Source organism: Hyaena hyaena, unplaced genomic scaffold (genome assembly GCF_003009895.1).
Source record: "Hyaena hyaena isolate Hyena2069 unplaced genomic scaffold, ASM300989v1 scaffold_209, whole genome shotgun sequence".
Lineage (NCBI taxonomy): Eukaryota > Metazoa > Chordata > Mammalia > Carnivora > Hyaenidae > Hyaena > Hyaena hyaena.
The window spans coordinates 914,420-978,042 of NW_024080844.1; the positions used below are offsets into that span (position 1 = coordinate 914,420).

At 45.7% G+C, this 63,623-nt stretch overlaps 1 protein-coding gene across 3 annotated transcripts; it reads left to right on the forward strand.

Annotated features, from left to right (window-relative positions):
- The first annotated feature begins 23,746 nt into the window (after positions 1–23,746).
- On the forward strand, positions 23,747–58,550 carry KIAA0040 (KIAA0040 ortholog). Of its 3 annotated transcripts, XM_039242390.1 has the most exons (5): positions 23,747–23,987; positions 24,249–24,504; positions 40,055–40,139; positions 40,769–40,869; positions 56,453–58,550. In XM_039242390.1, exon 5 carries the CDS (start codon positions 56,579–56,581, stop codon positions 56,879–56,881), a length of 303 nt encoding a protein of 100 aa, XP_039098321.1. In that variant the 5' UTR covers positions 23,747–23,987; positions 24,249–24,504; positions 40,055–40,139; positions 40,769–40,869; positions 56,453–56,578; the 3' UTR covers positions 56,882–58,550. The 3 variants fall into 3 exon arrangements, with proteins under 3 accessions (XP_039098321.1, XP_039098323.1, XP_039098322.1); XM_039242392.1 differs by lacking the exon at positions 40,769–40,869; XM_039242391.1 differs by lacking the exons at positions 40,055–40,139; positions 40,769–40,869.
- The last annotated feature ends 5,073 nt before the right edge of the window (positions 58,551–63,623 follow it).

Consider the following 63,623-nt stretch of genomic DNA (forward strand, 5'->3'; position numbering starts at 1 on the left):
TCCTACACATCAGAGCGTGTGTGCACGCACATAACACTTTGGTAGATCATGTGACCACCTCTGGCACTTGGGATCCAGTGTTCAGAGGACAGGCATAGAGCCACCCACAATCCCAAACATCCACTCTTGTTTCTAGCACCCTTCAGCCCCAAGGAATGATTTCACATCTCTTGCCCCTCTCCTTCAAAAAAAAAAAAAAAAAAGGCAGTGGCATCTGAATGCCACAAAAGTTTGTGGGTTTCTTCCTGAGGACCTGAGCCATGGGGAGAATTTGAGGCACAGAGGCATTTAGGTATAAAAGAAGAGACAAATTAACCTGTCACATCCTTCCGCTTGGTTGTAAACGCAATACTTTTTGCATACCGAGGAGTCATTTCCTAGTAAGTGCCAGGTGTCTCTTATCTTCCTTCTCTTTGTATTCTAATTTAAGGCTCCAGAGGTGTTCACGAATGATCACAGTATTTGCAACAGATGCAGGGAGCAGCTGAGGAACATTTTGCAACATTAAACACATTATACTACCCTTAAACTTGTGTCTAGAAGGGAAGCAGGAAACCAATATTTTTACTGGTAACTAAAAGAATGTTGACCGTGAAAACTCTAAATTGTTTTATTCTTATAAAATACTTTTAAATATTTCATTGCATTTCAAAAAAAAATCCAATTAAAATTCAACTTTATTTAAGATGTTTCCGTTTGATACTTCTTCAGGGAACCTAAGGGAGACATGCTTTGACATACCTATTCCTTCCATTATGTGCAGCTAAAACCCGAACATTTTATATAAAGATAAGAAGACTATGAAAGGCAGAGGGAAGGCAGACTGGCTAGAGACTTCAGAAGCCAAGAAATGACAGAGCGGTCAGTGCCCTGGATTTTCTTTTTGCCTCACATATTCCAGACTTGGTGCTAAACAACCCAGCAACTCAGAAGTACCAAAAGGCAGATCAAACAACCCCCAACAAAAGCCACATCTCTCTCACCAAAGGAATAAGAAAGGGGCAGCTTAGTGGACTGGAAGTTTTTAGACTATAACCACTCTAACCCAGCCAGACACCCCAAAAAACATCCACCACCCCATCCATGCCAGCAAAGTCCCACGTGGGACCCTAGACTTCCCTCCAACGAGACCATCCTGAGGTGCCCCCAACACACCAAGTGGTGTCAGAGAAAGTCAAGTGTGGTGCCTGGACTCTCATCCTCAGTGGCCAGTAATGAGCTCCCCCCACACCATGGTGTCAGTAGAGAGCATGCTGAGAGCCTAGACTTCCACCCCCATCCAATGGAAAGAAGGAGCCCCTCGGCTTCTCCTCTGGAAGGAGGCCTAGTGGAGAATAAAACCTTCATCATCACCCAGCAGTAACCAAGCCACCCTTACTGGAGAGTCAGTACAGACCACCTGGGGGGCTGGAACTCCCACCTCCACCTGGCAGTAACAAAGAGCTGCCCCCCCAGGGTCAGCAAAAGACAGGTGGGGAACCTAGACTTCTACCTCCAACTTATAGTAATGATGTGATACCTCCCCAAAAAGTCAGCAAAAACAGAAGATTGAAATAAAATATAAAGTCTCAGAACCTAACAGGAAAATGCTCAAGTTCTCATTGGAAATCGTTTATCATCTCACCAACCAGGAAGATCTCAAACTGAATGAAGAAAACAAATAGTAGAGCCAGCATGAAAGAGCTGGTAGAGCTGCCTGACAAAGACTTCAAGGCACAGCCACAGTAGAGTGCTATGATGAGCAATTATGAACATGCTCCAAATGAATAAAACTATGTAAAAACAGAAAGTGGCAACAAATAAAATCAAAATGGAATTCTAAAATATGTTCACATAACCTTCAGGAAGGCAGGAAAAAGAAAAAAGAAAAATAAAATGTCAGAAAGAAGATGAGAAACTAAAAGACCTCGACCCCATGAACAACCATATTAAATGTAGATAATTCATCTTTCTCTGACTGGCTTCACTTAGTGTCGCACCCTCTAGTTCCATCCATGTTGTTGCAAATGGCAAGATTCATCCTTTTTATGGCTGAGTAATATTCCACTGTGTATCTTTACGACATCTTCTTTATCCACTCAACTATCCATGGGCACTTGGGCTGCTTCCCTATCTTGGCTATTGTAAACAATGCTGCAATAAACATAGGGGTGCATGTATATTTTCGAATTAGTGTTTTCATCTTTTGGGGGTAAATACCTAGTGGAATTACTGGATCATATGGTATTTCTATTTTTAATGTTTTGAGGAAGTTTCTGTACTACTTTCCACAGTGGATGCACCAATTTGCTTTCCTGCCAACAGTGCATCAGGGTTCCTTTTCCTCCACAACTTAGCCAATACTTATTTCTTGTCTTTTTGAAAACAGCCATTGTGACTGGTGTGAAGTGACATCTCATTGCAGCTTTGATTTGCATTTCCCTGAAGATTAGTGACGTTGAGTATCTTTTCATGTGTCTGTTGGGCATCTATATGTCTTCTTTGGAAAAATATCTGTTCAGGGCCTCTGCCCATTTTTTAATTGGATGTGGTGCTAGGCAAAGAATTCTCAGACTTGACATCCAAAACACCATCCAAAAAAGGAAAAAAACGATAAATGTCCAGGGATTAAGGAGTGAGTTGGGAAGAAGTATATGGTTATTAAAGGTCAACGTGAGGGATTCCTGTGGTGATGGAAATGTTCTTTATTTTAATTGTATCAATGTTAATATCCTGGTTATGAAATTGTGGAGAAGATTGGGTAAAGGGTACATGGGATCTCTCTATAGTATTTCTTATAATTGCATGTGAATCTACAATTGCCTCCAAATAAAAAATTTAATTAAAAAATTACATTTATTAATGGAAAACTGTTTTTTTCCTTTAAATTTATTATATAACTGTAAATGCTTTTAAAAAAAAAGCTTTCCCAGTAACATACATGAAAAATATTAAATTTTCACTTTCTAACATTTTACTTACATTGATAACTCAAATGAAAATACACACAAATGTCACTTTGATGATATCATCCTCACCTAAAAACCTTTCCACTTGGGGAGACTGAGTCGCTCAGTCAGTTGAGTATCTGACTTCTGCTCAGGTCACCATCTTGCAGTTCGTGAGTTTGAGCCCCACATCAGGCTCATTGCTGTCAGTGCAGAGCCCACTTCCCATCCTCTGTCTCCTTCTCTCTGCCCCTCCCCCACTTGTGGTCTCTCAAAAATAAATAAATAGAATACAAATCTTTCCATGGCTTTCCAAGGCCTATCAGGTAAGATCCTCAGCTTGGCATTCCAGGCCATTTTTGTTGCATCAGCCCTTGCCCATCAATCTACACTCATCTCCTTCTGCCCACTGGCCCATCCACTTCTCTCTAAATCTTGCCTGCTTAAAGTTCTTGAATGTTCCTTGCTGTTTCATGGGAGTTTTTAAATGTTTATTTATTTTTTAGAGAGACAGAGAGCACGAGTGGGAGAGGTGCAGGGAGAGAGGGGAACAGAGGATCCAGAGCAAGCACTGTGCTGACAGCAGAGAGCCAGACGTAGGCTCGAACTTGTGAACTACAAGATCATGACCTGAGCCAAAGTCAGATGCTCAATTGACTAAGCCACCCAGGCATTCCTGTTTCATGTTTTTTTTCTCACTCTGCCCCCACCAAACACTTTTATAACTTTAAAGCATCAAAACTTTATATGCTTCAAAATTCATCTAAATCCACCTCCTCTAGGAATTCTTGCCTGTTCTTTCCTTAAGAGTCCAGGCCAGAGAGAATTTTCCCTCTCTCTGCAGTTACACTGTAATCTGTACTTCTGTCGTGGTATCTAATTCTCAGTTGCTTACATGTCTTTTGCTCTCTTCTAGTCTGTGAGCACCTTAAGGATATCTGCCTTTGTATTTCTAGTGCCTCAAATAGGGCCTGACACATAGGAGATGATCAAATACATGTTTATGGAGTGAATGGCTGAATACTCAGCTCACACAACTGCCCCATTCTATTGGTTTCCTTGTTCTCCCTTTTTCTCATCCTTCCCCCAATAAAATTCATTTCTTACTCTTCTGAAGTCCTTTAGACTTTGTTCACAGGACTAACATGGAATCAATATGCCAGTCAGTTGTGTGGGTGCTCACCTGAGTTCCTTAAGGATGGAGATTTTTCAGACACACTTTAGACAAATCAAAGAGCTCAAAACTGATTGGTAAAAAAAATGTTCAATTGAATGAACAACTGAATGAATGACTGTGAAATACCATGTAAATTATACAATGTAGGGTGTTTTGGGTTTTGTTTTTTACTTTGCTCCTGGATGTTTTAGAGAGGGGGAGGGAGGGAAGGAGGGAGAAGAACAGAAAGAGACATGAAAATCATATAAAGAGCACAAACAAAAAAAGAATGAACACGTGATTAGAATCATGAGCATCACCACGCAGCTTTTGAGTTTCGGGTTAGGTCCTGTGAATCGTTCTCTGGAACTGATGGGAGGAGGGAGGGTGAGAAATCGTCACATAATTTCTAGCTGCTTAGGGAGGAAACCCAAGTTTGAGTCCCATTTTTCATGTATAGGGAAAGAAGAAACACAAAGACATGTCAAAATCATCAAAAGGCACATTTCAGATTTATGCACAGTCCCAGCCTCGAGGAATTCACAATCTGTTTTCAGTTGTAATTATTCCAAATGTTCACCTTTAGAATAGTTTAATGACATAAAATACTGTGTAGGAAACAGTGTGGGCAGTGGCCTAAGGCCTGAATTCAAGCCCTGGACTGACACTCTACCAGTTACAGCAGGCCTCTCTCTCTGAGTCTAGCTCCTTAGCTGTAAAATGCAGTATCAGACCACCTACACATGAGACAGCTATGAGGATCAAATAAGATAATGTATGTAAACCGTGGAGCATAATTCCTGGTACATAGTAGGCCAGTAAATTATGACTGTCTCTTTCCCTATCAGAAGCACCAATCTCAAGATTATGAACTTCAAAACACCTTCAAGTGAAATATTTTTCTCATTTGGACTGTATTAGAAGCCAAAGTTATAACACCAGGAGAATACTTAAGGAAAGTATGATGTGTGTTAAAAATGTTGGATACCCTGCAGGGCTCTCAATAAATACTTATTGACTGACAAATGTATTGTCAGAGCATAAAATCACAGAGATGGAAAGAGGTAACAGCATAAAAAGGTAATTTGGAATCAGCACAGGATAACGATTATACTTCAATAAGTATTTTATTTTTTAAAAGCAATAGTAAAGGAAACTGGAAATCATTTGGGAAAAAATTGGATTTTCTTTTACAGCCGTTAAGTTGATAGGAACATCTAGAGGCACAGTACCCAAAAGCAGGCATCTTACTGGCAAAATTGGAAGCAAAAGTGCCCCAGGTATCAAGAGGCATAGGTGCTCATGACATCTGTTGCCATATCTTTCCACATGACCCAGGGAGCAGGAGAACCAGTTGTCCTACATACCAGTAACTGAAGCCCCTTCTAGAACTTTCTAGAACATGGGGCACCTGGCTGGCTCAGTCAGTTAAGCATCCAACTTTGGCTCAGCTCATGATCTCGTGGTTCACTAGTTCGAGCCCTGTGTTGGTCTCCGTGCTGACAGCTCAGAGCCTGGAGCCTCCTTCAGATTCTGTCTCTCCCTCTCTCTCTCTGCCCCGCCTCTGCTCATACTGTCTACCTCTCTCTCTCAAAAATAAATAAAACATTAAAAAATTAGAAAAGAACTTTCTAGAATGTCAACACCCGGAAGACATGGTTTACCTAACAAATATTTATTGAGCTTTACTATGGACTGGGTACCATGTTGGGCTCAACAACACCAAGATGGATGGATCACGATCTCTGTCCTTAAGAAGAGAGGTAGACATACAAATAAATAATTTCAAGTAAAGAGTGACTGGCAATACCTAAGGTATATCCAAAGACATATAATAGCACAAAGAAAGGAGTGGTCCATTTGACTTGAAGGATTAAGGAAATATATCTCAGAGATAATAATAATTGCGCTAGACGCTAAAGGATAAGATGTCTGCCATGCCAACAGAAGGTAAGGGCAGTCCAGGCAGGGGAATCCCTTGGACAAAAGCTCAAGGTCCAAATCAAGGGGTAAAATGAGGAAACTGAGGGTAGTTGCATAAGAATTGGGACATTTACAAGTCATACATAATGTATGTATACATAATATTTTACATGTATAAGATATATTACTATCTTTGTGAAATTAGCAGCAAATAATTATTCCAATTTTGTTGATGTATAGACTATGAACTTACATTCCCTATTCCATGAACTCATCAGGTCCACCTAATATTTTTAAATTGAATATCTGTACCTGTTCTTGGTTTCAGGTCATTAGTAATGGCCCTTAGTGATTGATTCCTTGCTCCTCAGAGATTCCTGAATTTATATGACACCAGCCACCCACCATTATGAAGGTCCTGGGAAGGAAGGAGGCTGAAGAATAAAAGGACACAAGTTCCCAGTGTGGGCATCTCAATGACCCAATAAAATAACCCAACATCTTGGAGAAGTAAATATTTCGGGATGGTCAGAACTATGATAGGACTGTGAGTAACAAATGTGTCAGTGATGTACATTATGAAACCTAAGCCATAAGTTCTTTATTCCACAGTTGAAAGTAGAAAAACTAAAAAAAAAAAAAATAAATAAAAAAAAAAAATGAAAGTAGAAAAACTTACATTGCAATAAAAAATAAAAACATAAAATAAAAGAAAACAAATAAAACCAAAGAGAAGATATGCCAATTTATGGCCAGACCCATGACACCCTAGACTTTTCTGCAACTACAGATTACCTATGCTACAGAAAGAGCCAATAATGTTGCACCTAGGCCTCCACTGCAGGAATCATGAAATGATCTCAAGATATTTTCCCACTGGGGCGCCTGGGTGGCTTAGTCGGTTAAGCGTCCGACTTTCGCTCAGGTCATGATCTCGCGGTTCGTGGGTTCGAGCCCCGCGTCGGGCTCTGTGCTGACTGCCAGCTCAGAGCCTGGAGCTTGTTTCAGTCTGTGACTCCCTCTCTCTCTGACCCTCCCCTGCTCACGATGTTTCTCTCTCTCTCTCTCCTAGAAATAAATAAAACATTAAAAAAAAATTTAAAAAAAAAAAAAAAAGATATTTTCCCACTGAACTTGAGATAAGGGGAAAACGTGAGGTCAAAGAAGAAAATGGAAGTTTTTGTTGTTCTATTGAAAGTAGTGCGTTTTAGGGGCGCCTGTGTGGCTTAGTCGGTTAAGCCTCTGACTTCAGCTCAGGTCATGATCTCATGGTTTGTGAGTTCAAGCCCCGCATCGGGCTCTGTGCTGACAGCTCAGTGTCTGGAGAGTGCTTCAGATTCTGTGTCCCCCTTTCTCTTTGCCCCTCCCCTGCTTGTGCTCTGTCTCTCACTGCCTGTCAATAATAAATAAATGTTTTAAAAAAAAAAAAAGAAAACAGTGTGTGTTAGGCATCATTGAAATGGCCCTTTGGTTACATTAAAATTACCACTTCAAAATGTCTACCCAATTTCACGTCTCATGTCTGCCAAAAAAAAAAAATGGTTATGTGACCTTTTCTAAGGTCACATAATTTTCCTGGGCTTCTAATTCCTGTCCTGTAAAATGAAGACATACACTAGATTACCTCCAGATCCGTTCCCATTCTGACAGTTTGTAATTCTGACTTTGTTTTTTCCCCCACATCTAATTATCTTAAGCCTCTAACTATATCAACAACCAATTGTCTTAGGCAGCAGAAATCTACCCCCAGCCCCTGAAGGCACATGGTGGGATTTGTGACCCAAATAGCACAGTTCAGCTGAAATGCCCCCCTGGGCCCATCTGGTCAGCATCTTTGTCCCCCACGTGGGGCAAACGTGTGCTAGATGTAAAGCTGCCAAACAGTGATGGCTGCTCCCAAACTGGTAATTTGAAACTCGAGATTCACCTTGCACACTGTGGTTTCATTTCCTGCCCGGAAACGGCGCTCGGTGCTGCAGATCAGACCTAAGATGTCAAATGTTTCTAAGACAGGTTCTATGTTCAGCATGGTTTCCTTTGCTGTGACATACTGGTAAATACTACAGACCTTTCGTTTTGTGAAGTCGGGCAGAAAGCACAATTTGGATGAACTTTGCCTTGGATTTCCTATTTATGGATGAAGTGCATGTGGGTGTACCCTGGAGTTTTGGTGTCTCTCCTTGGCAGTATTTCCCAAACTCATGGAATTCACTGCATAGGGAGAGAACAGCTCCCCCAACGGTTCTAGCCAGAAGGCAACAGGTGCACTGAATGCCCCTCCTGGAGGACCACAGAGTCACCCCAGGAAGAGCCTGCCCCCAGCACAGCACCACTGGGGTACAGCCTTCCACTGGAGCAGGGAGCTATGTCTGTATATTAGTAAAGGTATATAAGGCAGTGTTTAAAAGCATGAGTTATAAAGCCAGAGATCCAGGTTCAAGTTCTATCTCTGCCCTTTAATACCTCTGTGACTTGAGGTATCCAAGCCTCAGCTTCCTCATCCATCAAATGATGCTAATAATGGAACCTAATAATAAGGGTCATTGTGAGGATTATTAAGACAATGACTATAAAGCAGTGAGATGTAGCAGCTAGCACAGTGCTCTGCTGAGTCATACTTGAGCTTGCGACAGAAGGAAAAGTCAATACTACTGAGCTTGTCTTGATTTAAAATCTTGATAGTTTATTAATCATGAGTTTCTTGCATATTTTTAAATTTAAAAAATCTTGCATTCATATATTATTATCTTGATTATTGGGGGGGGGTTGCCATTCCTTAAATCTTACACATGCCTACAAATTCAGTAAATGTTCATCGCTATCATTTTATGATGACTGCACAACACAGGTTAGCACTGAATTATCTAATGTCTGGTATTAGTCATTGTTCCAAGTGCTTATGTGCTGTTTTTCCAACTAATTGGTATCCTTATTAATGGCAGAAATTATGACATCTTTTATCCTTTGAACTGCTGAGTACGTAAGAGATTCAAGTAAGGACGTGTCCAGCAATCGCTTATAGCCTGTAGTAGACAATTCACCACTCTGTTGTTCTCCAATCATGTCATGTATTTGAAGGTTTTGTTCTGTGATCCTTGAGGGCTGAGACAACATCTGGCATTATCCTATGCCATGTCTGGTACAAAGATGGAGGGACAAAATCAAAGAACAGGTGGGGAGCTTTGAGTTTATCTAATCTCACTTCTTCACTTTCAAGAAATTATCTGATGCCCAAAGAGGTTCAACGATGTGACCAAGCCAATCGGTGATAGCACTGGGATGAGAATTCCATTCTCCTGGGATTTCCCTACCCCAATACTTTGTTAATTTTCTTTTATCTTTCTATTCCTTTTATTTATTTTTTTTAATGTTTTATTTATTTCTAGGAGAGAGAGAGAGAGACAACGTGAGCAGGGGAGGGTCAGAGAGAGAGGGAGTCACAGACTGAAACAGGCTCCAGGCTTTGAGCTGGCAGTCAGCACAGAGCCCGACGCGGGGCACGAACCCACGAACCGCGAGATCATGACCTAAGCGAAAGTCGTACGCTTAACCGACTAAGCCACCCAGGCGCCCCTCTTTCTATTCCTTTTAGCATCAAGCACAGAGCTCTGCATGTAGGAAAAATTCAATAAATGATGTGGATTATTGATTTCTGTTACTTGAGTAATCTTTGCTTAAAGGGGGAGCATGGAGTCATTGACTGGGAAAGTGTATGTGTATTTATTTACCAACTATCCGTATCTCCTGGCTCAGTGCAGCAAGGTGGCTAACAATACTGCATTCAGAGTTAGACAGCTCTGAGTCAAGTCCTGGCTTCACTACTTCCTAGCTATGTGACTTTGGATGAAAATAAGTTTCTTAACTTAATTTTGCTCATCTAAAACATGAACATAATAATGGTACTTACTGCATTGAGTTGTGAAATATTACACAAAATGAAAATGTGTAAAGGGTATAGCAGACTGTCTAATATAGTAAATGCTCAATAAATATTAGCAATTATCACTATTCTAAAAATAAGCCCTAAGAGTTAGGTGGGCTATAAGGGCAGATGGATAGAGTTATAGTTACAGTTTGTGTAATATACCCGCATTTTTATATTATGGTGGATAGGGGCACCTGGGTGGCTCGGTTGGGTAAGTGTCAGGCTCTTGACTTCGGCTCAGGACATGGTGTCACATTTCGTGAGTTCAAGCCCCACATCAGGCTCTGTACTGACAGCATGGAGCCTCCTTAGGAGTGTCTCTCTCTGTCCCTTTCCTCTCTTGTGTGCTCTGTTTCTCTCTCTTGCAAAATAAATAAATAAACTTAAAAAAATTTTAAATGTTATGGTGGATAAGAATGGGGAACAGGGGGCTAAATTATCAGTTGAGTACTTGTGATTATGCTATATCTCATGAAGCCTCATCAATAACTCTAATACCCACAGTATTCCATGGGATTTCAGTTCCATGTAACCATGACAGGCCCTCCACTCCCTCCTGAATCTTTACAGATTTCCAAAAGCACCAAGAGCCCAGACCAGTAGACTACAAACAGGGATCTGTCGTAGACTCAAGAATACCTAACTATAATGTCAGTTTTAGCTCCATTTCAGAAGAAAACACACTACCTTAGCAAGGATGCCCAATCAATAAGCAGAAGCCCAAATATAGTAAGACACTCCATGACTTGAAATGGCCTCCAGCACAAGCCTGGTGCTGTGAAAAATGAATAGACAAACACGGGGAAACCAGTTGCACTGTTCAACTCCCACAACACCCCACCTACATTCAGTCTCTTTTTCCCTCAGCACAAGGCAAAGACTCTGAGCCCAAACTTGTACAACTTCACAGGACTGGGTGACGTGAGGTAGAAGTCTGTGTGAAAAGCAACTGTGTTTCAGTACTTAGAACTTGGGGAAAGAAACAGACTTGGATATGCCAAATTTCCAAAGACCACAATATTTTGCATCTTAACAGCATCTTTATTCCAAAATCCTCACACTGCTTCAGCTTGTCTGGCATGAACATCCCAGGGAAGCAAGTAAGGGTTCATTGAAGACACAAAACTTTAAAGAACACTTAACGTTTAAGATGCCTGGGTGGCTCAGTCAGGTAAGCATCTGACTTTGGGTCAAGTCATGATCTCATGGTTTGTGAGTTCAAACTCTGTGTCAAATAGCTCAGAGCCTGGAGCCTGTTTCTGATTTCTCTCCCTGCCCCTCCCCTGCTCATGTTGTGTCTTTCTCTTTCTCTTAAAGATAAATAGCTTTAAAAAAAATTTTTTTTTAAACTTACAAAAAAGAACACTTAATGTTTATAGCACTTGGATAAGAAAAATGAGGGAAAATACAAATGAAACTATTTGTATCCTGGGTCAAACCCTCCATGGGCACTCTAAATTTTCTCTTAAAATTCAAGTTTCCCAAAAGCAACATGGTATCCTAAATTGGATCCTAAAACAAACAAACAAAAAAGGACATCGGTGAATAAACTGGTAAAATCTAAGTATTCCCTAGATCGGGGGCGCCTGGGTGGCTCAGATGGTTAAACATCCTACTTCAGTTCAAGTCATGATCTCACAGACTATGAGTTCAAGCCCAACATTGGGCTCTGTGCTGACAGTTTGGTGCCTTGAGCCTGCTTCAGATTCTGTGTCTCTCTTTCTCTGCCCTTCCCCTGCTCATTCTCTCTCTCTCTCTCAAGAATAAATTTTTTAAAAAAATTTTAAAAAACAATACAACGATTCCTTAGACCAATTAACAGTGTAATATCAATGCTAATTTCTTAGTTTTGACAAATGAACCACAATTACATATCAGCTGAGTACTTATGGTAAATAGGTATTTATCTTTGCAACATTTCTGTAAGTCTGAAATTATTCCAGAGTTTATTCAAAACTTTATTTTTGAAATAGCAAAATAATAATAATAGTAAGTCAAGATTTCTTTGCTGAGGAGCTTTTGTTGGATGGGTGAGAAGGTTAGAGATAATTATTCTCTCTCCCCAGTGAAAAGTATATTTAAAAGACAAAATCTCCAGCTTTTTACCAGAGATCAACCAAAGGTGGCAGCTAACTCCTTTGCCCCTCCAGGTAACATGTTGAGAATAAAGGGCAAATGGATGTCAAACCCTTGACACGGGTCAGGAGCTGGGGAGGGGGTATTTATTTCCCTTTGCTCCTTCTCAGGACATCCCCACAGGCAGTCCCTATCAGTGCCTCAGGGAACTTGTTACAGGTGGTCCCTCTGGGTGGAAGGAGGGCTCCTCTGTCTTGGCAAGCAGGGCTCCCTACGTTGCTGGCCTTGGAGGACCTGCCGGATGGCTTAGCACCTGGACATCAAGCTGTAGTCTGACACACAGAGCTGTGTCTCTCCCTTGGTCACACTTCTAGAAAGCAATGTGCTCTCTGCTGGGCCCCTGTCAAGCCCTCTGAGAGTAGTTCGGTCCTTGCACTACTTTCTAAAGAACAGCCCACCCATCACTCGGTGGGGATAGGGAAACAGAACATCCTATCACCTACTTAGTGAATTACTTTTTGGTAGGAGTGAGAAGGGAAACAATGACCCACGAGCTGAAGCTTTGGGGCCCGGCCCCTGCCCCACAGAATGTCACCATGCCACATCTCAGGGAGGCTCGTTTCTAGAACAACCCTCTCTCCCCTTGTCTTGACTCAACTTGAAGTATCTCTATTTTGGCCCCCTGTCTCTTGCTCCTGGGAAACTCTTAGATTAATTAGACCTTGCTTTGTGTGACAGTGTAGAGCCTGTCCGTTCTCCCTGGCATTGTCTGGTCTTATAGATAGAGAAGACTGGTGACAGTCCCAAGCTTTTATGTTCTACCCCCATAGGTTGTACATTTCTTAAATAATCTCTATTCCAAATACTTTGTCTCATTAACATAGCAACCATTCAAATGTCCCAGAAATTTAAAATGTTTCAGCATGCATTCTCTCCCAGGTAGCCCCATCTACCTAGAGGTGGCCACAAGTTCTTGCCAGCCATGGTCTTCCTTAAGGACCCAGCAGTCAGGGTACCCTTGATAATGTGGCCATTATCAAAGACATTTCTCATGTTTTTGGCCACTTAGCATCTGAACCCCTTCGATGTTTGGGGAGTCCTTCTCCCTGCAAGGCAGAGCTGGTCTATGGAGGTGAGCAATGATAGATATTTGCTCACTAACCCCCCAGCAGCTGGAGGGATGACCATGAACTAGTCTCCACCGTTAATATACATCTAGTCCAGACTATAAATTGGAAACAAATCATGCAAAAAAGCGGAGGTCACAAGGATTCTCTTCTGGCAATGCAGACAGCTCCATGCCGTTTACTGACACACCAGTGACAACAGACCCACGGGCAGTTTCCAGCATTTACTGTTGGTGAGGCATGGGGACAAGTATCTGTGCTCGGCAGGAGTGGCTCTAGGTCTTCACCACACCCATTCTCCAGCACAATATGGATATTTCCCCTGGCTGAACAGCCCCTGAGTCTGGCCTGTAGACCTTCCTGGAAATTCTAGGAGCCAGGGTCCACAGATCAGCAACCTGTGCAGACACACAGGGGCCCAGGCTCAGCATAGACCGTGCTTGGTTTAATGCCCTGCTGTCCATCTTCTGGTTCTCGAAATTTTGAGCCAAAGGCCTCATCGTTTCATTTGGTGCAGGGCCCTGCAAGCAATGTAGCCAATACTGCTGTAAGCTAACCAATAAACTTCAGATCAGGGACTTCTTAACCCTCTGTGTGCCACGCTGCCCTTTCGTGGCTGGGAAAACCTATGAAACACATAAAGAAGTTTTGAAATGCACCAAATATAATAACCAATAGTACTGAAATACAGTTAGAAATCTTCTAAAACAAATCTATGAGAGCATTATACATGTGCTTTATTAGTACACTAAATAAATCTAGTGGTAATCTAGTGGTAGGATCTAATAAACCGCTCTGACCCGGAAATAGTAATGAGAATAAACAACACTTCAGAGGTGGCTTAGTCGGTTAAGCGTCCGACTTTCGCTTAGGTCATGATCTCGCAGTTCATGGGTTCAAGCCCCGCATCGGGCTCTGTGCTGACTGCCAGCTCAGAGCCTGGAGCCTGTTTCAGTCTGTGTCTCCCTCTCTCTCTGACCCTCCCCTGCTCATGCTGTCTCTCTTTCTCTCTCCTAGAAATAAATAAAACATTAAAAAAAAAAACACAACACTTCAAAATGTCTGGAACAACTGAAACTGACTCAAAAATATCTATGATTTCGGGGGGCGCCTGAGTAGCTCAGTCAGTTGAGCGGCCAACTTGGGCTCAGGTCATGATCTCACAGTTAGTAAATTCAAGCCCCATGTCAGGCTCAGAGCCTGGAGCCTGCATCAGTTTCTATGTCTCTTTCTCTCTCTGCCCCTCCCCTGTTTGAACTCTGTGTCTCAAAAAGTAAAATAAAATGTTAAAAAAATGTTTTTTTGAATACATATATATCTATGATTTCCAACAGTAATAAATTCACAGATACCTATGTTCAAAACTTAAGGAAATGCTAAATTCAGTGAAAGCTTAACCCAAAAAATTGATTCATCCAAGTCACAGAGCCCTCAATTTTAATTAAAATTTAATTTAATTTTAACTTAATTTTTAAAATTTCGTTTAAATAAATTCTTTTTTCACCTCAATCAGTGAAAGTCATTATTTTGGTGTGTACAACAGAGAAGCTTGTAGAATAAAGGGCCCCGTGTGATACAGGCCCTCGGACCAGCCCTGTGTGTGCCAAGATTCCCCTCCAAAAAACCAAGCAAATACAGTAGTCACAGTGGCTCCAGATAAGTCAAAGATGCACCCAGCATAGTCTTGCCCTCAGCTGTTAGAATTGCCAAGGAGAGAGTGTCAATGAGGACCCCCCCCCCCAACCAGACACTGTCTAGAAACCCAGTTGCAAGCTCCACATGTGTGGTGTAAACCAAGTGATCTTGGTTGAGCAAGTGGAGGACCCTTCTAGCTGGGAGATAACTATCAATAACGGCTCCACACCACAAGGAGGGAGATAAGATCACAGCAGGATGGTTGTTACTCCAAAACCCACAACAAGCTAACAGAATGTTGAGGAGTCCCTTTCCTCCATCTCCCAAACTCTAACCCAGGATTCTCTGTTCTAGCCTAGATCACCTGTATCTCAACAGGAGTTTGTTTGGTTCAGATCGCAAAAGAAATCTCTAACCGTACCTCTTCATGTACTGCTTTCTTGATCCCCCTCCACTCTTCCTTTTGGGAGGGGGCACTCAAAAGCCCTTTGAGGTGGGGTGTCTGGGTGGCTCAGTTGGTTAAGCGTCTGACTTCAGCTCAGGTCATGAGCTCACAGTCCATGAGTCTGAGCCCCGAGTCCGGCTCTGTGCTGACAGCTCAAAGTCTGGAGCCTGCTTCAGATTCCGTGTCTCCCTTTCTCTCTGCCTCTCCCCTCCTTATGCTCTGTCTCCCTCTCCCAAGAATAAATAAAACATTTAAAAAAAAATTAAGCAACAGGCCTTGGAGGCAAAGGGAATATCTACCTTTCAGAAACCCTTGAGAAAGAAGCCTGGGTTTGCTTAGCAAAAGTAGAAAACAAATCATTTGCAGGTATCTTGAACTTTTCTGTTATCCCCACTTTATAGATGAGAAAACTGAGGGTCAGAGAGGTTGTGACTCGCCCAAGGTCACCCAGGTTTCTTGACTCTTAGCCCAGTGTCCTCTCCTCTGCCAACACTTCTCCCACGAGCAGATTATTAAAAAAGGTGGGGGTGGGGAGGCGTGAAGGCCTGCCTCTGAAAGGGAAATACATTCATGCAGATCATCTAACAACCGAGATACCCACACTCCAAATTCTGGAGAGCAGGTGTCAGCTAAGAGAGAAGCTCCAAACGGAAGACAGATCCCGAATCCTCTGGCACCCGAATAGACTTTGATTTGAGCCCCCACTGCAGGACAGAATTCATTTGGCTGGTGACCAGCACACGGAGCCCTTCCCAGTCCTGCCCGGGATTTATGCTCATAACAACAGCAACAGCAGGAAAAGGGCTTCACGAACATAAAAATAAACAAACTTTCTATTTTTAGCAGGGCTGCAGCTGTGAGAGCTTCATTATTTGCATTTTAGCTACAACATCCTGAGGGAGGAGAGGCAAGGGTGGGGGGTGGGGGACAGGGACAACTGGGGGCAGTTGCATTGGGAGCCAAATTTTCCATTGCTGAGCCCAGTGACACACAGGCCACAGAAACCGATGTCCAGCCTGGAAGGCTCTGGAGTCTGCAGGTCTGGAAAAACTGTAGAGGGTCAATCAGGAAGCCAGCCTGTGATTGGGCTCTTTTCTGGCCATATATAGAAATAAATAATCCTTTGCCCTCATGGGTTTTTACAGCCACCGAAAACTGTTGCCTAGTGACTCCATCAGAGAGGCATGGAAGCTCGATTGTAAGTAGAGACCTTTTCATCTTAACTCAGGCTCTCGTTGGAACCTGTGTAATCTCACAGGAGCTCAGCTCTAGCACAGTCCAGGCTTAACCACTGTGTCCAGAATCCTTGATGAGCCTGCAGCACTTTCTCCTGCCCCAGCCCTCGCCGACAGCTGGCAGCATGGGGAACTTGACAAAGGACAAGCCTAATGGGGAAAGTGGGAAATGATAGTAGCTGTGGTTCCTCCTTTCTGTTTCCCTGGAACAGGATTGGATGTTGTGAGAAGGAAGGTAGTTCCAGGGCTGCCACAGAGGAGGAGTAGAAAGGTCCTTTTCTTATTATAAATGTCACAGACGCTTTGGGAAAAGGGAATACAAAGGACCCACTTCCTCTTCAGTCTTGGAGAGTCAAGATGTTTTCAGAGGCAATGGTAGCTGAGCTGGGACTCAGGCAGGTAGAGATTGGGTAGGGGTAAGGATCTCTCTTCCAAGGCTACTCATCTAAAAGTAGCTCTCAAATAATATGGCAAGACACAGAGCAATGCTAAAATATACAAGAACTGCAAAGATAGTGGATTTCTCTCTCTCAATAACATTTGTCTTGTTATCCAATAACATTACTGAGCAAAGCAATTGTCCAATCATAAGAAAGAGTATCATAATCTATTTAAACATGGATTTTCACAGCTAACAACGTAAGCCCTAGAACTTTGGAGTTGAAAGAGATCATATGGGCTATATCTCCAGAGATAGCAATCTCTTCTCAGTATGTCTGCCAGATAGTCACCCAACCTCTACTTGGCATTGTTCCAGTGATAGAAAGCTGTGCACTGATGAAGGCAACTAGTTAGTTAGTTAGTTACTAAGGCAGAAGCTAGAGTATATAGTGGCCTCCTTCCACTATATACTGGAGGTTCTGATTCCATTCTCTCAGTCTTTCTATGCTGCAATAAATCTTACAAAGGAAACCAGCTTAGCTTGTTTTGGGAGAGTGGTTTGTCCATTGTTCAAAATCTGCACTGACCCCAGCTACCAACATACAAATTTTGATCTTTTGCTGAAAGACCAGAAGATCCCATCTCAAAATGTAACATTGGTTCTATTTAGTCACCAGGTTTACAGATGATATTTTGTTTTTATCCTTCATACTTTTGAGTCTTTCCCTAGTTTTCTGCATTAGAGGGAAAGAGAGGCTGAGAAAGGATTATCAAAGAAATAATGTTATTTACAGTAAAGTCCTACCATTTATTCCTCCTCTAAACCTTTGTCCATGTTGGGTTGAACCTAGAAGCCTTCCAGTATCTTTCACTGTCTTCAGGTTCTTCTGCATCTCCTAAATTCTGGCCAACCCATCCCTATCACACAACGGTTTCCATGAATGCTCCAGCCCTTACTTCCCTTAAATCCAAATGTTAAAACTTAGCACTTCATTTTCAGCAATTTTCTGAGATTGCTCATCATTTCATGGGGCAGTTTCACAGCAGATTGTAAATTCCTTAAGGGCCATTTTATAGTGCCTACCTAGCACAATCCATTCTCCATAAACAATTGCGTATGGCTGGCTGGCTGGCTGAAATTCCACTAAGTTGTGTTTATTAGCTCAGTTGGTTAGAGCACAGCTTAATAAGTGTTATATGTCATCTCTTCCTTTCTTTCTCAAACTGGGAAGCTTAGGAGGGAGCACATCACTGGAAGTGTAGGAAAAGTGTGTCAAGTGTATATGAAGCCATAAGATATTAAATAATGTCTTCTTAAAACAACAATTCCCTCCCCTTTAGGGACACTCTGGTGGACAAGTTTGAGAAGCAATTTGTATCCCATGCTTTTTCAGGGGCAGGAATTCCCTCCAGGGCGGATATCCAGACTCTGCTTGAGTTTATCATGTTCGGCTTTGCTTTGAAATACTTTCAGACAACCAGTACATTATACTCCACCAAGAAACGTTCCTGAAACATATTGCTCACCCTGCATACAACAACATGGACACCACTGACCTAGGAGCCAGAACACCTTGCTTCTTGTCCGATCATGCAACTGTGGTGGGCAACCACAGTCGGGCTCTCCAAGCCCCAGGTTCTTATCCACCCTGCCCTCCTAATAGTGGTTGGGTTAAATTAAATAACACATGTGAAATATCTTTGTAAACTGAAAAGTGTGTATAAGTTCCAGAATATTATTGTTGTTGTCATCCCAGAATCAGTTCATTTGTGTTTGTCCCTCAGACGCAGAGGCTGCTTCCCCAATCTGTCCAGTTGGTTAAAGTGGGCAGCAGTGGAGCTCTGAATCCAGAAAGTTCTGGGTTGAGGGCTGACTTTCAGTTAAGCTCCACCACCTTAGAGACTGATCCATTTTTGTATATCTCATGTTTCTCACGGTAACTAGGAACATACATGTACTGAATAAATGTGTTTCCATTTACTGGAATTTTTGCTTACCATCTACCTGATCTTTGAAAATTTTTGTAACTTTCCAAATCCCAGTCTCTTCCTCTATTAGATCGGTGTTATAGTATCTCATAGCGTTGTGCAAAAATTTTTTTTTTATTTTTTTAATGTTCTATTTATTTCTGAGAGAGAGAGAGAGAGAGAGAGACAGCGTGAACAGGAGAGGGTCAGAGAGAGAGGGAGACACAGAATCTGAAACAGCCTCTAGGCTCTGAGCTAGCTGTCAGCACAGAGCCTGATGCGGGGCTCGAACCCATGAACCGTGAGATCATGACCTCAGCCAAAGCTAAAGGCTTAACCGACTGAGCCACCCAGGACACCCTATGTTGTGCGAAATTTAAAGGCAATGTGCATACACTGCTCAGCACAAAGAAAGCAGTAAGTCAATGGTAGTTAAAATAGAGAGGATGAGTGTATTTCTGCAACTTGGTAAATGGAGGCTATCCCATCATTACATGTTTTTGTCAGCCCTTCCTTTTACCTGTTATGAAAGAGCCAGCCTCGGGAGAGGAAGTTTGTTGGTGGCAACATTGACGTTCTGAGTCACTGAACTACTTAAGGAAGCAAACTTCAAAGGCGCAGTTACTTTATGGACCCTCCAGGCAAGAGGAATAAACAATTTCAGCCTTTACGAAAACTTCTGCTGGAATGAATATGCTGGGCAGGGCAGGCTGGGGGTTCCCAGACGTCTTGCTGACAAAGTGGCAAGAAATATTTTATCTAGTCCACGTAGGTCTATACGAAGCCAACACAGTGGGTTCACTCAATAAATCAATGTGTAAACCCATCCCCAAGAGAAGACCAAAGGACAAGGGGAACCACAAAGAGAGGCAGAATTGAGAACTCTGTAGGGCTCTGCTCTGGCCCTGAGATCCCTGTCAGGAAAATGGAATCCAGAGGACTGAGCCAATACCCAATCCCCACAAATGTTACCGAACAGTGGTGCTGGCCGGTTTGCAACAGCCAGTGACAGAGTTATAAAAATAGCTTTCAAGACACCACTCTGGGGGGCTGTGCACCAGAAACGGAAAAAGAAAACGGAACCCCTTCATGCCCCAGAGGTATAAACAAAGCACTTTCCAAGCCAGCACCTGCCACTCACCCCTCAGCCCATCAGTAATGGAAGGGGTTGGGCAAGATGCTCTAGCTCTAGAATCTACAGGAGGGCTAAAGAAGGCACCAAGCACATGCAGTGCTGGGACATGTATGCGTGGGGAGACATGTGGATTACCAAGGGAGAGATCCAAAGAATTTCCTAAACTTTCCTTAGTGCCAAGATTTGGAGCTACAGCCAGAAGAGTGACATTTTTCCTGGCATCCCAGATGCAATACTGAAGACATTTTGGGTGTTGCACTAAAAAGAGTTCCCAAGAAAAGTATATTGTCACTGCTCTTTTTAGAGGAGCTTTCATAATCATAGAAATTTAAGTTAGAATTCAACAGTTTAGAAGGCAAAGCCTGAACAGAAGTCTAATCACAAGAGATAAATATAATAACTGGTATGAAAACAGGCTCTCCAAATCTGTTTAGAAGTCCAAAGCCAAAATGAAAAAGCAGTGCCTTTTAAAAGGGCTGTTAGGGGAGCAGAGGAAATACTTTCTTAGAATGGCTATAATTAAGCTGAACACGCACGAGACTAAAAATAATAGACAGTATCTGCAGAAAATACTTGGCTAAGGTTAAAAGAACAAGGTTTTGCTGCCTTCATGAGGCAAATGCCACAGAGACCGTAGAATTGGGCAGGTAGCATTGGAATGCCAACTGGCTCAAATCCAAGCTCCGTCAAGGCCAAGACTGTTGTCCACAAAGGCCCCACATATGCACAGTGTAAGGGCCTGCTGAGCCACCCTGAAATCCCAACCACACGGAGTAGATCTTAGCTTCCTGAAGCTCTCCTTTATGGCTCTGTCATTCACGCGTCTGTCTGAGCCTTTCTGGAATCCATTTATGCTGCCAGCCTGTGCCCCCTCTGGGAGATAATCTATTCCATAAATTCATTACCTGCTGCATGGTGTAGTATTTCCACTGACTTTGTCTTGAACTTGCCTCTCTCATGATTCCAAGACACTGTTACATTTCAGGATCTGGTGAACAAGTCTGCACTCATCTTACCCCCACCATTTATAGGTGGATCATTCCCTCCTGACAGCCTGTGCCTTGACAACAGAACTGATCTTTCTAAGTCGGTCTCTCAGAGCATCCAAGTCACCATTCAGTAACTTTCTGTAGCCTTGTTATGCTTGTCACGGGAGGAATACACCACAGTTTGAAGTGCGAGTAAGATAACATTCTTTTTTTAATGTTTGTTTGCTTGTTTATTTATTTATTCTTGAGAGAGAGAGAGAGAAACAGAGAGAGAGACAGTGTGAGCAGGGGAGAGGCAGAAAGAGGGAGACACAGAATCTGAAGCAGGCTCCAGGCTCTGAGCTGTCAGCACAGAGCCCGATGCAGGGCTCGAACTCACAGACCTCGAGATCATGACCTGAGCCGAAGTCGGACACTTAGTCGGACGCTTAACCGACTGAGCCACCCAAGTGCCTCAAGATAAGATTCTTAATTTAATAGGTTCCATACCTGAAGAACATGCCCATTTGGGGACAGCCCCGTCCTGGGCGCAAACATATTCTATTCGACACATCTTCTAGACTCAAAGGCATTTGCAAACTGATGGGAAAGTGTCCGCAAGCAGCACAAGGTAGATTGATCCTGGCCAACAGCGTAAGTCAACCTGTCTAAAACAGCATTGCTGAGAAAGGAAAACAAGGTAGTCAGCCCTCACCTTCACACCAGGCCATGGCTATACACTAAATACCCCAGTGATTTTCACAGCAGTGACAGGGAAGTCTTTTGTCCCCAACATACTGATGTGCTAAACTTAGTAGGGGGTGATCACTCACATTTCCAGTCTCACTTCACATATCTGCTTATTTTGGCTTCTTTTTTTTTTTTTTAATTAGATGTTAATGCTCTGTTTCACTCCATTTAGAGCCCACTAACCCCTTGACCACCTTCAAATAGCTCTACAAAAAAATGTGAGAAATAATGAGGATTAAGCAAAATACAACAGCACTGTGATTGCCTGGGGCCATTTATGAGTTCATCAGAATTAGGATTTCACTGCCAAGAGAATAAAATAGTAGGTAGGTGCTCCAACCTGCTTTTTAGTAAAGAATGCATCACCTACCCAGACTGAGAACGTTTGGCCAGATGCCCACTCCTTTTTCTGCCGTAATTGCATCTTCTGAGGAGAGTCAGTCCCTCAACAGACCTTACAGTCTTGGCAACCGGGTGTGAGCCAATGCGCCATGTTGCTCACCCATGAGTCACTGATTTCTCTGCCATGGGAGCTGCTGGCTTTCCTTGCTGAACTTAAGTATCACAGAGATATCACCTAATGGATAGGCCACTGATTTTCTTTCTCCCATTGGCAACCATGTGTCTGAAGCCCTCAGCTCAAGTCAGTTGCCTCCATTTTTGTCCTTTGATTTCTTCTTGTTTTTTTCTTAAAGGCAACCCTAAATAATTGTCACTTAGGCCACAATCTGTAACTTTGCTCCAGACATCCAGAAAAGCTTTTTCTGTAGCCTTCCCCCATATGCCTCATTCCTGGGCTGAACAATACCCTTGCACAAGTATGGAATTCCTTCCCAGAAGGCATGCTCCTCCTTTACTTGATGATATAGTAGTAAAAGGATGGCTTGGGGGTTTGGAAACACTGGAACTCAAGTCTGGGCTCAGCCTCTCGTAGTTATGTGATGCTGAGGAAGTTACTTGACTTCTCTGAACCTATGTAATATGAGGAGAATACTACATCTCATAAATGTGTTGTGAGAGGTTCAATGATATGTGTCTTAAAGCTCCTGGCACAGTATCTGTGTCCTTCCTGAAGGTGGAAGGAAATATCCATTCTCCAATCCTTTGGCCAACGCTCAAGGCCTCACTACCAGCCCCACCCCCACCCCTTCCTGTCTTCCTCAGTGCCTTCAGATTCTATACTCTGTGGCTGTAAGTTCCAGGAGTGTTGGCGGGACCCAACCCTTCATACTTAGACAACTGCAGGCTCAAAGTGTGATTACAGATGGAGCTTTTGACAGCGTGGTAACCACATCCACTGAGGGAAGCCCCTCAGTCCGGACACTCCCGAGCAACCTTGCAAGCCCAATCTTCCCGTCTCTGCTGGTGCTACCCAACTGCTTGCTAAGCCCACTTGCTTCTGAAACAAGAAGAATCTCATCTAATCTCCTTCCATTAGAAGAAAACATCCCTCCCCCCCCATTTCCTTAATCATTCTTGGCATTTCTGACTAAAGGGCTGCGTTTTCTCTTGGACTTTTCAACCAAGAGCCATTTGGTTACTCCGGCACTAACACAGATGGGTCTCTTGTTCCCCAGTGGAGAGAGTTGACTCTAACAGTCATTTTACGCCCTCAGGCATAGTAGGTGGAGGGCAAGACCTGGCTCAGCACCGGCCCCTGGTCCCTGAGCGCCTGGCAAGTACAGTCAAGAGGGCAGTACCTGAGACACAAGTCATGGAAAAACTCACCCAGATGACTCTGAGGAGGACCCTCCAGGGCCAGGTCCCGCCATCACCCCTTCCCTGTCCCCCAGTAACCCTGGAGACACGGAACAAGCTCCCTGCCACGTGGTCACCAGAAGTTTCCTGTCTCGAGTCCCACCCCCAACGCTCGCATAGGCCCTTTCATTTTCTGGAATTCCAGGTGCTCGACACTGGACCCATGGACGTCCGAGTAAAAAGTGAATGGAGGGCAACTGAGGATGAGAAGGAGGAACCTCTGAGAATTTTCTGCAGGCAGCACGCCCCCCCCCCCCGCCCCAACTCTGCTCTGACAGTTCGTGATGGTGCGCAGTCTTTGTCAAGGCCTTCAGGGAGTCCAAAGACTGCGCCCACCACCCCCCCACCCCGGCCCCACGCCCCCAAGCACACAGCAGTTGACTAGGGCAGCCGGTCGCTTTGTTTGTCCAGATAAGGCATGGGAGCCTTCACCCAGCCTGTCCCACGGCCTCCCTCCCAGATGCCTTCCACCCCCCTTCCAAGAAGGCCGCTCTCTTAGGCAACACTGGGCTGTCTTCACAGCAGCCCACGTTCCCCCGCCCTGGATCCCTGAGTCGTCTCAAGTCCCCGGGAACTTGGTGCGTCTGTGAAATGAACTGGGGACGGGCTCTGGAGAGTGGCGCGGCGCGCTGGAGGCCTGTTCCAGGACCGGTGGGGCACCCGCACGCAGGGGCGGGGGCCGCGGGGCCGCGGGGGCCGCGGGGGAGGGCGCCTCGGGGCGGGGGCGCCGAGTCCAAGGGCACCGGCGGTCTGTGGGCCCCGGGCGGGGAGCTGGGACAGAGCCCAGGCGGCGGGAGAGAGGGCGCGTCTGATTCAGGAAGTTGTGTCTCTGACATCAGGGGCAGGACGGAGTCGGAGCGAAACCTCAGAAACGTGAGGCGCCGGCCCGCGGGAGGGCAGAGAACGCACAGGGGGCCTTCCTCCGTGGCAAGGGCAGGTACGCGCCCGCCCCCAGCCCCGCGGCTCTGCACCTGGCTCCGCAGGGGGGCGGGCTTCCGCACCAGGACCCTGACCTCAGCCAGACCCGGCCGTCAGACTCGCCGCGGAGACCCCCGCGCCACGGCGCCTGCAGGAAGCCCTCCGGTGTACTTCGCGGTGAGTCTCTTCTGTGTGTGTGTGTGTGTGTGTGTTTTAAGCTGACTCTGTTTGGAAGGGAACTTCCCGCTCACTTTCGTTCTTTGTGAGGGGACCAGCCCCCGAGAGAAGTTGAGATTCCAGGATTCTTTCTAAATAGCCTCTTGGCCCTTCACAACTTCGGTTCCAGTGTGTCTCCCTTCTCGGGGGGTTCTCAGCAGCCTGACATCTGCTTCTGGGCTGAGTCCACATGGGTTGGGGGATGGCGGTTGGGTGGAGTTCTCTTACTCCAGTTGACAAGCTGCGCTGCCGGTAGGAGCTTTGGGAACGGGGACCTTCTACTTGCTACTAAAAAAAAAAAAAAAAAAAAAGTCAAGGCCTGAAACCCACTGAAAGGCATCTCAGGCTTGGATGTTTCTAAATTATGCTAAGTGACGCCAAATTTTCAACGGGGCTAAGAAACTAACTGGCCAAAACAAAAATATGGCGTGGAGCCAGGCGTGGAGTGGGAACCTGCCTGCTAGTCTCTAAGCCTGTGACACAGATTGCTTCCTAAGCTCTTTGAGTCTCTAAATGGTCCCACTCCCAGCACCACCCCCCCCCAGGCCACCCATGAAGGTAGAGTGAAGGACACAAAAAGACTTGTTTCCCTAGTATTTTCAAGAGCTTTCCAGGAATACATTGTGTAATAATTGAGTTAAATAAACTATAGACGTTTTGCTGGTGGGAACACAGTCCAGCCTAACCGAAAGGGAAACCGAAGCAGACAAGAATTGCCCTAATTTCACAGAGAATGCTGGCGGCCAGCATGCTAGCTACCTTGCAGGGCTGCTCCTCACATTCCGTTGGATAAGGAAGGGGTGCGGGTGGAGAATGGGCAGTGCACTCCAGGCTCTCAGTAGCACCTTCCTTCAAAGCTTGTGGAGTTCATTTACTCAGCTAAAAGTCTGTAAGAATCTGAAGCTAATTTTAAGGAACCCTCATTTTGAAGTCCAGTTGGATAATGGGGAGAGCCTTGAGTTCTAAGGAACAGGTCTGAAAAGTACCACTGATGTGTCTCGTTCCTAACCCAAATGGTTTGTCACATTCCACCCAAACTGTCCAGCAAGGGTCTTACCATCGACTTCCTACTCTGATGTGTCTCCCCTTTGGCCGGTGTTGGCCGGCTATGCAGGAAAAGCTGATCAAGTCCTTCATTTCTTCTGAAATTCTGACTCTCCATTCCCACCCAAGATACAATATGGGAAAGAAATGCATGATCAAACAGAAGTTTCTCCAGCCTCCATACTTTGTCAATATCTAGCCTATAGAAGAAAGAGAGAATGGTTTCTGCTTTTTTTCCTCTGAATACTAAACTCAAGGGAATAATGGACACTCAGCAAGCTGAGTTGCTGACCTCATCAGATCTATTCCCCTCATTCATACAACCGTTACGGTACCTACTGTGTGATAGGCAGTGTCCCAGGACCCTGGACTCCAAAGATAACTAGATGGTTTCTGGTTTTGAGGACCCACAATCTAGTAAATGACACAAGATACAGAAACAAATATGGTTCAAAATAATACACATTATAGTAACAGTTGCTACAGGACACTGAAACAATCTGAAGGAGAGAGTGATAAACTCCCCCAGGAATTATCTGGAAGGCAACACTGCAGAAGTGATGGATGAGCAAAGGTGTTGGAAATGGTTAGGAAGTGATTAGGGAAAGGGTATTTCAGGCAGAGGGAAGAGTATATGCAAAGTCAAGGGCATGTCGGGGGAACTGAGAGTAATGGGACTTACGCTACTATACTAAGGAAGTTGCTTTTTTGGTGTTTAAGCACAGAAAGGGTGTGGTCAGATGTGTGTTTGGAAAAAGAACTCAAGGCCAGATGGAAGCTGGCTGGGAGAGAAGGGAGGCCGAGATAAGGAGGACCTCAACGAAGTTCATGGCTGAGGGAACTAAAGGAAGGGAATGGATACTAGTGATGTTTACGAAGTAGACTTAAAGTACATCCTGACCAAGTGAATGTGGTAAAGGAGGAATGGGCGGAAAAGAAAGATGATTACAAGGTGTGGAGCTGGGAGTGGGGGGTGCACTGTGATGTCCAGAATGGAAATCCTATGAACTAAGGGGGCAGTGGACTTGGGAAAAGGATTGAGGGGAAAGGTGGCAATTAACACTTTACACACATTTAGGGGTGGATGTACCCAAGAGGTGCCCAGGATGTGCCCGGGGGTTTATGGTAGGCAGTGGCTATTCAAGTCTGGGGCTCAGGGAGAGATAGAGGCAGCAGGGCACCCGGGTGGCTCAGTAGATTAAGTGTCCAACTCTTGGTTTCAGCTCAGGTCATGATCTTGCAGCTTGGTGGGTTCAGCCCCACATCAGGCTCTGGGCTGACTGTGCAGAGCTGCTTAAGATTCTCTCTCTCCCTCTGTCCCTGCCCCCCCCCCTCTCATACTGTCTCCCTCAAAATAAATAAGCATAAAAAAAAAAAAAAACTAACACTCCCAGATTTGCATAAAAGCAGTGTTGAAGGTAGCTAAAGGAGCCTGTAGTAACACTATCTGTGAGACTGAAGAGTCTTTATTTGGTCAATACTGATTGGCCTGGAGATATTGTTTTTATACCATATGGTGACTTCCTGGTGAATCTTTCTAGATTTCTGAGGCCTTCCCAGGATGCCTTGCAGGTGACACCTAAAACGTTGGAAAGGATCCTATATTAGTGGCACACAGATGCATTTAACCAAACAAGTGAACCCCTAGGAATCACTTCACCATATGAGAAATGAACACTTTAGTTCAACACTAAGATCAGCCAAGACGTCTCCAGAACTCAGACCCCAAGTCTAGTAATCATACCTGTGTGGGAGAGTCCTACCATCATTAAAACAAAAAGGTTGACTTTGTTAGAGTAAATTTAAACCCTTATTAAATAGTTTAGGTCTGGCTGTCATGGCTCAGATAAGGAAATTACGTGACCCAGTGTGGAAGAAAAAAAAAAAAACCCTTGAACTTGGAAGTAGACAGATATGGGTTCAATTCTTACCTTGACCACTTATTAGCTGATCTTAGACAAGTCTTTGAGTTTCCCAGCTTCATTTCTCTTATATTTAAAATAGGAATAATTATTACTCACCAGGGCAATAGTTAGGATCAGAATCAAGTTGAGAAAGAAAGTTACATTTAATGTGCTCCATAAATTGCAAGGTTCTATAAAAATGTAAGTTGTTTTATTATTATTATTAATCTTCCCTCTTGAAGCTACCAACTCACCCTGGACTGTGTAGGTGTAAGATCTGGGGAGCATATTAGGCCCAGACTTGCAGCTTTATAACTGTATGAAATATTTTAAGGCAGCAATTATAAAAGTCTCCTTCCGTCATAGCAATGGCATGCATCTACTCTGGCTACTTCTTTTTTTTTTTTTTTTTTTTTTTTTTTTTTTTTTTTTTTTTTTTTTTTTTTAATATTTTTTTTATTATTTATTTCTAGGAGAGAGAGAGAGAGAGAGACAGCATGAGCAGGGGAGGGTCAGAGAGAGAGGGAGTCACAGACTGAAACAGGCTCCAGGCTCTGGGCTGGCAGTCAGCACAGAGCCCGACACGGGGCTCGAACCCACGAACCGTGAGATCATGACCTAAGTGAAAGTCGGACGCTTAACCGACTAAGCCACCCAGGCGCCCCTACTTCTTTTACTCCTTACCTACAGTGGCCAGAGCCCAAAGAAGTGAATGTTTATGCAGGTTGTATACAGCACAAGGATTCCTGGCAGCTCATGGCTGAAAGCAGCCTGTATTCCACTTATCAGGCCATGGACCTGCCCCACTTGCACCGGGTCCACTCCGAGAGGATGCTTTCTTTCCAGTCCTCACCAAGGGGCCGGTTAAACCAGCACTGACCCTGAATCTGAGCATTGGTTGGTGACTTGGGTGTATCTATGGTTTCCTTCAGTCCCAACCAACGAAATCTAACACAGTCCAACACAGAGAAGCTCAAATTTTCTGCCGACACCCAAACTTTCAACTAAACAGACTTCTGAGAAGTTCTGACTGTTGATGAGCAAAAGGAAATAACCACAGGCTCAAAGACTTCAAATGGAAAAACACTTCGAAATGAGTCAGCCCCACCCCTCACTTCACAGGTGAGGGAACTAATGTTCAGGGAGGGGAAGTGTGTCCCCAGCTCAACAGCTGATTCGGGGAGCGACAGGAACCCACCTCTGTCTCTCTCTGTTCAGGAACGGCAGACACTCTCTAGGGCTCCGGTCACCTGGACCATCTGTATCTCTGCCCTCAAACGCTGGCAGAGATGCAAAATGAAGAGTCTTGAAGGCTAAGCCTTCCCTGAATGACCTTCCAGAGAGGGGCTGGATCTCCTCTTTTAAGGAATCTCCATACCACACCACACCCAACCCTTCTGTTTCCTCAACTTCAATCCTTAGCCTTTTCTCAAAAATTCCCAAATAACCTCTCAAAGAAGGGAGACCGCACTGGGTGCCTCAATGAACTGAAACCCCTTTTGTGTTTCATTGTCGAGAAGATGGCTTCAGGACCAGCGGACAGGTCAGCACTAAACAGCCAATATTGATTTACACTTTCTGTTCCATGAGAAAGACTCTAGGGTGACTAACGGGAGCACATGAGACTCAGCACGGGCACCGCAAGAGAGATAAAGCAGAGGCAGATAGACTTTTTCCCTCTTTATGCAGCAAGAGGAAAATCGACAGCCAATTCTTTGAAGGGCAGTCCCCAGGGCCACAGAGCAGCTCAGGTTTCTGACTTTTCCACCCACATGGGCCTGAGCCATTGGAGCAGAGCACCGCCTGGGGACCTGACTGGGCCTCGGTGTAGCTGGGTTCCAAAATGAACCTCACACAAACACAAGATTTCTTTCTCAGGGCAACTCCCAAGGGGCCACAGCAGTGTCCAAACCAAATCCTGGCCCCGGGCAAGAGACTTGCTCCCACGATTGTCAGCGAGCCGCTCCATGGAGTGTGTTGCTAAGAGATGAAAGAAATCCTAATCATTGCTGTCTTTCTGGTCAAAATTGAAGATTGTGTTTGTAAGCCTTACCAGCTACAGTTTCTTCCCTTTAGGATGTTTTTCACTTGACTTTTATTCTCCTCAGATGCACTCCTGATCTCAAGCTGGATAGGCATAAGGAAAGCCCGTCAGCAACTTCTTTAGTTTCCCAAGCAAGTCATAAAAGAAAAGTGGCAGAAGAGAGGGAAAGAATATAACAGTAATAAGGATAGTTGCAGGTTATAGTATCTTCAGTCTTCAAAGTTGTCCTGAGGAGGCACATAGAAATGGATGTGGGAGCTGGTTAAGTACGTTAACCCCTTAACTGGGGTTAAAGTCAGTGAGAGAAGCCATGGAGGACGTGAAGTTGTCTTAGCCGTTGTGTTATGGGAACAGAATGGGACACCGTGGACATGCTGTGTCTTAGCCTACATGGCATGCGACCATGACCCCTGTGGAAAGAGAAGCAAATGCTTCAATGCAAGTCAGGAGATGGCTTTTCCCTCTCACACCTGAGGGAGGACTCGAGTCTGCCCTTATGGCGGTGGCTTCTAATCTTAGAATCTTCAGCAGCTCTACCAGTGGACAAAGTGTGGGCTATCAGAAACTCTTCTGCTGTAAAAGCCCTGGCCGTAGCCTGGAGGGTCCATTGGGCCACTCACATCCAGTAGCCTACCATCACCCAAGAACCATGTAGGGCAAAGTAACCCTCCCAATGATTCAGAACTGAGAGAAAACATGTTCATCCAACCTTTGTTGGTTCCTTCAGATTTTTAGTGTGTGTGCTAGGCTCTCAGTAGCCGTTTATTGACCAGTGGTGCTAAGAATTTGAGGCATGCGATTTGACAGTCATGCTGTGCTCCCCCCACCCCCCGCCCCACACCCGGCAGGTTGTTTTATGAGCACATCGCAATTGTTTATTCAACATTATGTGCCAGAAAAGTAGCAAGGCTGAAAGAGAACATACCACTCTTAAGGCCAGCCCTGCAGACTTACCCCATCCATCAAGCCCATTGCTTGTAAATGACTGATGCTCGCACCCTCCCTTCTCTCTCTACCGTCTACTGCTGACCTGAAACTCTCCCTCCCACCCAAGGCCCACTATCTGCTGAGTAGCAATTGCCAGCACAGCACAACGGTGGTCTAGAGTGAACCCTCCAGCCTCATCGCATGGGTGACCCGCACTATCCCACAATGAAACCTCCTCTGGGAGAGAGGAGTACATTTGCACCCCACCACCCAGACATGACCTGCTCAGCATTCTCCTGGTTTCTGAAGTAGAAACTCAGTCCTGCCCTGTGGGATACTTGGCCCAGAGCCTTCCCTCATTCAGAAAAAAGACGACGATGTGCCATAGGATACTTTGCTCATTTCCAACTACCGTGCTCTTCATAGATTTTCACCAGGTTATTATTGACCCCTCTGAGGAAAAGCTGATTTTTGCTGTGTTTCCAATGGATGAATGGCACACATTTTCACTGCTGGCCATGGAAGGAATATCTCATTTCCAGACAGAGGCACCGCGTCTCCCCCGCCCTGTCTGGGACAAGGGAAAGGGCCTCAGTCACAGAGCATGTGCCACATGGGGAAGAAGGTCTGATGTTCCTGACTGACATTTTCCAGGAATAAGTCTTCAGTGGTTTAAAAAACATTATTTTTGGAGTGCCTGGGTGGCTCAGTTGGTTAAGCATCTGACTTTTGATTTAGGCTCAGGTCATGATCTCATGGTTTGTGGGTTTGAGCCCCATGTTGGGCTTGGTGCTGACAGCATCGAGCCTGCTTCGGATTCTCTCTCTTTCTCTCTCTCTCTGTCCCTCCCCTGCTCACACACGCTCTCTCTCTCTCTCTCTCTCTCTCTCAAAATAAATAAATACACTTTAAAAATAACACAATATTTCTTCAGTAAGGAATTTCCACCACTGAAGTATGTAGTATTGTAAGGAATAGATAAATATACACTAAAAAACTAATCAATGGCATTTTATACTTCTTAAACAATTAATAATAGGAACTATGTTATTGTTTTCCATTTATCATCTATTAGCTTTCAAAAAATGTTGCATTATCTCCTCCCACAATTTTTTATGAAGGTGAAATTCACATAACATAAAATTAACCATTTCACTTTATTTTTTAATTTTTATTTATATATTTATTTTAATTTTAGAGAAAGAGTAGGGGAGAGAGGCCAAGAGACAGAGAGAGAGAGAGAGAGAATCCCAAGCCAGCTCCTGCAATCAGCACAGAGCCTGAAACAGGGCTTGAACCCACAAACTGGGAGATCATGACTTGAGCTGAAGTCAAGAGTCAGATCCTTAACCGACTGAACCGCCCAGGCACACCTTTATTCAACCATTGTTAGACATTTGGGTTGTTTCTGTCTTTTGGCTGCTGTTGTGAAAGTGTGTGTACGAGAATTTGTGTGAGTACCTGTTTTCAATTGTTTGGGGGCACACACCTAGGACTGTAATTGCTGAATCATATGGTTATTTTATATTTAACGTTTTGTTTTTCCTTTTCCTGCATTTTGATCAATATCCTTTCTTGCGATAATATTCATATTAAGTAAGCATACTTTTCCATCCCTGGTCTTTTATTTGTTGCCTTTGATCTTAGGCTTTAATGAAGGCTATCAAACCCTGCTCCTTGTTGTCCTAGAGATGAAGTTATCTGTACACTTGAGAAAGAAAGAAATTATTTGGACAGACGATAAATCTCCTTGGTGTGACTGAGTAGGAAGGAAGAGAAAACAACAGCATTTATTGAGCACAGTCTGCATCGTTCCAGGCACTGCGTTCAATGCTTCATCTACTACCTCTCATGTAGTGTTCAGGATAGCGCGACTATTCTCTCTGTTTTACAGATGAGAAAACTGAGGTCTCTGTTGAGAGCTACCTGCTCTTCCCTGGGCCCCAGGGTATCATCCATTAGCCTCACCCACACAGCAGCTCTGCAGCTGCTGAAAATAATGAATCAGGAGCTCACAGTCTATTTTCGCAGATGGGTAGATAAAGAGGCAACTATAATACAGGGTAGTAAATGCTATGAGAGATGTCACAACAGGGACCCACAGGACCCAGAGGGAAACCACTTAGCCCAGCTTCGGGTGATAGACTTCCCAGAAGCGATAAGATCTAAGTGTGTTATTTTATGCATAAACACTTGTGACCCCTGGTAAGATCTGAACCTCAGCCATCGCCCTTGGGCACCACCACTTGGTCATTAAATTCCCACTAGGAATTTGATGGTAGCTGTTCCTAAACACGGGTTAATGACCACATGTGCATCTGCAGGTGGAACGTCCAGCCCCTGTCACCCTCAGTCACCCTGTTACATGACTCCAATAAGGGCCTGCATGTCAACTCGTAGGCTTTCTCAATTCTGATATGGCCCGGGCATCAGGGCAAGGGGGTGAGGAAAGGCCTACAATGGCTTGTGCGGTTCTCTGTGATAGCTGCACGGGCTCCGCACACATGAGAAGACGAGAAGGGTGGGGGGAGGGGCGGGAAGTCGTGCCAAGGGCATTATGAGGAGGAGATCTTGGCCTGCTCAGGTGAGGAGGCCCTAGGGTTGCATGGGATTCTAAAGAAGAAATGAAATGAACCTGGCAAACCACTTTATAAAATTGAAATTTGTCTATTTAGCTCGAGATTGTATTATTGCTTCAAAGACTCCTAGCTTATGGCTGTGCTGTGTCTCAGCCAGCAGGTACAAGAAACAGCAGCATCATAGGGGGAGGTCTAGACTCTGCTCCCAACCCCCAATTGGTAATTATTGGTAGTTCTCCTGGGATCTCTGTTCTCAGGGGACACCAGCTCTTCACCCATCGCCCAGGCTCGGGACCATGCCATTCTCGGCATCCCACCACTTCCTCCCTCCCCGGCCAGCTGTCCAGATTCTGACCGACCTGCCTAAGCCGGAAACCACTGCTTTGGGCTCCACCCACTGCCAGACCTTCCTGTTCCACATAGGCCCTCGCCTGGACCCCTCAACCTGCTATAGCCCAACCTGTTATGCCCCCGGGTGGCCTGGCTCTGCAGAGCTTGTAGAGATTCGAAGGCCCAGGTGCCAGTGATGAGTGTGGATGCCCTGGCCCAAAGGAGATAACACCTGAACCCTCACACAGACGTCTTTAATTCTGGCTTTCTTCCATCCTCCAATATCATAACCAGTCAGTCGGTTTGTCAACCATTTGACAAACGCTGAGCATCTACTATGTGCTAATGCTAAGCAGTGGGGATTCCCAGATGAAAAGCTGTCCAGTAGTTCAGTCACATGGGAAAGAAGATGTAGCACAGCATCTGTACAGAGTACACGATTGTCTCTCGCTGCTTGTCAGGCGGGTTAGGCAACAGAGGAAGGAAGACGTTTTCAGCTGTGATGATCTCTGTATAAACCAGGATTCCAGAAAAAACCCCCAGGCCACCAGAGCCTCCTTTCTGTCACCCCTCTCCCGCAGGGGCTACACCCAGGTCCGTCTTTGCCACAGTTTAACAGGCCAGCGTGTTCCTCACCAGCTATGCCAGAAATAACAAGAGGCGCTCTTTCGTGCTAAATGTGTCACCTGCGTGTCCCTCCGCACCCTTGAGCCCCCACTATTGGGGGGATCATGACCCCAAATGCCTCCAGGGCCCAGTGGACAAAGCTAACACTTACTGAACATTTACTTTGTGCCAAGCACTGTTTTGCACATTAGACAGATTATTTAACTCATCTGATTTCTACAGGGGACCTAGGACCCCGAGTCTACTCTTACCCTGTTTCTACTGCTGAGGAAACCAAGGACTTTCCGAAGTCAGACAGCTAGTGAATGGAGGAGGGACAGGCTTCCATCCAGGCCGGTGTACCCGAAAGAGTAGCGCAGGTGGTGTGGGGGTGTGGGGAGGATGTGCCGTGAAGCTAGAGATCCGGTCACCGGCCACTGGTCACATCTACCTCATGGGCTTCAAGGTTGCAGCCTGTGGCTTGGGATTGGTCCTCTTGGTCAGATATCTTGTTTGGTTTCCACAAACCTTCTGCTATAAATGTTAGCAGTATTAGGTTGCCTGGGTGGCTCAGTGGGTTAGGCGTCTGGCTCTGGCTCAGGTCATGATCTCATGGTTTGTGGGTTTGAGCCCCACACTGGGCTCTGTCCTGAAAGCTCAGAGCCTGGATCCTGCTTCTGTGTCTCCCTCTCTTTCTGACCCTCTTCCACTCATGATATATCTTTCTCTTTCTCAAAAATAAACATTTTAAAAAGTTAAGCATTAGCAAATTGCTACAGGGGTAGGCTAACTACTGTGTGTGTGTGTGTGTGTGTGTGTGTGTGTGTGGAGAGAGAGAGAGAGAAAGAGACAGAGACAGGTCCTTTGGACTTGCGCCATCAGAATTGGCTTTGGATACCTTGTGACTCCAGATTTGAAATCAGGATTAGTACCAAATTTAAGAATATGGAAAGGAATAAAGTGTGTCCAGAGTGGGGAGGGAAGGAGGCCACATCAAGCCACATCGGGGGGGGGGGATGGGGGGGAGAGGCCACGAGCCACATCAAGTCTTCTCACACAGTAATCTGCCTTAGTGGTTGAACTTGGAAAACATCCCTCGAAGGTCCTTGGGCCCAGCTCATCCTTGGCCACCCCCAGCGCTGCCCTTGGGCATTCAAGCCGTAATAGGTGAGGAGGTGTGGGATAAAGAGAAAGTTTCCCAGTAGGCAGCCCTCCTCCACAGGCCGCAACCCTGAGGAGCCATCACCCTGGGCCAGGCAGCTTGCTGGAATGGCACCCACTGGAGCTTGGAGTGGCTGGTCTGGAGGCGCTCTAAGGGAGGGCGGGCTGGAGTGATTTGTTTATGTGTTGCCATCACAGTGGGAGGTTGGAAGACTCCATATCTGGGTCACCTTGATTAGATTCTTTCAAGATCAGCTGGAATCCCTTTATTCCCATCCTCCTCCCATCTGATCATCCCGTTCTCCCTGTGGGTACCCACCCTGATCTCACGGTCTGTGAAGCCTTGCCAGATTTCTCACTGGAATTAGCAGCTTCCTCCTGGCTGCTTCCATAACCATTTGTTTGCATTTCCCTTTGGACACTTAACTAGTCATGCTTCGTCGTTCTTCTTTCATGCTCCTCCATTTCCCCAACAAAAAATAACCCTTGAGTTCACAGTCTACATCTTTAGTTCAGTTTGGGGTTCCTTACCCAAGTGGTTGGCAGATGTCTGCTTCTTCCTAGGCAGAATTATCTGGGAAAGCCTTAGAAAGGAGGGAAGGTATTCAGGCTCCCAGGGGCTCCTCAACATAGTTGCACTGAATTGGACTGTCTGCTACTGTACTGAAGACAGTGGAGACAGCAGTTCTTGGCTCTCTCAGCCTCAGTTGTGGCAACATCCCAGGTTCAGGGAAGGAAGAAAAAAGTGAGCCAAGGGAGTTCCTCCCTCTAGGAAGAAACAAGGAGAGACTTTTGCAGTAATAACAGTGCTGTATGTAGTTGGTGCTACACATACGCATGCTCTACTCAGTTGGCTTGGCAACCAGAAATTAGCAAACAAAACGGTATCAATTCATGGACATCAAAATGTATCAGAAAGAGTTCTAATCAAGGCTTTTCCAGAACATGGTGGTAGGTCATAACATTCAATATGGTGCCCTGTGAGACCAAGTGCAATCTCCATTTGAGGTCAACAGTCTTTGGAAGAAAGCTCTCACTGCTATTATCTCTGTTTCTTGGCACTTATAACCCAACTGGAGATTCAGAAATTTTGGTGAATTCAGTCACCAAAAGAGGCCTGTGGAATGTGCCGATACTCTGGAATGCCAGTATCTGGCATGTAAGCATACTCTGAGCTCAGGTTGAAAGGGTTCTCCAGACCCAGAATATTGAAAACCCAGTTGATGGATTTTCTTCAGAGTATCTTCTTCCACCTGACCACAGTGCTGTGTGTGAACCCAGAAACCAGCATGGCAGACTGGAACAAGCACTGGATATTTAGGGGAAGAAGAATTACCACATCATCCCTGAACATCTGTGAGATCAGGCCTGGTGTTTAACTTCAGCGGGCCCGATTCCTCATCTATAAAAATGTCGATTCATTAATTCAGCAAATATTTTCCAAGAGCAAACATGTCCTCGATGTAAGGGATGCCGTGATGGGAATAGATTCTGTCTAGAAAGGAAGAAAGATGATTAAATTAACAACCTAAAGCAGGTATGGGCTACAGTAGCAGGATAAGGAAAGTGAGGGGTACCGGGCAGGGGCCCTTACATCAATGAGATCATGGGAGGCTTCCCAAGAGAAGCCATATTTCTCTGAGACATAAATGAACAGAAGTCAGGAGATTTGGTGGTAGCAGTTGGACCAGGATTAGGGGAGAGCTGGGAGGTTCCAGAGAGAGAAGCTTGTAGAGGCCCCAGAGTAAGAGAGGGACCACAGATGTCAGGGAGTGTGAGAGTGTAAACTGCAGAAGTGACGAATTGCCATTATTGACTCCTCTCTTGTTGAAGTTAATATAGTGAAGACAACATCACCCTGGGGACCCAGACGACTAGAACCCTCTCTGCCCTTGGCCACTAACCAGCTTTGCAATTTTATTTTTTTTAAGTTTATTTATTTATTTTGAGAGAGACATAGAGTCCACACTGGAAGGAGAAGAGAGAGAGAGAGAGAGAGAGAGAGAGAATCTCAAGCAGTCTCTGCAGGGTCAGCACAGAGCCCAACCTGAGGCTCGAACTTACAAAACTGTGAGATCATGATCTGAGCTGAAATCAAGAGCCAAACACTTAACCAACTGAACTACCCAGATGCTCCACCAGCTTCGCCATTTGAAACAAATTTTGGGGGCGCCTGGATGGCTCAGTCGGTTAAGTGTCCAACTTTGGCTCAGGTCATGATCTCACAGTCTGTGGGTTCGAGCCCCACATCAGGCTCTGTGCTGACAACTCAGAGCCTGGAGCCTGCTTCAAATTCTGTGTCTCCCCCTCTCTCTGCCCCTCCCCCACTCGCTCGCTGTCCCTGTCTCTCAAAATAAAATAAAAGACATAAAAAAATTGAAACAAATTTTGAACACATTTCTGCTCCTTTATTCATCTGTGAAATAGGGCGAGAAATTCCTCCCTTCCTCACATTACTGTAGATGGAGTAAAGAAATGTTTGCAGAAGCCCTTAAACAATTAACATGTGTTACGAGAACAAGGTCTTTGATCGGACTTCCCCCGGTCATAAGTAGACACAAGCCCATCAGGGCATCTGTTAAGCCTGGAGAAGTGAGTGTGTCAGGGTTTTTAGCCTCCGGCCGCATTCCCAAAGGATCTCGAGATAAATAGTCATTTCTTTCCAATTGGTTTGGTGATATTTCATTTTGGTTCATCATCAGATTTCGTGCAAGAAGGCAATGCATTATTAATAAAACTTTTTTTTTTTTAATCGTAATGTTTGTGATTCCTGAGCCTGGCTGGTTAGGGCAGCGTGCCCCAAGCCCAGGGGTGGGGGCTTGCTGCTGCATAACCCAAAGCTCAGGGCAAGGCACACTCTGATTTACAAGAGGGGTCAGGTTAAAAGTATGTGGCCTCTGAAACAGTGATGGTGCTGTGTCTCCTCTATTCGCCAGCTTTCAGGACCTCGCTGACACCTGTTACACCAAACCAATGTTGGACCTTCTGAACCTTTCGTAATCTCACCAGCCCTGCCTGTATCACCTCAGTCCTCACTCTCCCTAGAAAATTTTCTTCACCGCCACCCCAGGCCCAAACTCCACATGTGCTGGTCTGTGGTCTACACCCTGGCTTTCCATCTCCTCCAGCTCACCTCAGCTCCCCTTTTCCCACCCAACCATCCACAGAGCTCAACCTCGGGCTCCGCCCTGCAAAGTCCCAAGGCAACATTGATTCCTCCCCTTCCCGATCCATGTGAGCACTTAGGCATTTTCTGATATTTATTAAGCCTCTACCTGCCATTATTATTTTTGAAAATTATATTTGGAAGGGGATTTTCAGTTTAGAAAGCACTCTCCGGGATATTGTTGTTTGACTTTCACAGCAAGGCTGGAGGGTGATGAAGTTGGTGTGATTATTACCTTCCCGTCTTAGAAGGGAGGCACCGGTGGTCTGGGGAGGGGGTGGGGGTGGGCAGGGAGCCGCACTGTTGCCTGGCAGAACTTAACAGACCTCAGCGTTCTATTAACTCTCCAGGATAGGAACCTTCTTACACTTCTGGGCTCCCCCTCAGCACCGAGCTGATCCCCCAGTCGTTCCTTAACTAGCATTTCTTGAAGTCCACATGCAACTTCAGGAAAAGGAATTCAACTGGCAGATTTTGTAGATGGAAATCGTTGTTAGTTCTGCTAGCTTCTTCATATACAAAGAGCAGTATGCTCACAGCATGGTTTTTATTATGGCAACCCAGGAAACAACCTGAGGGAGGCTGGCACACACTCGGTAAAAACCTCCCCACCCCCGCTCCCTGCCAGGGGTCAGTCAGAGGGCAGTCACTGAGGCAGGTACCACTCCCTCAGCTCCCACCAGGCAGCCAGGCCCCACTGCCTCCTGGCAAGGGATGGAATGTGCCTGTCAGAACTTGCTCAGCAGGGTGGACATGCTCCGCTAGCCCTGAAACACCAGGGGTCATCTGGGCACACGGAGGACCCAGGTCTCCCAGCACCACTGCCCAGCCAGGTGAAAGAGCCCCCTTCCCCCGGGGAGGTTTGGGGTGGGGGTGGTAGCCATCCATCCATTCTGGGTTGGATGCAGGAAAACTTCCCAGCATGGGAGCAAATTTCCCAGGAAATTCAGGCCACTCACTACCTGGAAGAATTGGGGTGTGACATTTTTGCCGTGTCCCAAATCAGCCCGGAATGATAGCAATTGTGACTCTAAATATTTGTACAGTTCCTAAGAGCCCGGGGACATGCTCACATGCATTGTCTGCTTTGACCTAAGGACTCTGCGAGGCAGGAATCCGCTGCTAGTTAGTGTTTCCTTCAGAAAGTATGCGCATGTGACCCAGCCTTCAGAATAGTACAAAAAGAATGAGAGAAAAGCCAGTCTCCCGCTCTGCCCCCAATGTTCTTCCATAGAGACAACCCATATTATCACTTGCTCAAGTATTTGTCCAGATTTTGCTCCCATTTTAGAGATGAAGAAACTGAGGCCCCAAACAACTGAATGACCTTCCCAAGGATGCACACACTAAGCCACAAGCGAGAATTTGAGCTGACTTCTCATACCACAACCTATGAGCTTCCCCTAAGCTCAAGGCTCTCAGTCTTGTCTTTCTGCCAAGAATTCAGCTCATAGGCAAACCTAGAGGAGCATAAACAAATAAAACCAGCTAAAAGTCAAAGCCAGGACTGGAGCCCCACAGGACTGCCTCTCCTGTGAGGACCCTCTCGGGCTGCTCTGAGCCGGCTCCCATGGAGGGCGGGGGGCGGGGGGGTCTCTCCTCCTTCCTCACCAGCGGAGGCATGGCCAAACACTCAGATCGTTTTGCTCTATCAGTGTTTCCACGCAATGACCTATTTCTTCAAGACCCTGACACTCTGAGAGTTGGTCTGCTTTTTCTTTTTATTTTTTTTTAAATGTATTCCGGGAAGCTTATGGGAGATGAAGCCTAAAAGCTGGTACGGAGCCTGCAAGCCGCCCAGCCCTGAGGCCACAGGTGGAAAGCTCAGAGACATGGTGAGTTCTGCGGCCTCTCCCACCAGTCCTCCACTCCGGGAGACCCCCTGTGCTTTCCAGCGCGTTTCCATAGAGCTCTGAGGTCCCCAGGCGAGGATGGAACAGAGGTGGCAGATGTGGAGGAGTGAGGGGGCGGAGTCAAGGGAAGGGTGTGTCTGTGCATGTGCGTGCGCATGCGCGTACACATGTGGTGTCTCCTGGCTCCCCCACCTCGCCCCTCCCCCCACAATATCAGCTTAAGCAGTGTCTTAAATCCATACTTTCAAATGACTTGTTTGTAGCACCTGTAACCTCCCTTGAGGAGGGCATTTCAGGGACGGGGAGGAAGACGTTCGGGGACGAGGGCAGGCAAATGGAGAGGATTAGATGTGGGGTGAAGCCGTTGTCGATTCCAGAATTTCTCTGTAGCAGTTTAGGAGTAACAATCTATTTGCACAGAGGCCCCCAAGCCGCATTTGATGAGGCTTGGAAAATGTCATCTGGATCAAAGGAAGAGGGTGTCACTTGCCTGAGTGTGTGCTCCATAAATATGTGAGCAAATTCGTATGTCCTCTGCATTCACCAACAATTATTTAGCAAAACTGTAAAAAAAAAATTTTTTTTTTTTTAAATCCTCCCGTGACATTAAGGATGCAGATTTAAGCCCTGCAGACAGGAAGGTCCGCCATCCAGGAGTATTAGTGCCTCTGTGTACCCCGCCCTGCGGGCAGGAGCCTGGGGCTGAAGCCTGGTGAGTCTGAAATATTCCACAGTGTGCATTCCACAGGGGTGAGTTATGATTGGAATGAGAGTATTTCTGCTCACTCCCTCTATGATTCGGCCTTTATGCTTTCAGCCTTAATATTATGGTAAGGTAGCTTTGGGCTTTTAATTGCCCTGAACTTTTGTTAACATCAAATGAAAGGAGAAAATGGAAAGGAAAATAAAATCATCTCCGTACTGCTTTCGAGTTGCATCACTGTGTATATTTGCCACCCCATTAGTTTTCAACGATTCCAGTCTATAAACTTCTCTTGCACCACCACCGAGAAAACTGAATCAGCCCTTCATGCAGGTATGGCTGCAAGATGTGAGAACACTACGTTCTCTAATATTAAAGAGAATTACGGAACTTTTGGGCCTCTTTTTAAATTACTACCTGTGTAGGAGACCCCAGTTCACACAAGTGCTCGATTGTCTTCTTCTTTTTTCAAGAAACACTCTCTCCCTCAGAGAGGACATGACGTTAGAGGACTTAAGCGTCAGTTGCTGGGGTCAGCCACAAAGTGCTCCCTATATTTGGGGAACAGAGAAGGCACTGCCCCTCCTCAATGGCCCTGAACTTGAAGATGACCTCAGACCCCAAGCTCACACTTTCCAAAAATAAAAATGTACCTAGGCGCTTTACCACACCCACAAAGATTGGCTCCAAAATCCTGTACCAAATAGTTTTGGCAAATGAAAATGGGAGCTGAGTAAGCCAGGTACTTCACAGTAACCATGGCTACAGGTTTTATTAGCACTAATACCACGATGTGGTCAGATCAGATATATTCAGGCAGCGAACACGAATGTGGGTGGTGTCAGTGCGTAATGCCCATAAATTCTCCAAATTGGAAACATAGCTCCTAATGATGGATTCACGACGGATGGGGCCAGGGTTGGGAGGGTGGAGAGCTGCCTCAGAAAGAGAAGCTCAGGGTTCTCATTTGAGCTTTAATTCAGCTTTCCAGTCTAATCCTTGCATTGCAATTGCAATTCTTCCTTCTCAGTGTTCTTTCACATGCCTGGCTGTTCTCCATGACAATCTTGAGAGGTATCTGGGACAGCTCCTGGCCTCATTTCTCAGATGAGGAGAGGGCTCAGAAAGCTTGAGTGATTCATTCAAGGTCAGAGGGTTGGAAGACAACTGAACTGGGACTAGAACTGGGTCCTCTGGCGCCCAGCTTAATGCTCTGTCAACTGCACCCCTCTGCCAGCCTTTTGTATTGTGCTGGGGCATTTTGAGATGCATTAATTCCTCTTGTAGACACCTCTCGTCCTTATTATTTGTCTGATTAGCCAAAGACCAGGATCTGTGGATCAAAATGGAGGTTTCGGCTGGAAAGGGCAGCTAGCCTTTTGCCTTTTGTCCTCACCTCTCCTTTTTAAGCCCCCTGCTTCACTCTCCCCTACGCAGACTACTGTGCAAGACTAGGGAATGTAGTCCCTACTCCAGAGGCAGTTTGTAGTTGGGGGACTGCAGGCTTTAATGCGGTGACATAACTGGATGAGGCTGGCAGGGTGGAAAGGCTGTGGGATGGGGGTAAGGAGGGCACACAGGGCCTTCTAAAGCCCTGGCAGACTGTGGCTATGCAGGAAGATAGGTTGGTGGCCAAATCTGGGGACTAACTAAAAATTGGTAATTGTACGTGAAGTTAGAGGAGGGAAAAAATAAAATCATAATGAAAGTGCCTATGGGTTGGATAGAGCTCTTGGACTGCCAGTGAGCACTCAAAACAGTTTTATGTCTTTGGGGTACCCAACGTCATTTGTGATATCGCATTGTATTTCTTTGCTTGCATTTTGGGTCCTATTAAAATGTGAGCTCCCTAAAGGCCCAGAAGACATCTTAATCATTCAAGAGTGTACCCATAGGGTATGACACACATGGCAGGCTTTCAAACGTTTGATGGATGACTGATTCAATGAACACCCCATCGGCAGAGAAGGGAAGGTCCAGAGGTGGAAGTCGTCACCCGAGGATGGCAGCTATATAGCCTTGTGGTCACATGCAGGATCCTCTCACACTCAGATAGGACCAGAACCTCTTCTGACTTGAGTAGCTCTGTGGCCTTGGGCAAATTACTTAATCTCTGATAGACTCAGTTTTTTCATCTGTGTCCCTGGGATGAAAAGACCCACCTCTTGAGTCACGGCACTTAGAATATAACAAACAGCGACCTTTCGATACAACAGATCATCCCTTGTTTCTGGGAAAGCTGATAAGACATTTTGCCAGCCCTCTGTTTGGCGGCGGTGGCCTCCTGAAGTATCTATGTCAAAAGAGGCCAAAGAAAAACAAGAGAGCATTCTAGCTGAATGAGGAGGCGAAAGTTGATAGTGACAGACAAAACAGGGCACTACGAAACTAAATCCAGGAGGTCAGAAGGGCTGAAAGCAGGAGAAGCAGCTGGAAATGAATGGAAATTAAGTTCTCAAGAAAGCACAAGGAAGGCGAAGGTGTCTGCCCTGAGCTGGCTGACTCGCTTCTTAAACCCATTCAGGGAACAATTGACCAACCTCTGGTTGGTCTTTTTTTAAAAATTTTCTTTAATGCTTATTTATATTTGGGCGGAGGGGGAGGGGGTAGAGAGAGAGAGAAAGAATCAGAAGCAGGCTCCAGGCTTCTAGCTGTCCACACAGAGCCCAACTCCATGAACCATGAGATCGTGACCTGAGCCAAAGTCAGACACTTAACCAACTGAGCCACCCAACCCCCAAAATAAGTCTTTAACACATAGATGTTTTTCACATTTCACACAATATGAATCGTATAATAAATACAAGGCTGCATAGTTCTCAAGGCAATTTAAGGTACCTGCTGTGTGAAGGGTACTTAGGGCTATACGCTTTGCACACACACACTTAGGCTACACGCTTATTGCTCCCAGCAATTCATTCATTCACTCATTCACTCATTCATCCATTCCACAAATGCTTATTGCCAGCTCACTGTCTACCAGGCACTGTGCTCGGTATGGAAGGTAAGATGATGTAGCACAGAGACGCCTGGGTGGCTCATTCGGTTAAGTGTATGACTTCAGCTCAGGTCATGATCTCACGGTTCGTGGGTTCTAGCCCCGTGTTGGGCTCTGTGCTGACAGCTCAGAGACTGGAGCCTATTTCAGATTCTGTGTCTCCCTCTCTCTCTGACCTTCCCCTGCTCATGCTGTCTCTCTCTCTCTCTCAGAAATAAACATTAAAAAAAAATTTTTTTAAAGATGATGTAGCACAGTGGATACAAATGTCTAACCCTCTGAGAAACATGCTAATATCTCTGTTTACAGAAGAAAACACTAAGTTCAAAGCACTTAAGTGAATGCTGCCCAGACTCCACACCAGTGGAGTCCTCACAGAGGAGGGCAAAATCCTTTTCTGTACATTTTCTAGTTTAGGGGAAGAGACATCAGAAAATTCCCTTATGATCTCAAGGACATGAATCTGTAGGAATTTGTTGACTTGCTAACAGGCTGGAGATATGATATTCAATCCATTTAGCACAGTTGGAATTTTCAGAGAATCAGAGAGACAGGACTGCTAGTGTTTAATCCTCAGGGGTGACTGAAAAAGACTAATTATGAGTCTACAGCATGGACCCTTCAGAGACAGTGTAATTAGTGATGAGAAGAGAGAAAAAGAAGGAAAGAGAGAAGAGAAAAGCAAAGGAGAATAAAGTGGCTAGAGATTCCAGGCATTCCCTAACAGAAAGCCAGAGAAAGCCCAAATAAAACCCTTTTTAAACTCTTTTCATTGTTCTTAAATTATTTTCTAATTATTTCTCTGGTATCATCTTTGAGTAGAGAGAGGATGTCTTCTACCTCCCCTGTATTTCCTGGTATAGCTTAATTAATACTTGATTGATTGAAAGATTGACTCATTTGAACCTGGAGTGAAATGGAGCTTTTTAATTTTCTTTTCTGCTGAACCTGAAATAGAATATATAGTAATTAAGAAAGGATCCCATGTTATCAGAAGGTCCCAGCTACAATGAGCTCTTTGTAACTGAGCAAAAGGAAGGTAGGTGATAATATAGGAGCTGATAAGGCACCTCCCCCCCGCCCCACACACACACACTCCCAACTGCTTTCAGTGATATGAAATTTTCTTGATCATTATTTCCTCCTTAAATGAGTTAGTTGGCTGGAGGATGTGGCTGGACCCTGGGCTAAATGGGGGGTAATTGTCATCAAAGTCAGACCACACAAGTGACTGATGGTCACGTTTCTATGCTCTTTGTTGCTCCTTGTCTTTCTCCCTAACGACCAGGGCTGGGTGATTAACATTTTTTTTCAAGATCTCTTTTTCCTTTGGGACACTTGGGTTAGCCACCATGACTTCATTCATTCATTCAACTACCCACCAGGCTCTGCGCATCCAAACAGAATGAGACAAGCAAGGGCCCTGTTCTGATTGAGCTCATTTCTAATGCAGGAAGGCCGTCAATGAATGTGTAAATAAAGTGACCCGTGCATCATATGTGAATGATAAATTTAGGAGTAAGAAACACTACAAAGGCAGTAAGACAGGATGGTGTGGTAGAGTTTGATTGGGGGCCGGGCTTCTTAGTTAAAAAGGCCTCTTGCTGAGGTTACATTTGAGTGGAAATGCGTTTGAGGCGAGCCCTGAGTGTTATGAAGTAGTCAGTCACACCAATATCTGAGAACAAATGTACCAACAGGACAAACAAGTTCACGAGGGGAGTGGACAGCCCTAGAGTAAGGTGTATCCAGGACTGGTGAGTGAGAAGGGGGTACAAGATGAGATTAGAGGAGGCAAGGCCACATGAAGGAGGCACTTGTGGGATATGTTAAGGGGTTAGACTTCCCTCTACAGGCCTTGGGAAGCCATGGGCGGAGAGGAGGCGTGGGGCTGGGGGGTGATAGCATCTACCATGTGTGAAAAGAGCAGCCTGTAGAGAGAGAAGCAGAGAACCAGACACTGGTTGGGAAGCTGTCACAGTAATCCAGGTGAGAGATGACATTGACCTCATCTTGGAATGGAGAGAAGTGAATGGATTGGGCGTATATTTTGAAGACAGAGCTGATAGGGTCAGCTGATGAGGAAGTGGGGGGTGAAGCAGAAGGGACCTCTTAACTTCCTGAGTGGCCCACACAGCAGAAATGTATCTGTCTGACCTTCTGGAGCCAAGAAATCTGAAATCAAGAGGTTGGCAAGGTCAGTTTCTTCTGCAGGCCATGAAGGAAGGATGGGTTGCAGGCCTCTTTCCTTGGCTTGTAAATGGCCATCTTCTCTCTCTGTCTCTTCATAGTATCTTCCCTCTGTGCATGTCTGTCTCAATGTCCTAACTTCTGCCTTTTTATGGAAGACACCAGTCATATTAGATTATGGGCCCACTTCACCCCAGCATGACCTCATCATCTTCATTAATTACATCTGCAACAATGCTGGGCCCAACTAAGGTCACATTCTGAGATACTGGGGGTAAGGACTTCAACATAAAAATGTGACAGAGGTGACACAATTCCACCCTTACCTGAGGGAACCTAGGATACAGTCAGTCTCCTGCTTAGACTGAGCACTGAAAGACATCATTCATTCATCAAATACTTATTAGCACCTATTGTGTGATAGGCATTCAATGAGGGTGTCGGGTTATACAGATGAGTAAGAATTCTCGCCATATAGGAGCCTGCAGTGAGTGTGAGAGAAGAGGCAATGAGTACCATATATATTAATATATGCATATAACATATTATTATATATGACTTTTTGGACTTTGCTGTATTCTTATATTTTTTTCCAAAAACCCAAATAATTGTAATACAGTAGGGTAAGCACTATAGGAGGATACTGGCTCTGTGAGAGCTCAGAAGAGAAAGAAATCACTGTGGGGAAGCCTGGGAGTGCAGGACGGACAGTCCCAGAAGAAGACCCCCCACCTCAAACCCCACCCCCAGGAGGCTTGAGAGACAAGAAGCTCTCCTGTGATTGCACAGAGGGAAGAAGGTGAGAAGACATCGCAGGCAGACAGAACAGCATGTGCTGAAGCATGATAATGGGAGGGAGCAGGAATATTCGGGAGAATTCTGGAAAATGTAGTAATAAGGGTGATGGTAGGAGTTGAGCCTGGGATCATAGGAGGGACAGGCTCACAAGCGATCTGTCCTTCCCGCGTAGGAGTCATGATTATCCCGCAGGCGATGACGAGTCAAAGAGGGGCGAAGCAGGGGGACGTGACCACTTCCAGACTTCAGAAAGATGAGTTGGAGGAAGGAGAAACTGGGGACTCGTGTGAGGGCTCAGGCAAATGTGACAACAATGGGGACCAAGAAAAGTGGCTTTGAACTTCTCAGATCCCTTTCTTTGCTTCTTCACCCTCTGTACTCGCTGCCAGGGCTGTCCAGCTGGATCCACGCCTCACCTTGGGTGCTCGCAGGCCCCCGGGCACTGGCCCCTCCTCTCCTGGAGTCAGCCGAGCTCTTCCCCCTTCAGAGCCTTAACCCCCTGTCCTGCCCCTTGGAGGGCCCTTTTCTAAGCTCTGCACACAACTGCCATTCCTCAGATCTCCATTCGAAGTCACCGCCACACAGGCCAGGCCAAGTATCTCCTTAGAGCACTAACAGCATACCTTGTCCTTCTTTCCATGCAAAGTAAGTAGCCTGACCACGTCTGAGTTATTCATGACTGTATCTTCAGTGCCTAGGACAGGGACATGGTGCCAGGGACTAGGACATGCTAGGAGCTCATCAAATACACAGGCAGAAGGAAAGAAAGAGGGAGGGAGGAGAGGAATGATGGCTTGGTGTGGGGGTGAGGAAGGAGACTCGCATCGCACTCTGCCCAACGAGGTGGGATCCATGGGGACAGGGTGAATAGGCTGTCTCCACACCCTTATAATGCTGCCCCCTGAGTGACCCCTGTGCATATTCTAATTCTGAAAAGGTTGCTTTGAAAAAGAAGGATGAGTGGAAAAAGTTAGAATCTCTTGGGGTTCCTGGGTGGCTCAGTTGGTTAAGCGTCCAACTTTGGCTTAGGTTATGATCTCGTGGTTCATGAGGTTGAGCCCCGCATTGGGCTCTGCTGATAGCTCAGAGCCTGGAACCTCCTTCGGATTCTGTGTCTCCCTCTCTCTCTACCCCTCCCCCGCTTGTGCCCTGTCTCTCTTTCTCAAAAATAAATAAACATTAAAAAAAAACTCTTGACTACAGGAAAACTAGAGAAAGGAAGGGAAGAGGAATGCCTTTTAAAGGAGACCTATATAGTCAAAGCCATAACTTCAGAACCATCCCAATTCTAAAAAGGCAGACAAAATCATTATTAGCTGAGGAGCTGAGAGATGTTTCTTTCAGCCAGCCTTTGGTTTGGGGTCAAAAAATAAGGGCCCACATTTATTGCCAGGCTCGGTTCTGAGAGGCTCTCTCTACCTCTACTGATTCACTTAGATTTCACAACAGCCTACTATGACGAACTCCATTTGACAGATGAGAATACTGAGGCCCAGAGAGGAACCTTCCCAGTGTGATACAGTCAGTGGGTAGCAAAACCAAGATTTGAACACAGGGCATTTGGTCCCAGAACTAGTCCTTGGAAGTGCTTGGCTAAACTCCTTTCTGGTCAGAGCAGCAAACTCTCCAGGAGAGTTGTTGGCCTCATTGAATATTTGTTATAATCATTACCCCAATGCTGCTTTTTTTGTCAGTTGTGTTAGTCAGGATAGGCTAACGGGTTTCACCAATAATCTTCAAAATCAATGACTTTACCCAACAAAGGTTTATTTCTCACTCATGACACTGTTCACCGTGGTCAGTAGGCATGTTCTGCTCACAGTCATTCAGAAACACCTTCCCCTGTGCCACCCCAGCAGCCTTAGAGCCCTCTGCCAGCCAGTGCCAGGGTTTCAGGAGCCAGGCCCACGTTCCCTCAGTCACGACTCAGTCCTCTGGCCCCACAACAATGATTTAAAGGGGCTGAGAAAGGTAGTCTAGCCTAAGCCCAGGACAAGGATATGGAGGGCATCTGGCCAAGAGCTGCCTTAATGCTTATTCTTGAAGACTTTTGTAAGGGAGACCTTGGCAGGAGGTGGTGCTGGGGGTCAGAAGACATTGATCTGGCCCTGACTCCACCAATGTCAGCTGTGTGACCTCCAGCAAATCACAGCCTCTTTTGGTCCCATGTGCCTTTTCAATAAAGTGAGAACGCCCAACCAAATGACCCGTATCTGGATTCCTCCAATTCAGAATGTCTATAGGATAAAGCATCATTTTATCATTTTTAATAATCACGGTGCCTTAATCATTTTATATTGATGAACTATATGTGCCTTTGTTCAAAATTGCAACCATAATTATAACATTGATTCCGAGGAAAAATACTATCTATTTTCTTCTAATACTTAATATCTAGTTACATACCATAAATATATACGCTGGGGAACTCTAACTTTGCATCAGAACTAGGTACTTGAAGCCATTAATTACACTGGGGAAAATACAGACATCTATTTCATCATGCCCGGAACCACATTTAAGTCATAAGCACAATACTCCACTAGCAGATTATTGCTATGACCTGACCATTTTTGTACAAAGCAGTACTTACATGTGTTAGAGGGCATCGGAGCACACCAGGTGAGCAAGGGGAGAAGCATCAAGAAAATCTATATCCAGAGCGGCAGACTTAATAACTACTGACTGAGGTTCCACTCTGTGCCCTCGCTGCCAGCGCTCCTTGGTTTCTGAAGGGTGTGACATTATCGTAACCATGGGGATTTTGCAAGAACTGCAGGGCAAGGTTTGGGCAGGCAGGATTGGAGAGGCTGGGGCTGAATAAGGTGTTCTAAACCTCCAGAAGAAATGGCAGGGAGTCGGGCAGAAACTGATGAGATTCCCGTATTGGAAAAAACAAAATATGGCAGACCCAGAGACCTGACTGGGGACGAAGGATGGGAGAGGAAAAGCAGAGCATGGCCCAGGACACCTTCTCATGCCCCTCTGCCCGAGAGTTCTCTCACCACATCCGTAGGAGGACACCCCTGTAGGCCACCTGTCCCTCCCTCCACCACCACCCTCACCCTCATCCCTGCCGCCATTTTCCCTGGACAACTGTAGTCTTGCCTTCCGCTCTCCTTCCTGACAGCCTGTCCCTCCCACCCCAGTGATACTGTTCTTTGCAGAATACATATGGATTATGTCCCCTCGTTTGCTTACCTCCCGTGGCTCTTAGAGCATACACCAGCCACTAACATGGCTTACAAGCCCTGTGGGTGTGGGGCCGCTTGCCTCGTGGGCCTCACGTCACCCCACTGTCACTCCCACTCGCTGCTGCTGACTTCAGCCACACTGTCATTTCACATCTTTTTCAGAAGAAGCAGTGGTTCCAACTGTTTTTCTAAGAAAAGGCGCAAAACACGTATTTCCCTAGAAATACACATATTCCGAGACTTTGGGGGTACACTTTATGATGCATTAACAACAGAACTCATGGCTTTCAATTTAGAGGCACTTCACCTGCAAAGGTATCTGAGGGTTGAAGAAAAACCTGTCAATCCTATTACTTGGAAATGCTTTAAATAAGTTTACTCTATGTTTCAAGACTTTATAGACACCCTGACCATGTGTTGCTTTTGTAATTGACCATGTTTTTGCACTTCAGGTCATGGTTAAATCGTCCCCACCCAGGGCCCACCCCCACCTCCTTGATAGCATCATGGGCTTCTCCTCTGTCACACTTCCCATGTTCTGTTTTCACACCTGTCTGTGGGGCTCTCTGATGAGCGTTTGCTTCCCACACTAGACTTTGAGCACCCAAACAGGGACCCGATGTGCTTGTTCCTGGTTACCCAGGACCCAACACAGTTCTCAGCATGGAATTCATGCTCCATACATAGTCATTGAAGGAATCACTGGATAGACACCTGCCCCGATTATAATTACGTTTTCATTTCTTTCCTGTAACCCTCTCTAGACTGAATTGTGTACTCCTTCCCCTGTGATGTTTCTCTGTATCTTTACACAGAACTTGACCACAGGACTCATCACATTATACTTCTGCTTTTTGTTTTTTTCTCTCCTCTTTGTTCAACTGGAAAGTGCTCAGGGCTGGTTACATAGTGGGTGTTCAACGAATGTTTACCGCATTGAATTGTGACCTCCGGGAGGGCAGTGTTGGCCCAGATGTTCTGAATACACGAGAGCAAGAAGGAATGCCAACAGAGTCCCCCCACAGCAGGCCACCATGCTGCTGTGCACAGAGATAAACCTTGTCTCCATCTCCTCTCACCCATGACCCATTCCCTCATTCAACACAAGGCTCCTCTGCTGATACAAAAACTTGCTGGTACAACAACTTGCTGATACAACAGTTTTTAAACCAGACAATTGTCCAGAAACTCTTGGGCTATTTGTTACAAACATACATTCCAGGGCTCACCCTAGATCTCCTGAATCAGTGTGTCCAGGAGCCAGGCTCAGGAATCTGCACGAGGTGACTCGTAAGCAGCCAACCTGGCCAGAAGTCCATCCTTGGGTGGAGTTAAAGCAACACAGTGATATCCACAGTGTAAGGTAGAAAAGTCAAAAAGAATTTGAGGAAAGGCCACAGGGAGGTCTTTCCTGTCAACTTCCAATTATAAGATGTGTCCCTCTCCCCCCGCCGCCATGTATACCTTGGAGTCTACAGTGGAACAGAGGAATCTTTTCAGGTTCTGAGAGAAACCTGGACCTCCCACCTCACCCCACCCCTTACAGGACACAAAAGATTTGGACCATTTGGAGGTCACTGTGGAGTTGCTCCTAGGGACTTTAACTGGGTACTATCATCTTTATCGTTAACATTTCTAGAAGCATCCCCTACTCCACAGACACTATTCTACAGCTTGACATGTATTATTTCATCTAATAACCAGGAACAAAGAGAGACTAAATGCAAAGTCGCATGCCCTGCCCCTTGCTAGGGAGCTCCAGAAGGAACAACAGTCCAAGGGCCGGGCTTGGACACAACTCTGGAGCAGCTGTTGGCTCTCAGGGATGGATCAGACCTCTCTGTGGAAGGTCCCATCCCTGTACACTTTCAGGAATTCCAAATCCTGGGAGGGGGGCTGGGCCCACCAAGGGCTAGGTATTTTCCCCAGGCCTCACTTTATGAGATCAGCAACCCTCCAGGCACCAACAAACGTTCCTCAAAGGACCCTTCTCCATCCCTGTGGCTGGAGGCCAGTGTCTACAAGTACAGCCACAGACCTACAGACCCGCCATAAACAGTGAGATTAACTGTGAAGTTGTCTTCATTTGGATAGGGTGGGAGCCTACAGTTCCTTGGTAGTGAAGATTGGGCATGGAGGTAAGAGAGGGAAAAGGAAAGCTCAAGGCTAGAATTAATCCATTGCTATCTGGAGATAACTCTCTAGTTTGTAGATTATGTTCTATAGTATTTTACAGTTTACAAAATGCACTAAGTATATTGAGCTCTTTTAATCCTCACAACATCCTTATGAGGGAAGTTTATTAGCTTCATTTTGTAGCTAAGGTTTGGTAACTCATTAAGTTACACACTTTGATGCAGGGCTCAAACCCAGTTCTTCTGGCTCTGGGATCATTTTTAGCCACCTTATACATGGACAGATTGAAGCTTATTGGAAGAAAGAATGAATGAATGACTTTCTCCCCAGTGAGATACTACGGAGGATATAAAGATGAATAGTTTTTAGTTTTAGGGAAACTGAAAGTAACTTTTCCTCCTCTTCTTTCTCCTCACACCCACCCCCATGAAGACAATCATCAAACAATCGAGTTTGGTTAACACCTATTGTTGCTTTTATAAGAATAGATGCATTATCTTTCAAACAGTATCAGCAATACTTGAGATCCAACAAAATAATGGGGTCTCCCAGAGAGCATTTCTAAGGCCCAAAGTGTGGCTCCTTTTACAAAACATTCTGTGGAAGCTCTAACTTTTAATTCATACCACCAAGGAGATATTTGATTGTTTCCTGGAAATGCCAACAATGAGAGGCTCATAAATACTAATGAAACAGTATAGATTAGCCGAGCTCAGCAAGTAACCTGGGGGGCCTAGAAGAGTATTCTTAGATTAAAAAATATAAAGAATACCTTTTTAATTGAATTTTCCCCAGACTAGGCTCCCAGATGTTAATGAATACTCTCTTTGGCTATACGGAGAGTAGACTCAAATAAGTACCTTCAGGAATCCGAAAGTGAATTATCAAATTAGCTTTAACTGAAAAAGAAATCTATTTATTCAAAGGCTATTTTAGGTGTCATGGGACGGATGAGTTTGAGACAAAGGTTGGGAGGGGGAGGAGGGCATGGGACATTGAGATAAACATAATTCAAACGCATGCTTCTATTCCAGCCAACTAAGCAACCTAAGTTGAAATTTGCTTTTTATATTTGTCCTTTCTGACATGATCCCTCAATAATAATAACTCCCTTGGAATATACAAGGCCCCATGTTATCAGAAACCATATCTTTATTCTTCATCACTGAATCCTAATACCTAACACAGTGTGTGCCACATATTAGGTGCCCAATAAATGTTTGCTAACTGGATGAAGAGCTGTCTTAAAACATTTTTCAGTGCGTTCAGGCCCTTATCTTTTCCCGAAGGGCATCCTCCTATTATAAAGCCCCCAAATAAACACACACCCTGTAGAAGTCCTCTCTACCTTGGCCACAATCTACAGTCCTCTCTTCTCCCACCCTGAGCTCCAGGGTCACCAGAAGGCACCCTGTTCTCCTGCCATATTCTAGAAGTTTCTCTGCCTAGAATCTCTGAACATCCTTTTACCCTGGTCTCCCTGTCAAGGTCCTGCTCATCTTTCAAGGTCCTCCTCAGATGGACTTCATGAAAAGTGCCCTAATATTCTCCTAGGGCTCAAAGCCCTTCCTCTCTCTCCCTGGATGAACTCCAGAGTGGGCCTCTGATGCCTTTATGCTCCCTGCAGGGACCAGCATGACATCTGCCACAGAACAGTTTGTCAACAAATGTGGTGGTGGTGCCTAATTTGAGTCCTAGAAATGCAATATGAGCATTTGGTCCCAAGAAATATATGTGTGGATCAAATTAGTGAAAAGCCCCCAAAGTCTTCTCTCAAAAGAGCAGGAGAATCCCTCCAGATAGGCCAAAAAAATAAGGGGCCAAATGAAGAATGAGTAGTAGCAAAGGTGAAGGGAAAGTAAGGAGGGAAATCCAGGGAGACAAGTGTGTGAAAAGGAGCAAGGCAGTGGCTTGGCCTTGATGGAGGCGGGGGGTGGGAGGGTGGGGAGGGGTGAGGGATAGGGGATACCCAAGGGTGTTTTTTTCTCCACAAAGAGCCTGTGGGCTTAATGGTATGTGAGCAGATCCATGGCATATGATCCCATTGCTTCTGAGGGTCTCACACAAAGCCTCTGGCAAAGGGGTGTGACTTCTCAGCACGTTTTTCTTTGTTGGGAGTTGAGTTTACATTCAGGCAGTCATATGCTTTCTATAAACCTCCACTTGAGCAGAACTAGGTTTTTGGTGTATGTATCTTCATGCATTTGTGAAGTCTCTAACAATGGGAAATAAATCACTGTGAAGTCTTCTTCCACAACAGACTGGGATAGATGTTTTTAAGTCAATCTGGGGAATAGCCATGTATTGTATGATTCTATAAACCCCAGGCTACTTACCAAAATGGGTTAATTCTACACAAAGGAATAGGAGGCTCAGAGAAACACCTGTAAAGGGCTCACCCCTCGGGGTCGGGAGCCAAATGCCCCAGAATCAGTCAGGTCAGTTCTGCCACTCACTCACTGTGTGACCTGTGCCTCTGTCTCTTCAGCTGTAAGATGAGGAAAACGCCTGTACCCACTTCGTAAGGTTGTAATGACACAAAATGAGGCAATGGGTGTATAGCGCCCAGGATGGTGACTGGCATACCAGTGCCATTAGACAGCATTACTTCACTTTCATGGACCAAATGGCACGGCAGTAGGTACCAGTTTATACAATTGCATCAGTTGTATAGATAATGTCCTAAGGACATGAGCCCAAATGCCAGCAGGCTAGGGCTGAGTTCAGGTAGAGTTTGGATGGACAGACAGGTCTGTGGGATACTCACAGAGTGTTATCTGAGGAATTAGGCTTCCGAGGACAACCCCTGAGCATAACACATTCCCCAGGAGGGGCCACACCTTTATGTTCCAGTGAAGTACAACAAAGTGAAACCTGGACTTCGTAATGATTGTGAACCCAGGTCCCCCAGTGTACCATCTTGTTTCTCCCTTTAATAATATACTTCGTGTGAAAGTGGTTAGAAAAGTATCAAGTAAAACACAAATATAAAGTAACGTCATCATTCTTGTCTTTCTGATCATCCTTGTCTTTCCGACAGCCTTGGAAGAGCAATTGACCCATCATTGGGAGAGCAAAGACCCAATTCTGGGTCTTTGTGGCATCTCTGTGTGGCCTTAAACATGTCCCTTCCCCACTCTGGGTCTCAGAGTCTTAATCTTTAAGTGAGAGCATTGATTGGAATGGTTCCTAAGTTCTCCAGCTGAAAATCAATGAGTCTTTGATCTTTGGGTTCCAGGCAATGTCTTATACCAGAAGGTCTCTTGAACTTCCTTGAATCATGTTACCCTCTAGGTCTTGTTTAGACATAGGAACCTGTACATTCCAGAAAGGGCCTGTCAGACCTTACACTTAAGCGCTGAGGCCTAAGATATATGTGGAGAGGTGGAGGGGGTACCAGTGGAAGAAGGGCCACTCTGTATAAGCGACCAGAGCAGTCCTGGCAGTAAGTTGAGCTGAGGATGGGAGTAGGGACCCCATCCTACTTTCTAAACACCATTGCTGAGCAGCCTGTGAGCCTCCTTTCCCGCTGCCAAGAACAGGAACAGGCAGGAGGAAACTGGGGAATATTTGGCAGAGGGACAGAAAGCATAGATGAGAGTGATGGAGGAGACAAGGATAGAAATAGAGGGAACCAGCAAATGGTTCCCCATGCAAAGCTCAGTGAGTCCTCTTTGGACACAGGAGCAGGATGTAAAGAGGGAGGAGTTGGAGCTGGGAAGAGAGCATGAAGGTCAGGGGTAAGGCAGGACAAGGGCCGCTGACCTCGTAGCCTGGGGAAGGTCCAGCCTCCCTGTGACAGGCAGCAAGACTTAGCTATTCCATCTTGTGCTTAAGCTTTAATATGTGTTGAAAATGGCACATCGTGTTCATAGAAAGTCAGACACAGCTGTCCTGTGAGGAGTATGGGTCCAACGCCCATCAGATGAGCTGCAGGGAGAAAAGACTGAGAACCACTCCTACAGAGGCACCAACCACTACCCAGAATGCTGAATCCACACATTGATTCATGTATCCAACAATTGCTGAGCACCCACAATGTGCCAGGTCTGATACACTATTAATTCTTATCCCCAATATAATGTGTACAAGAATTAGTGTGTACGTACTCAAATGCATGCATTTATTTTGTTTACTTGGCTTCAATATAATTTCAGTGAACTCTGGAAATCTCCAACCCCCTTCCTTTTCCTAAGCTTCAAAAATATGTTGTTGTTCAAAATGGTAGACCGTTCTCATTGCATTTCTCTTGAATTGTCTGTTTTGCTCTCTTCAGCTGCTAACAGTGGCATGCCCAAACCCAACCCTGGAAGAGGAATAAATTACAAGTGGACAAGGCTGCATCCGCTTGAGCCCAGGACTTCCTAGTGCGCTAAGAGTGGCCCCAGTCTAGCCAGGCACCATGGAGAAAATCAGCTCCTTCTTCAGCATCATTTGGGACACCATCTTGACCAAACACCAACAGGGCCTCTTCAACACCATCTGCCTGGGCATCCTCCTGGGGCTGCCACTACTAGTGGTCATGACATTTATCTTCATCTGTTGCCACTGCTGCTGGAACCGGCCAGGCAAGAGTGGCCAAAAGCTGGAGCGCAACAAGGGGAAGAAGAAAAAGAAGAAGAAGAAGAAGGCTGAAGAAGACCTCTGGATCTCTGCTCAGCCCAAGCTTCTCCAGATGGAAAAGAGGCCATCGCTGCCTGTCTAGTTAGGCAGGAATCAGAGGCGTCCTTCCTCAGGGACTAAGCCACCTTCCAACTACACATGGGCTAGAGAGCAGCAATCCCTAAAGTGATGCACTCATGTTCACAGAGGAACTAGCCAAGGAACAAACCGCAGGCTGAGTGTCCCCATGGAGGATGTCCCAGCAAGAACACGGACAGCTCTTGGGTACTATCTTGGCAGCTATGTGTCCAATAGCAATGCTCTTTACCCCAGACTCAGGCATCCCTTCCACCTGCCTCCAGCAAGCTCCATATGCAAACGCACAAGGAATATTTGTCCATACATCTTGACACGTCTTCCAGATACACATGCATTCCCACCATGCGCACATAAGTGCTCACACACACACATGTATACACAAACGTGTGAGTTCAGGCAACAGGTACCTGGGCCAATATATTCTGTTCATCAAATGGTCATTGACTACCTACTTTGTAGATTACCGGCTCTCCCAAAAATTTCTCATAGGAAGGCCTGGCCGGATTTGGGCACACATGCACAGTTACATAACCAGATGTCTACTCCATACACAACTCAGGTTAGAGATATGTGCTTTCCCATTCCTATCCCCACACAACCTTTTACTGGAAATCCTCATATTTGGACACTCCAGCAATATACAACTGTACCAGGCTGTATATTGATACAGACACACCAAGTTCCTATGTTTCTTACGTGGGAGAAAAAGTTAAAGTGAGATGGATCAAAATTCATTGAAAGCTGTATCTTGCAACTCATGACAAAGGTTCCCATCTCCACTGATAGGTATCGAATGCTGTCTAAGACCTCTCTTTGAGACGCTACTCCCAAAACTGCTCAGTAAAGTGCCCATCTCCAAGCACAAACAAACAGCTCTTGGTGGTGGCTTCTCGAATGTTCTGGAAACCAAGGAAACTCCATTCACTTCTGTGAACTGCAGTTGTGGGCCTGTGCAATGTTTTACAGATGGGAAGGAGATGTGACACCTGACACCTGACCTAGGGATCTGCTGTGTAACCAAAGCTTCTCAGCAGGGAAGGAATTGAGGCACAGTCTCGTGGAAGGCACACTGGAAACAATTTCATAGGGTTGTAGGATGGTATGTTGCAGGTGGGGTACACAAGTTACAGAGTCTGATGAAAGTATAATGAAGCTATAAAGAGGTTTATTAATATTTATCTTGAAGCTCAGGCAAGTGCCTTGCACATAGTAGGTACTCAGAACTGTCTGTGGATGCTGTTGGATACGTGATGATGTTGAGGGTCCACGTGTAATACCTCTCCAATCCCCCGGAGTGACCTTCTGTTCTGAGCCTCCTAATTGCTGCAATGGATGGAAGCTGGGTATCGAGTGCCACCCAGGCCGTGTGCAGAACCGACCGTCAGATTGGCCTGCACACCCCAAGATCGATGACGGCGGGTATGCTAGGGCAACACTGAGTTGAGGCAAGTGTCTCCCAACTGGGCTGAGGTTGGGAGGCCGAGTTAATCCACGTACGAGAGGAGCTGGTGGGTATTTTGACTGTATTGTGACCACGTGACAAAGATGGATAATTCCCAAATTGGGAGCGGGCTATGCTCTGAAAGGTCATTTGCAAATCTGCTGGGTAACTCTCTGGAAATATTTTCCCACAGAAGTTGTTCTAGGTGGCAGTAAAATTGCAATTTAATTAACAATGTAGCTAAACTATGATATCTATAGTAGCAAGAAGCTAAATTCTGCAGGATTGTGTTCATGGCAAAATGTCCTCCGTTTGCTCCCCTGGGCTGCCTGGTACTCACCTGGCCTCCGGGCATTCTCCAGGCCTGTGGGGGCAGGCCTCTCAGGCCGATTTGCATCAAGGTCTTCTAACGGGCGACCCTTTGTGTCAGAATTCAGGCCTTCACGTGTTTTAAAACCAGTCGCGTCCACCTTCTCACACCAAGTGGTCCCAAGTGCCTTGGCCACTCAGTCCCCTAGTCGTAAGCCCCTTTGAGCAGAGAAGGATGCACTCTCTTGGGGGCTCTCCCTTTGTCCCCGAAACAGCTCGTCATGGAGCATCTGGCTGCCCCCTTCCCATCACAGAACGATTGTTCATCCCCCCACGCCAAGGGCACCTGCCTCCCCATGCCTGCCACTGCCCACCAGGAGAGCTCCCTGTCCTGTCCCCCCTAAAATGGATGACTTAGGGGGAGACACGTACCTGACGGCTGAGGCTGGGTGTCAGATGTGATCTAGGAGAAAGGATCACTCGGATCGGGGACCACACAAGTAACATGGTTGCCATGGCAACTGGCTGCTAGTTTGAATTAAGATGGCAGTCGGCTGTCATTGCCGTGACAAGGCCTCTGTCTCCAGGTGCAGTACCCTGCTGTCCCCTAATCAAATGGATTTGAACTACCTCCAGGCGTGAAACACCCAGAAACTCACTTCTCACTTGCTTCCCTAGCCTTGGACTCAGGAGACCCAGACACTGAACGAGGCTTATGCTTTCCCCAACCCCCGCCTCCCTGAAGGTCTTCACCCCCCAAACACCGCCCAGTGTGCTGTAGGCCCCCAAACTTCTGTTGAGTAAGTGGATCCATGAAAAGAGCCCCATGAAGTCATTCGAATCATATTCCCTGTTCTTCCCATCATCCTCATCTTCCTCGCCCATGTTTCCTTCTTGTCTCATTCCTGCTTCTCCCAGCAACGCCTCCCCACTCCCCCCAAACCCCGGGTCCAACCTTATTCCTCTTCACTTTTACTCCTCCCCCAGCCTCTGCCCCAGAACTGCCACTAGCAGCCAGGGGAGCCTCCAAACTGGAGCCTGCTTGGCCCATCGTGAAGGGTTTTAGCTAATGGAGGACCCAAAAAGTGATAAAGAAGAGGCTTCCTAAACCAGCACAGGCTTGAGGAGGAGCCCCCGGGGCCAAGATCCGATCAGCTTCAGCCGAACTCGGCCACCACCATCAGAGAAGGCCTCCTCCCCACTGCTCAGTGTATTCTGGTGGCTTGTTTATTTCTTGGGGGAGGGGGGCATGTAGAGAAAGGGCAATCATGTTCTCCGGAAGAGGATAAATGGTCCAAGCTGTATAGTGTTCATATCTTTTTTTTCTGGAAAATTCAAACACATGCAAAAGAAAGATTTATTTAAATAAAATACCTGGACAATAGCCGTGCCTGGCCTCCTTACCTGCCAGCATCAGCTACTTTCTTGATATTAAATATTTCCCTCTCCCAGACGTCACTCAGAAATGACAGAGGCATGGACTCCCGCTAGGACACAAAAGGCCCAACTGTCCCCTGAACACTGTGGTCCCTCTGACAGGGACATAGGTCAAAGGACCTGGACCAGGCTCTCACATCACTGCTTCCAGAGTGGACACCTCAGAGACCAGACACCCTCAGAGGTGCTGGCTGCAGGAAAAACACTGATGCTCCTTAGGAACTCTTAGAGAGCATTCCCTTCAATAAGGTCAATCAATGTCTTCTTAAAGGAAAGGGGGGAAATAGCAAGAACTAAGTAAAAATAGACCTCTAGGTTAGATCTGGTATTGGGAAGGGGAGCGATCAGAAGTCTCTATAGTAGCTGCGGGGAGATAGATACATACATAGTTAGAAATACTCATAGTTAAATACTTAGGTACTTAGATACATACATACAGATACATACATACAGACACACATAGTTAGATACATAGATATATATTTACATTATTAGACGCACCCATAGCCAGACAGGAAGACACACACATATATATGTATAAAATGCATACCTTCTTTTCCAGGGGACCACAGCTTTGCATTGGTTGTGAAATGGAATGATTTAGATACCCCAGAGCCCTCCCTTGAAGATACTAAGCTGGCCATTAAGGAGAAGCCCTTAATGGGAGAAGCCCTGTAGAGTAGTGCTGTCTGACAGAGTAGATAAGATGGAAATGTTCTCTATCTATGCTGTCCAATATGGTACCACTAGCTACATGCAGCTATTTAAGTTAATTAAAATTAAATAAAATTAAAGGTGCAGGAGTTGAGTCATACCAGCCATAGGTCAAGTGCTCAACAGCTATGCATGGCTCCAGCTGCCATCCTGGAGAGCGCAGATCTAGAGGCATGGTCAAACAGCCTGGGGCTTAGGAAGACAGGCCTATGGCACCGTCTCCCCCTTGCCTTATTTCCCCCAATGTAGGCTGACATCTCTGTAGTTTTACTTGGTTCCTGGGCTCCCTTACCCATTGCTACACACTCCATGATAGTCCAAGAAGAGACTTTTCATTCAGGTCTCTGTTCTTTCCTCCAGGACTTCCAGAACTTTCCAGTGTAGGCCAGGGACCATTGTCCAGAAACCAAAGGCAGGGGCAGCTGCTGCCCACCTGGGGCGGGGAGGGTGCCAGAGCCCAATGCCATCAGCTCACCCACCCAGGCTCAGCTCTGCCCGTGGCAGGGTGCGTGTGGGCCTGAACAACACCATGCACATTCGAATGCTCCATGCGTGTTCCCGACACACCACAATGCTCTGTGCTGACCCCTTGCCCTTTGATTTTAGTATTTTTCCCAAATTCAAAGTCACAGGATTACAGAACTGGGAATAAAAAAAAAAGTCCCTTCAATAGAGCTGTCTGTCCCTGTCATGGGTTCAAAGGGATGTTTTCAAATACCTGTGATCCTTCATTCGGGAATGGCCCTGCATGCATGTATCTAACCCCCTATTGGAGACTACACATTCCATTAATATTTTTGACTCTTTTACTATTTGCCAGGCACACTGGGTGCCAGCGTCCGGACAGCCCATGGAGGATCCTCCAGGAGCCATCTGGAGAATTGCAAGGGAAGAAGTATGGAAAGGAGGGCCCCGTTTGTATTGTCTCCACCCTGAGGGTACAGCATGCAGTAGTGATGCACGGGACAGCCTGGTGAAGACCCCTTGAGTGTGATGGGCCAGGACTCAGTGATAAGGGCATCCCAATTCTGATGCTAACTCCAGTACCCACTGGTTAGAGAATTCAGTCCCATGACCTAATCTCCGTAAAGACTTACCAGTATGGTAGAGTTAATGACCATCCTCATCTCACAGGGACAGAGCAGGAATGAGATAATGCATATAAAGCATTCAGCATAGGGCCTGGCTTATAGTATATGCTCAGTAAACATTGTAATCAAGGGTAGAAGGAAGATAATGAGAGAGTAGTGTCCTTGAAGCCAAAGGAGAAGAAACTTTCAAGAAGACAGTCTGTAGAGCTAAATGATACAGACGGATCAAATGGGACAGAGATCGAAAATACTGGGCATTTTCTATTCCTCCTGGTGTCATGTGTTCCATAATTCCACCACCTACTGCACAGTCTACAAAGTTACCAGTACTCCCAATGTGCGATTGTGACGGATGGGTACACACTCACCCTTGCCTCAGCCTCTTCACACCGCCAAGCCACCCTGTGTGACAGTGCCCCCTGGTGGTCACATAAAGAAAGACTTTGAGTCAGCATTTTCCCACCTTCCTGGGGTGTTTCCCTTGGAACATTAATCCAACTGGATTGATCTGTCAGGGTCCAAACTGTCATGATCATTTGACAGATGAGGGATTTTCATAACTCTATGTCTTAATTGTCGTTAGAAACAAATTTTTGGTGAAGCATTCCATATGTTCCATCACTGCCTCCAAGAAATCTTCCCTAACCACACGAGTCTTTCCGATCACAGTAAGATCAGACTGTGTTGCATTTGTGTGTGTTCCCGTCTTCCCACACTTCCCTCTCATCCCCTCCCCATTAGAATTGGCCTTTGTGAGGTCTGAAGAGTAACTAGCTTACTCACCATCCTATCTCCAGTAACTAGCGCATACTATATGCTACATAATGCATTGATTAGGGGGAAAAGGAAAGGAAAGGAAAGGAAAAAAGATCACTGGGGTGTTTCTTGCAAGTGCAGATTCCCAGTCCCTTGGCCCTGCTGACAGATTTATTAAGTCTAAGGAATTCCAGACAATGAGCACTTCTAACAAGCACTCTAAGTAATTGTCAGAGGTCTCTGAACCACGCCTGAGAAATAGTATCTACTCAGAAAACAAAAAAATCCTATGGTCAAACAAGATGGCAAAATACTGCATATCATGACTTCCTCTCTTTGCCTCCTTGAAATCTGTTATCACGTATCACATTAAAGGTTCTAACGGGTGCTTTAGTAAAGAAACTAGTATAACTCCACTTCACTCAGAGGTTTCCCAAGCTTATTTGACCATTAAACCTCTTCCTTTAGTAGATCTGGAGGAGCAAGGATTCTGAGGAATATCATTTTGGAAATGCTCCCATGGAGGGTTCATGTACAGCTCAATTCATATCATCCCTGAAGAAACCCTTTCTGAAACATAGTCAGATTCCCCTTTACCTTCACTAGCCTTTTCTTTCTCACTCTGCCTTTTCTCCTTTGTCCGTTTGTGAGCCGCAATAATCCCATTGGTGGCTATCCATAGCACCTACACCTTAGAGCTGGCTAGGGCTACACCTCTATCAGGGAAAAAAGAAGAGAGAGAAAGAGAAGAAAGAAAATCCAAACGTTTTGATTGAAGTTATAAAGACTAGAGATCCAAGCCCTGTTACCATTCCAGAGTGCTATATATTATGTAAGAGCGCTTTCAGTATCTCATTTCATTCTTGCAGTGATGGATGTCATTCCCATTTTATAAACGAAGAATAGGAGGCCCATAGAAGGTAAAGTAACTCACCCGGGGCCCGAGATGGAAACCAAAGTCTTCAGAATGCCATCCTGGTGCCCCTTCACACACCAGC

What these genes read in the sequence shown, in the direction of transcription:
- KIAA0040 (XM_039242390.1), top strand. Translation starts at nt 56,579, where the DNA reads ATGGAGAAAATCAGCTCCTTCTTCAGCATCATTTGGGACACCATCTTG.